Here is a 72,089-nt window from a genome sequence, read left to right as displayed (position 1 = left end):
TGTGTCTTGTATGGGTGTGCTATTGCTGCTCCTGCTGGTGGTGTCTTCACTCTCCCCCACACCTAGAGCACCAGCGTTGGCTGCCTGGTTGGTCAGCAGCAGTTCCATTGCAGATGTCACCCTCCCCATCCCCCTGGAGACATCTGTGCAGCAGTGTACAAGCCCCTCCTGCATTGCCACAGAGTGCCTGCAGAGCAGGGAAGTGGCAGTTGCCGCACGGTTCACCGCCTTGGTGTGCTGCTGCATGTACTGCCTCTCCCTGCGCCTTCTTGCCCAGTCCTCATCAAGTTTGTCGCAGAGTGCCATCATGGATTGGGACATGGCCCACATTCTCTCTGCCATTTCCTTCATGCTCTCTGCCATGGAGCTGATGCCCCGGTCTATATTGCCCATGTTCTGATTCAAGTGCCGCATCAGTCTCTGCACTGATAGTATGGCCTTTCCCTGCAGGCGCTGCACTTTCACCATGTCCTCCAGCCCGCAGAAGACCTGGTCACCATGCCCAGTTGTGCTGCTCTCCCGGACCGAACGGCGTCTTGCACCTGTGTGCCCACCCTGGGAGGTGGACTGCAGCCGAACAGTGGTTGCCTCCAGTGGAGCAGTGTGCGTTTCACCCTCCCTTTCTTCATCAGAGGACGTCTCCATTACATGGAGAGGGGGAACATCATGCCTCCTGGGCCTTACCACTTCCGATGAATCTGAAGCTGGTGAGGCTGACTGTGCCTGTGGGTCCTGCTGTGGTGATACATCCAGCAGTGGCGATGCTGGCTTTGATGTTGTGGCTAGCTGTGGAGGTGAAGCTGCCTGTGGTGTAGGTGCGGGTGGTGGTTCTGTGCTGTGGCCTGCACTGCTGCTTGCATCCTCAGCTGTTTCCTCATGTGGTGCCCTTCTCTCCTTCTTCTGCGCTGTCCTGCATGATGACTCCCCTGTGGACAGATATGGACATTGGCTCAGTGGTTCTGCAACCCTGTATTTCAATATTAGATTACAATCCTATCACACTATGTCAATGTCCTCAACTGCTTCTGAATGTTGTGTGTGACATGCCTTGTTGTTTTGTGTGATGACTGTCATGATGGGTGTTTCAATGACTACCTCTCCCATGATGCATTGCTGGTGTATCCCAAAACCTGTACTGGAGTGTGAGTCACAGAGCCAGCCACATTGGGGTAGGGGGCCAGGGAAGGGGGGAGGATTGCTGGGCATGCTCCTTACCTTGTTTTGTTGCAGCTCTGGCTGACCTGTCTGCATCCCTGATCCCAAACACACTCTCGGGCTCCAGGTTCGACTCCGCCAGCTGCTCCAGGTCAGTGAGGGCAGGTGTCCTGCTCCTTCTTCCCCCTGTGACACTGGCCTCTTTCTTATGTGCAGCCAACTTCTTCTTTGTAATGATCCTGAGATCATACGAGCATTTCTTCAAGTCATCGATCTCTTATGGGCTCACCCCTATGGCGTTCACCTTCGCCTGGATTTCACAGCCTCTGCTACCTGCAAAGACTGTTTACCAAAGAGCTGGGTGTAGTGTTTGACCACCTCCTCCATGAGCACCTGCAGTTCACCAGTGCTGAACTTTAACTTTCTTTTTTGGTCTGCTCCTTTCCTCTGTGTTTCCTGGGATTCCATCCTGCAATTCTTCTCAGCTCAGAACAGCCAGTAGCTCAGTTGCTCACAGCTCTCCAGAATGTTCTGATAGTATGCACCTTCATGGGTGTGGCCACTTCCTGGTTGTGGGTGGGGTGGATGCACAGGATTGGTTGGTTCCTCAGTTGCTTGATGTGGGGTGGGGTGGCACATGATTGGTTGAATCCTCAAATGCTTGTATTTTGAATCTCCGATTCGGTATTTACCGATTCGGTAATTCCCCTTCATTCCTATGGGCCTGGAGGTCCATAGGAGTAAATACCGAATCAGAGATACCGAATATTATCGATTGGGAAAAATTTTCTGAATTAATATCTACATCCCATTTACCGATTCAGAAATACCGAATCGGTAACATTCGGTATTTTAGACTCGGTAAAAATGGATTACCTACATCTAGCCCTTGATGTTTCGAAAGGCAGTAAAAACTTGGCTATTCCAGTAATTCTTTTTTGTTATCTCGCTCTTTTCCTTTCCTGCTCTCCAGCGCTGGGACGTCTCTTGGCTGGGACAGCCATGCGCTTTACAAGCGGCATGACATAACATATGTTATCTGGTGATACACACCAGGTCTTATCTGCCATAAGGAAACCAGTTTTTCTATGACCATGGTCACACTGGCTCCTTTATCTCTCAGAGCTTCAGCCTCAGTCCCATTGATCTTAGGCATCTGCCTTTACCTCTCCATTCTGGGAGGCAAGGCGTCCAGTGTTGCAATTTCCATCCCACCCAAGGACACTAAAGTTGCTTCTGTGAAACCTTTCTCCATCTCTGGGACAAATCCCACCCCCACACCTACACTGGCAATCCCCAGGGACTGCCTGCTTCTTTGAGCTGACAGCATCTCCTCTTTTGTGTCCTAACTGATTACAGTCATAACACCTACCCACCTTTGAAGAGTTAAAGAACGTTCCTGCTTTTCAGTGTAAAAAGACTTTCCCTGATACTTCCTCCCCTTGAAGTTGGAGTGGCTTTGGGCCCCTCTCCTTGTGCAGGTTTTTTTGGGTCTTGTGAGGACTCTTTGGAGTTTTTAGCATCTTCCCCCTGGGCTTTAACATGGGGTGGGGAGCTGTCCTCCGAACTTCTGATCAACTCCCTGATGTTGATTTGAAACCCTGATTCTCACCCACTCATCAGGTCTCTCCCCCAGTTCCCTTGGAACAGACTGCTTAGAGTCCACAAGATACTGGTTTAACTTCTCTTCTGCACAATGAGACAGGATGTGCTCTTTAAGGAAAACATGGTACAGTCCTTCATAAGTACTCACCTGGTTACCTTGAATCCAGTCCTCTAGTGCCTTCACTGAGATGTCAATGAGGTCCACCAAGGACTGTGTGGTTACTTTCTGGGTGTCCCTGCACTTTACCCTGTACTACTCTAGAGCAAGACCAAATCTCCTGACTAGACATTTTCTCACGTCCCCCTCTAGGTCAGGAGCCTATCCCTCCCACCTACTGGGATCAACTCCCACAGGAGTTAACCCCAGTATTTGGAGTGGACTGGAGATAATAATTTCTATAGATTCAATATCTTGTAGTGCCTAAAAACAAAAATCGCCAACTTGAAACATCTGGTTGCACCTGACTGGGACAAAGTCAAAGTTTGAAGCCGACTGCGAAGGAGCATTTGTTGGATACTTCCAGGATTTTACCTCGCGCTGAACAAAGTCACCATCATTGACTCAAAACCCTGCTTGATGAGGTGCCTCACTCGACAACGAGAGAAAAAGCTCCACTGTCATCCTGCCTTTTGCTCTGCAGCCACTTCACACCTCATCAGAGCAGTCTCGCTCAGGCTGTCAAAGGCTGGCCAATCAGTAGGCCCTAGAAAGCTGGATTTTGGCACACCCGTAAAGCAAGTTTTATAACTTATTATCTGTAATAGTTATAATAAATCTAACCTTGGCAAGTTGTTGGATTTATCATACCTATTCTTTTAAGTCTTTGAATTATTATTTTAGCTCACTCATATCAGTAGTTATACTTTATTAATGTATTCCCATGTTAGCCTACGGAGCTAATGTACTTCAATTGGGAAAATGGCAGTTTTTCCCACAGCAGGGCATATAAAACATCTTTTATAATATTCCTGCTTATTTTAACACTGCACCCTACCCTTGGGGCACCTGGGGCACACCTTAGGGGTGACTTATATGTTAAAATAAGGTAGTCTAAGACTTGGGAAGTACCTTTAATTTCAAAGTTGTATTTAGGCACAGTTTTATTTTAAAAGCAGGTTGGAAAAAGGGTTGGCTTTTAAAATGACTGCAGGCAATAGAGCAGTGCACACTTATGTGCATTAAATCTACTGGCTATCTAAAACTACATGTCCTACCATATACTAGGGACTTACAGGTAGGTTGTACTACAAATTGTAATTACACCAAATTACCATATACCTTTTACACAGAGCACTGGCCTTAGGCCTGGTTAGCAGAGCCCAGGGCACAATCAGAGTCAGTTATCACCAGTATCAGTCAAAAAATGGGGGTGATCAAGGCAAAAAGGATGACTTTCTCACAAATATGCATAGACTGGGCATTGGCTTGGCTCCACTCAGGGGAGCATTACTTTCACCTCACTCTTTCATTCCACCTTCGAGGAAGTGCTTCAATTAGAATGCATGAGGGATTATTCTAAATCTGAAAAATATATTCAGCTAAGCAAAGCAGGGTGGACAGGTTTAAAGTGGTAAACAACATCTTTGCATACAGTGCCTGCAAAAAGTGATTGAGAATCCTAGTGATTATATTTGTTGGCAATTAAAGCCCAACCTATTGGCTTTGTCATTGCCTCTTGCATGTATTTATTAATTAAGCACTACATAGGAGCAATGCTCATTGGGAAAGAGTGGGGTGAGGGCAGCTGGATGGCACACAACGTCTTATTCCATTACAATAGAGGAACTATTTACAGACGTCATATCAAATCAGTGTTTACAAGGTACATCTGGATGGAGTTTGCACTGTTCTGAAGCACATGCACAATTTTTAAGACTCCTGTCAATGTTTGGATGAAAGTGGGTGAATGCCCAAATGCCCGGGTGCTATTAGTATGAAGGCTCTAAGTCTAGAGGTGGGAGTGGCACCATGAAGAACTGAGGTGTAAAGACTGGGCTGGACAATTTAATAGTGAGTAAGTTACAACATGCAGATTAAAATGAAGTGGGTTTAATGAGATATCTATGGAGTTACTGCATCTTATTTTTTGGTGCTCCCTATTTTTCCTGGCTATAGAACTCTGTGCACTTTATCCCTGCTACCCAGGGGTAACATGGTTGTGCTCCTGCTTTCAACGTGATGAAACTGGTATATACCTAATTGCACACGGCTCCTCCACTCGTGTGGAGGAGCGTCACCCCACTGCTTCTCACAGTGCGAGAAGCAGAAACAAAAAATGGTAGTAACTTTCTGTTATTACCATTTTATGTTTATTTGCCAGCGGGCGGGTTGCTCTGAGAGCAGGGAAGGGGAGGAGTCGTGTGCCCACTCCAGAGTGCGCAAAAACTGTTTGGTCGGCCGCTGGAGCTGCCCAAACCAGTCATGCATACTCTGCCTTTTCCCCATGTAGGCTGCACGCAGCCTACATGGAGAAAATGGCCTCACCATTAGCCCCTGGCTGGTCGGCGTCCCGACAGATCACAATGCTGCCTGATCAGCATTGGGATTGGCTTAGGGGAGGGCGGGTGCCTGGCTGCCTGCTTCGCATCCTGGTCCTGGAGAGCAGGAGAGCAAAGAAAACGTGGGACCCGGCCATTAAAAAGGTAAGTTAAATTATCTATATATTTTCCTTCACTAAATTAACCCTACTGCACGTGCGACACCGCGACCCCCCACCCACAAGTATTGCCGACGGTGACTGCCTAATTGGTGTACTTAACTTACTTATAAGTACCTAAGTGCATGGTACCAAGGTATACCCAGAGCATGTAAGTTAAATGTCACAAGTGGACTCCAGCACCCATTGTGCCATCCACTAAAGCGACAATGTAAACATGACTGCAGGCCTGCCACCAGTTGCCTGGTTTTGCAGGTTTTAACAGCAAATGAGACCTGTCAAAATAACCTCTTTTACCAGCCGCAAACCCTCCTTTTAAATATTTATAGATAGCCCTTATGTACTGCTTACTGCCCATTGAGACAGAGCATATTGTATTTAAAAGTAGGACATGTAAAGTTAATATTAAAAGCTTCCTTACAGAGACTAACACCGCAAAGCTATTCTCACTATAGCAGGTATAGCTGTTTCATATGAAAGTGTTTAGATACAATATTATGTTTAATAAATGTTTCCTCTGCCTAGGAAACAACTACAAATTACATTTTTGAACTTTTGAAATATTTTCTGCAAGCCCAATTCACTGGTGAAGTCAGATTTTTAATCAATACATTACAAGAATGGCCAACGAAAGAGGTTTAACACTCAACTCAAAAGTTAATTATATGTACACCACAAGATATCAGTTCATAATGCACAATGTAGAATGATAAGGCATGGTCATCTCAATGAACAAATGTGAAAGTCTTGCCTTCTTCCAAAAAATCTTTATTCATCATCTTTTTCTTAAACTCACAGCATGTGAGCAGTAGCCAATGCGTTTCGTCCGCCTGGGACTTTTTCAGGGCTACAAAATATATACAAAACAAAAACGTATTTACAACGTATTTACAAACATTAAAAACTAAGTCTATTTACACTATACATTAGACTAGACTCTACATAATATATCCATCAAATATCTAGACTTTATTTCTTCCCTTGGTTACACATTTGTACACTTGAGAATCCATATAGAAATATCCGACAATAGCCTACATAGATTGTACACGTAATAATAACTTGCATGATGTATCCCATCGGTCACTGGGGAGACTCTGGGTTACATTAAAAGTGAAGTAATCTTGTATATACTAAATCAGGTAGATTGATGGAGAGACTATATATACTAAACAGTGTTTTCAATTGCACGGTACCTGATTCACTTACTCTTAAAGTGGGAGTGCACTGACACATCTCAATATGCAAGTGGTCATCTCACATATTCTTCATGTTGTGATTTATAACAAAAGGATTAGTGTTTAGGTTGTGTCTGTAAAAACAGAGATAGTAATTTCATTATGATGTTGTACCACATTACAGCAATCAAGTATTAATTCAACAGATCGCAAACTCAGGCATAAAAAAGGAGTAAATAAATACACTACAACCTGCGCATAAATATTGGCGCACCAATGTGATCAAAACCTCATACGAAAATACTTATTGATTGGCAATAAGCATTGAAGTGCTAAGGGGTCCATAATTCACATTAAACAAGTATGAGTATTTTTCATTGTTCGGTCAGGTAAACCAAACAATGGTACTAGATACAAAAGTTTATAAATGTCATGTTTGGGCAAATACTCCAATACAGCAGCTGTGGTACATTCAATATAACGTCCGTTCCTGACTAGGAATATCAAAAGATAAAGTATTTATAGGGCCCATGAGGGCCGTTATAGTAGAATCTTTTATGGTGCTGGGCGCATAAGATCAGGGTGTTTTGGCACAGTACAAATCATCAAAACAGTCCATGTGCCAAATTTCATAAATAAAAATGAACGTACATGTTGCAAAAACACAGAAACCACTCTATCCCTAGTTATGGACATTTTCATGGCTTCGTCTACATTATAAAATACATTTTTAGGTCTCACTGCATGCACTGCTCTTGGAGGGCCTTTAGCCATCGGTCTTCACTTTTCAAGCACTGCACTCATGCTTGTGGCGGCATCCACCTTGCGGGAGCGAGCAGCGGCATGGCACAAGCACAAGTGCAGTGCTTGAAAAGTGAAGACTGCTCTCCCAAGCGCACGCTCACACCACTCGCGGGCTCATCTCCTGCTCCCACTCTCTCTCACAGCCTCTCCGCTTCACGGCACCGCGCTTCATGTGTCATGAAGTGCAGACCAGACGGAAGCTGGCAGCAGGGCCGGCTCTAGGCTCATGGTGGCCCTGGGCAGGGAGCATAGGTAGGGGGCTCGGATGAGGGGGTCCAGGCGGGGCGGCGCGCAGGCCAGTAAAGAGAGGAGGGGGTCAGGGAGTTTAGAAGTGGAACAGAGCCAGAGGCCGCCAAATCCCTGCCAGGGGCCACCACGCAAATATGTATCCATATCCATCCTCAGAGGATTAATATATTAAGGATATATATTGGCGTGGTGGCCCCTGGGGTTTGGTGGCCCTGTGCAGGTGCACAGCTTGCACATGCCTAGAGCCGGCCCTGCTGGCAGTTTTTTCTTTTTACCAAGCTGACCTAGGCTGTCCCTGCCTCTAAACTTAAGTGGTGTTGGCAGGATGTTTTTTCCCTGCATCACAATTACAGAAGTGCTGACTGCGCCCCACCCCGAAACATAATTTCGTTCTTAGGCAGCCGGTCTGACTCAGAGAGCAGATCTTTGTCCTCTGAGGCCAGTCTCCTCTGCAGCAAAACCAGCAGAGCATTAATGGGTAGAATTTCTGATATTTATATGCGCCTCTCAGCTTTATTGTTGATTTTTGCCCGCAAGATAGTGTCACTCATATACCTTGAAATGTCACTCATAATTACACTGGAATTATGAAAATGTCACACATTGCAATCTGAAACCTTGGCAGCTATGATACAGAGTCAAATGGGAAGGACTGTTTAATTACTTGCTCATTGGGGTCATCCTCCTGTGTAGCTGCACCGCCATCCGCTGGGACATTAGCACCTCATCGTCATGCCGTGACGCACTGGACTTCAGAAAACCAGGTCGTTTGCGGGTACTTGACTACCTCAGAGGCCCTGTGACATCTGCACCACCGACACCAGGAAATACGGACACCTCTGATGCTTCGACTCCGGAAATTGTAAATGGACAAGGAGGTGCTTTGTGCATCTTATTGGCATAACACTCCGTGAAATAACACTCCGTGAAATAACACTCCGTGAAATTACCCCCCTCTGCCTCCTTTTCATGTGTAAAATAACCCTGAATTGATACAACGGCCACAGGCATACATTTCTGGAATCACGGTGCAAAGTGGCTTGCTATCAGGGGTGATAACATCAGAGAGCTGCAGGGAAACATGAAGGCATAGGTTTAGGAAAACCCTGTTATTTTGCTCAACCTTATTCGGAGATCGATATACATTTTTTTTAAAAAGGGTTCCGTTGGGTAATAATACATTCCTATTAGTATAATCAACCCCAACCGCTGTGTTTCGTTTTAGATCCTGAGTTTCTCCAGACCAAGCACTATGGATTACTGCCCCTATTTCACCGCAGTTTGTGTTGCCTTTCTATATGACCCCTTCCATTGTCTGTGTTCACTTTCTTCCCGCCCCCTCCCACCTTAGTTTGCATTGCCTTTCTCCCCCCCTTGAGCAATGATAACCTTTAAAAATATGCTGCAACTAGGCAAAACACCTTAAATCTAGGACAATAACCTACTGATCTGTCACATCCTATATTCGATTCATAGGTCTTTATTTCGAATATTTAATCATAAAAGACACTTCCATAATAAAATACATCATGTATAAAAAGAAGCACACAAAAAAAAAACGTAAAAAGCTTAAATGTGAAATTGTATATGCAGATATGGCATATCATACTAACATTATAAAATGAAGTTAATACTCCTTAAAATACAATCATATCTGGGCTACATAAAACCAAACCATTGCTTGCTATTTAGCCTTAATGATCCACACCCATCCTAAGAATTTCGCTACAGCTTTTACAAGGGGTTCACTTGTGTCCGTCCTAAGGATCCTTAGAGCTTCAAACCCTACCCTTGTACCCATGTTTTGACAAATGGGTTTGAGCCATTTAGCCCGAGGGGCAGCATACGCCGGGCATTCAAAGAATATGTGGCCAATAGACTCCTAACGGTCGTTACACCAGCGACAGGATTCGCTCTCCTGGCCCTTCCATTTTTTTGTGAACATTCTAGTTGGAAGAGAGCCAACCCTCAACTGATGGGAAAGTTTTCTATCGCTGGACCTGGTAATAATATTTTCGAGAGATGGATCAATTTTATGCTCCAGAAACAAAGTGGACAGGGAGGTTGCTGAAAATTGTTAATATGTTTCAGCTGGACTGTTGACCAATATAGGCTTTTAAATGCTTTTTTTGGAGGAAAACGGTTGTTGACGGGGTCAGTCCACAGATTACCCAAAACCCATAGTCTCTAACTGCAGTCTGACTTGTTTGAACCATGAAATGTTACCCTAACCCATTATAGATCTGACATCCAAAATTGCCTTTGCAAATAGAGCCAGTTCGGGGGTGGTCCAAATCCTCCTCCATAAGGCCACTGGCTTGAAGCGAGCAATGTCATCTATTGAATGGCAGCCCAAATCCATAAAGAGCGGCTTCATGGGACTAGATCGGGGGAGGCCTGTTATGTTTTGTAGGAAGTTTTTCTGGACTTTGACCAACGGGGAAAGGTCCGCAAAACCCCAGAGGTCCGCACCGTACAGGATCGCTGAACCTATCCTGGAGTTATAGATCTTAAGAGCTGGGCCTATCCTTTTGGTCTGGGACAGTCTCTGTTCTTTAACCAAGCTCCCTGAAAGCTGGGCAAACTTGAGGGATAGAGTGTCAATCTGGGGCTTCCAACTTATTTTACTTTCTAGGACAATCTCCAGATAGGTCATGACATTAGTCTGCTCTAACTTTGTGTTATTCATCATGACATGGCCAACCACAGGTCTACTTTTCATAAGGATCATGAATTTGGTTTTGTTTACATTAACCTGCAGATCATGATCAAGGCAAAATTTCTCAAATTTGTTCGAGGCCGCCTGCAGGTCCACCGGTGTCTGTGATAATAGAAGGGTGTCGTCCGCAAACAAAAGTAGCGGAAACTTTGAGCCACCCAGAGAGGGGGCATCTGTCGGAAAGGCTGAGTAATATTGCACAACCCTGTTGATGAATAACAAAAACATGGTTGGCGATAGAACGCACCCTTGCCTGACACCACGCAACACTGCAAATCTATTGGTAAACTGCCCTTGCTTACCCCAATGGACTTGTGCAAAATGTGCCTATTATAACATGATTACAACATTTAAGAGCTCCTGTGGTATCCCCATATTTTTTAAGACCCCCCACAATTTATCCCTGGGTACTAGTTCAAATGCTGACTTGAGGTCAACAAAGGCGGAATAGATAGTGTCACCTCCCAAACTGACTACTTTCCAGTAAATCAGTAGGAACCTGAAGACCTGCTTGATGGTGCTTATGCAAGATCGAAACCCAGCCTGTAAGGGCGCCAAAATATCCTCAAGCTCTATCCAGCTCTGAATTCTAGCCAGGACCATCCTGGCAACAATTTTCTGTATCGAGTCGATCAAACTGATCAGTCGATAATTCCCCGGGATAGAGCGGTCCCCCTTCTTGTGTATAGGCAAGATCTCAGCTCATCGCCAGGAGTCCGGGATACCAGCCCCCTTGGCAATTGCATTTCCCGGGAATACGATGTAGGGGTCCCAATTAGTTGGATCATGCTTAAAGAGATCTGCTGGGATACAATCCATTCCCGGGGCCTTTCCACAGGGGATCTTTTTCAAAGCATCCTCAGCTTCTCTACAGTGAAATGTTATAACTTTAGTAGTGGGCATATGACAGAGGTCATTGGGGAGATGGTTGTTAATCAAGTTCAGCCCTGAAAACTGGGACTCAAAATGCTCAACCCACACCTCAATGGGAACATGGTTTGTGGGGACCTGAGACTGGTGGGTATTTCCCCATTTAACTATGTGCCAGAACTTAGTTAGGTTTTTCTGATTGCTGGCAACAAGTAGTTCAAGCCAATGTTGATTATCCCAGTCTTGGTTTGCCTGGTTCCGGACTTTGCGATAATTGAGCCTGGCCCTCTAATATCGGGGATATTTTTAGACCTGATTGCTAGCGCCAATGTACCATAAGAATCCCAGCACGATTTATTATACCAGGATTTACTCGTGGGTTGGCCGGTAGGTTTGTGGGATTTGCTGGATTTAGAAAAGTGGGTTTTAAGATCATTAAATAGATCTTCATGTAGGTTGATTATTTTCCCATTAATATCATCCTGGGTTGGAAGTGAGCGCAAAACTCCCAAAGACTGTGTTACCTTTAGCCTGATCTCTTCCAGAACCCCAGGATCAACAGCGATCCTCGTCCAATGCACCCTGCGTAAATCATTTGTAAGCAGGGCATCATCGGTAGCAATCTCAGTTTGGGTGTTACACTTTATACCTACATTCAGTTGTAAGCTCACTACAAGAGGGTTATGGTCGCTCTCAGGGCGATCCAAAATCATCATGTCCTCTAATGTGCCCCAATACTCTATCTTAATGAGGATGTAATCTATTCGACTTTTATGTGAGCCATTGTCGAAAGTTGCCCTTCCCATTTTGTCAGAGATAGACCGACCATTGGCTGCCCTAAAGCCATGCTCTAGGCAGAGACCCATCCACTGCAGGGCAGATTCTGACCATTTCTTAATGGGCTTGAGGTCAAGGAGAGGAATATTCCACTGGACATCCTCCTCTATCAGGAGTGTTTCTCCTTCACAATGTATGGGCTCAAACGGGCAGTTAAAATCCCCTGCAATTATTATGTTGCTGTCAGACCTAACAGAATCCAAAAAGGTATCCAAATCTACGAAGGTTGCCTCACCTAGATGATTAAACCCCCAGAGGTTCTGCCTTTTTTCCCTCTAACTGCCGCTTTACAGAAACAGATGTACCCTGGGCGATAGATGGGGCCCACAGCCCACTTCTCCTGGAAGACCACTACGTTGTGTTTTTCGACCAGATCTGACTTTTCTACTATAGATGTTTTACTCTTGAGGCCTGCAATGTTCCAGGAGACCAACGTAAGCATGTTTGTATCGCTAGTTGAGCAAGGCTCGGGAAAAATCATGGTCTGTTGGAGCCCATAATGCATGTATTACCCAAACCGGGGCACCCTTCTGCAAAGGGACCAGGACCTATGTTCTTATACTCTCCATTTTTCTCCTCGGCTACCCCTGTTGACACCTCTGCCAGATCTGTTCTAGAGTTTATGCAGAGCGGATTTGACAGGTGGGAACCCACCATTTTGTAATGTCCAGGGGAAACACTGATGCGTTTTGGCAGTAGGGACGGGATCGCGGTTGTAACCTCACCGCCTACACCAAGTGTTGCCCTGTAATAGCTAATAATGATTGTTGGCTCAGCCCAGTCATTAGTTCCATTATCCTTATACCAATCCACCCTGTTTCCCATGAGGCATGAGCCTAGTCAGTCCAACCCCTCCAAGCCACAAAGTGGCTCATATCGGTTAATCAGGGGGAGGCGGAACTCCTGTCTACATGCAGTGAATGGGCGTCTTGGTATCGTTTTCCACCTATTTTGCTGAATGGTTCTAGGGCCACAGAAAGAGCTGCGGTAGAAATAACGCAAATCATGGGTTTGTATTCCACTAGCACCCTAGTTCCCTGTTTTATGACATATGTACCTTACTACTCCAGGTTCTCTAAAATTCACGATAATACAATCGCCCTCTAGGTCCTTAATTCTATGCCCTAACCACCCCACCCTTCTGACGTGCAAACTCTCAGCATCCATATAAGCAGGAAGCGTTCTATTTCTGTTGAGCCAGAAGGTGACCTTATTCTTCAGCTCACTATGGGTCTCCAGATTATCCTGTTGGATCCCTGGTACACCGGACAGAATAACCGTGTATCATACTGACTCTGGAGGTAAGTTAATGCAGGGGAGCGTCAATGCCGTGCCCTCCCTCGGCAGTGCATTCTTCCCTTTAGTTTTTAATTCTGCACTACATTCAGGGGTTACCGGCTTCTTTCTAACCTCACTGCCAATTGCTTCGGATCCCTCTCTATTATGATCCATAACAATTATTTTTACTATACCCTTCTTAATTGCATTAGAATTGTGTTGGTCCTTATAGCTAGTTGGTAAGTCCTGCGTGGGAGCTGTTGGGAAACACGTAGGATCGATACCCACTCTCGGGGGGGGCGGGAGCCCAGAGCCCTGAATGATCGCCGCAACTTTTTCCAGTGTGGCTGAATTAGCCAACACTGCTCTTTCCAGTTTCCCCACGTTCTCATTAATTAGCTTTACCCTTTCAAGTAATGGTAACATCAGCGATTTTAATACCTGCTCTAGTGATTCCAGGATGCCCTTGGGGAGTTGGATTACAGCAGATGGGCAGGATGTTTGCTTGTTTGTCCTATTTCTAGGGTCAGTGGTGGGTGTTTGGGGATTCGCTACGGTGGATATTGGTTGGATCGATGTGGTAATTTTAGTTACTTTAGCACATTTACCCTTTTGAATCCCTCCACCCACTTTCTTTTGCTAGTTATTGGTTGAGGTTTGTTAGCATTACCAATTATTGTCACAGTTAGCACGTTCGCGGGGGACAAATTTGGGGTGGTAGAGATATTAGATTCTCTTTGTCTATTTCCTAATATAGAAATACTGTCTGTAGTTGTGTTTAGTGAACTATAAACAATAGACCCATCTGACCCCACCCACACTGTGCTGGTTCCCGGGCATATATTACCAATGACCTGATGCTACTCTGGGGTTACGGCAGCCATAATTTGACCCAGTGAGGATCTCTTCGATGATAGAGGATCTAGAGACAACCTTTTTTTAGTCAAAGCAATTTCATGTTCCAATACGACTGCTGCTCTGGTAATAAACTGCTCTAGAGTCCCGGACACTGATCCCCCGATGCTACCATGTGTGATCTTCTTCTCTTTCCTTGGGCGGAGCGCCATGGCTAATTACAAGATTTAAAGAATAGAATTTTCCATGCCCAAGTCAACGATGATACTAATAGACCGTGATGAATATATGAAAAGAACACAGATGTCTCACTTCTTAAGAGTCCGGTCGAAAGGGAGGTGGCCCAGCCCAGCCTCGTCCGGCTTCGGACGGCCACAGACGGTCCCGCCCTTGTCCCGGGTTTCTCCCGGGCACGACCCGCGCGCGTCCCGCGGGACGAGGGTTCACCCGGAGCTTTAAGCGCCTCCTGGCACAAGTTTGATGATGCTGCTTTGCGGCATCCTCGCCGCACACAGGCCCCTGGGAGCCCGGCCAACTTCAAGAAAGTGCACAGACAGGTATGGCCCTCACCTTGCTAGCAACACATCCTATATTTTTATGTGCACTCCAGTGCACCTACGTGCTGTACCACAGACAGGCCACACTGCTGTCTCGAGTGTAACATTTCCAGACCATGTTTGGCTACATGCAACTTACCAGAACTAGACTTATCATGAAATTCAAAACCCTACGTGAATCCTTTCTTGCGCAGACCACATTAAACCGCTCCAAACAGGCTTCACTTTCTGGCAGTGTTTGACCCTTCTTGACTAAGCACTTTTTTTTGCACTTTTATACAGCATGAAGCTGACTTAAAGGTATTGGAGCACTTGATATGAGCACCAGTTACTCTACACAAGAATGCATTATTTTTATTAATTTTAGGCAAGGAGAGATTAAGTGATTTGCCCAGAGTCACAGGATGTTGAGCGTCGACGCAGAGATTTAAGCCTGGTTCACTAGTTCTGAAGTTCGTATCTCTGACTGATAGGCATATCCTCACTTACCAACTGGGAAATGCTGCAGGTCCAGTGTAGTGGTCTCTAGCAGTGCCTTGTTAAATTTCTTGTTTAAGTGCTGAAGCGCTGAAATTGTTGTCACACTGATAGGCAGGCGCTGATCCTCTTTTTTTACAGATTCAAGGGGCTCAGTGCAGTTTGTAGTCTGAACTGAGTGTCGCCGCCGCAGCCGCCAATCTAGGACAGTCACAAGCTGGTCCGAACCTTTAAAGACAGTGATGCAGTGCTCACCTACACATCTCTTCATCTATAACCCCCAACACAGGTAAAATGTTGCCTACTTCCCAAGCCATATGGCACCTGCGATGTATTGCCGTGGGGGGGGGGGGGAGGGGGGGGGGGGAGGGGGGGGGCAGGCTGCTGCAGTATTGGGGCAGGAGATAGGCAGAACTTTCAAAACACTGTGGGGTTGCATGTGGACCGGATGAGGTACCTGTATCATTTCAGCAGGCACAGCAAGGAACAAGCATTGGCCTAGCCAATAGGTCTCGCCTTTGGGACCTTATAAGTATTTAATCATGCAGCACAATATCCTTGGTGCAACATCAACTGTTGCATAGCTAAACACTTCTAATGTCCCAAATGCGAGACCTATTGGCTATGCCAATGCTTGTTTTGATAGGTAGCGTGAGAGTCAATAATTAGGGTGTACACTATAGTGTTGTCCAGTGGCAGTCGGTGCATATGATATTATCGTAAGCATTTTGACACACTATCTTGGATGGATTAACTCATAGCGAGATTGGAAAGTATCACAACACATCAGTTTTACCCTCACCATGAAGACAGATTAAAAACAGCCTCATGAGCACACTAATTGAAGCCAATTGTATATATGGCGAAAAAAGGGCAGAATCACTGAGTATTAATCATAACATCCCAGTGAAGAATATTTTTTATGCAGTACTTCTAGAGTACAGTTTTTCCAGTAAAATACCAGCATAGCGTCCGGTTCAGTGGAAAAAAACGAACGCCATAAATACAATGGCTTTTTAAAAGTCACATTTGCGCTGCTTGATTTCCCTGGAAACGAAATCTGCATTTTGCTCTCTCACATTTCAGTTGGCATGAAGGAGGGGTGAACTGGCCCCTAGGACAGGGACACAAGGCCTTGGGTGTGAGGAGGTTTTGTGGTGCCCTTGACAAGAGGGCCTGTGGAATGAAATTAAATTAAACTAAATGAAAATAAGTGTTGTAAAGTAGTCGAAAGCCCGAGGGCATCTTGGCGCTTTTCCAAAGCAGAAGTGCCCAGAATGTCATCTATCAAAATAATGGAGAAGCTTAGGCCATATTATCAAGAAAGGGCGATACATTATCGCCGCTTTTATCGGCAGGAAACTGTTGATAAAGCGGCGATAATGGGCTTGATAATATGCCCTTGTGAATTCCCATAGAAGCCCAGGTTAACACCAGAACCTGGGCTTCTATGAGAATTCACAAGGACATATTATCAAGCCCATTATCGCCGCTTCAGCGGCAGTTTCCTGCCGATAAAAGCGGCAATAATGTATTGCCCTTTCTTGATAATATGGCCCCTGTTTTTTATTCTCTTTCGAGATAGTGGCGATGTTGCACGCTTCTCAACATGGCGGATCGCATTTCCTAGACGTGGAGAAGTGTTGGAGCATGTCTTAAAACCAGGTATGTTAGCTTGATTTCAATGTTTTGTTTTATAAACAAGAGTCTTTTACTTCAGTTCTGCACTCCTGCACATACACTCTCAGGTACCTTTAGACTTGGTGGCTGGCTCAGTCTCCTGTTTATACTCTATTTCCATATAGGCTCGCTTTTTCCGAGCAGTTCCTTTTAGGGGTGTCTTGCCTTTTGCCTTGGCTTTGCAGGGTGCCTTTCCAGTCTCCCTCCCCTCTTCTTCCTCTTCACTCAAGGACTAGATTTCATCCTGCTGGCTTCCAACTTGTCCATGCCCTCCAAGTCACTCAAATCATTTTCTTCCACTTCATTGTCCTCCATAAGCTCCCACTTATCGACATCCTTCTCCTCTTCCTCCTCTGCTTCCAAAACCTCTGACTCGCTCTCTGCCTCCTGATGCTCCAAGGCTTTGTCAAAAGCATGAATGGGGAAATTTTAGTTATCACCATACATGCCTTGTTTCAGACACTCTAGCAGTTCCTTTTCAATTGCATTTCCACTTGAGCTGCCACCAACCCCCTTTCCTCTTTTCTCTACTCTCCACCTTTCTGCTTAAAAGAACAAGTTTTCTTTGTCATTTGAGGGTAAGTTTACAGATGCGGATCAGATAGTGGGTGTAGTATTGTGGGATGTAGTCTAGTGGTTGGGGGGTGGAGTTAGAGGGAGGAGCAGGAACAGGAGGAGCCGGGGAACAGGAACCAGGTTAGTTAGTGTAGGGGCAGGGAAGAGACTGGAAGTATGCAATAAAGCTCCAGTTGAAGATCCAAGAGTGTCTGTGTTTATTTATAGCACGATGCTACAACTGGCGACCAGGGTGGGATGTGCATGACTGCAACTCACAGAGAATCAGGAGAGTGCCCTGTCCCCTGCAGCGTTGAGAGAAGAGCTCCGCTGCCGAGTGAAGCTGATCCTGGACGAAGGAGGTCATCAGTGAGTGACCCCGATCCTCAGAGACGCTGGGGAACCCCGAGAGAGCCACGACAGCGAGCGCTGAAACGCTCAGCAACAGAGACCATTTTGCGCCGAAAGCGCGAGTCCCACCGGATGCGTGTTGCCCAGCATCCGTGAAGAAACAGGAGTCGGGAGCCCACTCCGACCCTGTCCAGCACCCCAAAGTGAATAAAGGGTGCCCTGGTGAAGAGGACGCTGTCTCCGAGAGCCTGCTGCCAAGCGCGGCTGAACGCGCCGGAACCGGAGCCTGGGTGCCGTCGGAAAACCTCACGCCCGATGCGTGAGGTTTGGCATGCTGTCGGCGTAAGAGAGCGGGAACTGCGAAAGTGAGCTGGGAGCCCACCCCAATCTCACCTGATGACTGATGTGGCCAAAAAAGAGTGAATCCTGTTGTGGACTGCCCCCGCGAAGGTCCACTGCCAAGCGCTGCTGAGCGCGGTAAAATTGGAGCCCGACGGCAGAAAACCTCACGCCGGATGCGTGAGTTTTGGCACACCACCGCCGAGGGACCCTGCAAAGTAAGGCGGGAGCCCACCCCAACCTCACCTGACTGTAGCAGCAACCAGAGGGAGCCGAATCTGGAGGGTGCTGCTCCTGAAAACAGCTGCTGGTGAGTTCTGTGGGAAGAAACGGGGTCGAATGAAGAGAGAGAAAGTAGTGCCTGCAGATAACCACGGCGGCAATCTTTGAGTCAGGCAACTTCTGGGACATCTTCCCTGTGCAAACTGTAGGCGGCCATTTTGAGGTCAGGCGAGCTGAGTTTAGCAACAAGCATTGACGAAGACCAAACAAGCATTGGCGAAGGCCAAACAAGCATTGGCGAAGACCAAACAAGCATTGGCGAAGGCCAAACAAGCATCGGCGAAGGCCAAACAAGCATTGGCAAAGACCAAACAAGCATTGGCTAATAGAAAGAAACAAGCACTGTCAAGAGCCAACAAACAAACATTGGCCAACGCAAGTGAGGGAAAGAAATGAGCACAGATGCATGCAAGAGCCAGGTAACAACAATAAGTGGACATCAATAATCACGAGCAAACGCAAGGAGCATAATAAGAAAACAAGCACAAGCAGACGCAAACAACGGGTAAAGGTGATGGTGAACACACACTGAAGAGCGTAAAAGAGAGGAGCTGCTGGACAGAACCGCACGGAGTTCAGAAGAGGGCAAGACTGCGAAAGACAGTCCCAGAAAGAAGCACAACACTCACTGAAGTGACTGGAGGACTTGCGCCAGTACACAGGGAACGCCCGAACGAACAAAGATGTCAAACGTGCCCAGCATCACCGCGGAAAAGTTGGTAACCACCTGCCACTAGCATACGACTCGAAAGAAAAGGAACCTTGTGTCTAGCACAGTGCAACTGGGTGGTGGACACTTCGGAACGCACGAAATCTAAGTGATTCACTGGCACATACCGTGATGATTGCAAAGATTACCAACGTCCCAGCACATGACCAGACCGCAGGTTTCGACTAAAGAGGATCAGCTACGAAGACGAGAAGACGAGTGAACTGCTCGTGCCCTGCAAATATAATCCATCAAAATCCTCCTCTCATGGCGGGGGAAGAAGTAGCAAAACGGTTCAATCCCTGCATTGAAGTACCACCCCCCGGGGTTCAGACAGATACCTGGAGTCTGTGTCTCAAACGGAACCAATGGCTGGCAACATTGGGTGACTTCCTGGACGCCAATGGTGAACAAAGAGAGAGGAAATGTCTAATGCTGCTCCTCCATTTGGTGGGTCCTGAGGGCCGGTGCCCAATCAAAACATTTTCCAAAGAAGACACAGAAATCTATGAAAGACTCCAAGAGAAGCTATGTGCCCGTCTCTCCGCACAAGCGGAAGTGGATCATGAGCGCATCGCTTTCAACACAGCTCGGCAGGAACCAGGTGAACCATTGCCAAGTTTCATCATTCGGTTGCAAAACCTGGTACAAGGCTGCCACTTTAACACCTTTACGAATGAGGACGCAGTTCGACTCCGGATAATTGAAGGCTGCACAAACCCAGACACAAAGCTCAAGATCCTGCGAGGAAACTGGTCATTAGAAGAAATCATTAGGAAGGCTGAAATTGGAATACACATCAAGGCAAAAGACAGATCAAAGGACCTGCCTCTGAAAACAACATATCAAGATGCCTGGACGGATGAAACTCGGAAAATGCACAAAACAAAAAGGAGAGAGAGGGAAGGCAGACCAGTGGAAAGACAACGAGAGAGACAAAGTGATAAGGAGCACTCTGAGTCAATCAGTCAAAGGACAACCTCAAGGAATTCTTCACCCTCAAGCTGTCATTCAAAGTCTGACGAGGAGGGAGCGTCAAGTGGGACAGATCGCACCCCTGGACAAGATGGTAACCTACACAACAAGAGAGTAAGGAAGACAAACTATAGAAGAAGAAATCAAAATGGTCAAAACTGGAAGTCGGCGCAGGAACAATCTTCGTCAAGTCGTGAAGATGAGTCTGAGGGAACATCCAGCAGGAGAACACATCACACCCGTATCATGGGTGTCCGAGCACCAAACAAGCGGGAAGAAGACATAGGTCGCATAAGACGAACTGATCCTCTCCAACAACAAACAGGAAAAGACCAACGCATCAATGACACCCGGGACAACGAAGAAACTGAGAAGAAGTCGTTGATATGTGAGAAAGGCAAAGATGGAAAACCTCAAGACCAAACACAAAGAACAAGCACGTGGTTGTTGAACAACTTCTGAAATGAAACAACGTCAAAGACAAGTTGGCGAACGCGCCCGGAGAAACGTCTTAAAGACAACCCTGAGACAAAGAACAACGTGTCACGGCCTACTCATTTCAGAAATCCATTACTCAAGACCCTCTCTAAGGAACGCTTTAAAAAGGGCACGGCCAGTAACTCCTCTGGTTCAGAGAGCGAGTCTGTCCGATCCTTTAAAAGGGGTATGGCCAGGAACTCCTCTGATTCAGAGAGCGTGTCTGTCCGATCCTGGAAGTCGTCAACAGACTTCTCTGAACCAGAAAGCACGGCTGTTCAGTCCCGTGAGTCGACATGAGCCATGGTCCCGACAACAGCCATGGCATCAACCACCCGAACGCACCAGGGAACCAAAGGACATCCGTCCCGTCAAGAGCAACATGCCACACACTAAAGTTTCTGAATACTCAGTCACTCCACAAGACAACCTATCATGTCACTCACAAGTACATCCAGACCTAGATCAGACACCGTCACCCCTGAAGGGGTCCGCGAGGCTGACTCAAAGGACCTACAAAGGGAAAACAGAGACAGTGGACCTTAGTCACCGGACGGGAAGGGACCAGCCAGTCACTCTGCAAGAAAAGCCGGACGTGTCAGTAGAGAGAGATCATCAGATGAGAGAGAAATATGCCTATGCACAGATAGGTCACAAGTTCGCCAGAAAACCCGAGGCCGTGAATGAGTTATCGAACCAAACCAAGACAGTCTCGTCAGACAGCACCGTACTGTCTGGTATACATGACTATGAATTGGAGGGCAGTGTTGCCCTCGACCGGACTCGACAAAAGGAAGTAAAAGTAACTGCGGTGAATGAGTTACTGAACCAAACCAAGACAGTCTCATCAGATAGCACCGTACTGTCTGGTATACATGACCCTGAATTGGAGGGCAGTGTTGCCCTCGATGGGACAAGACAAAAAGAAGTAAAAGTAGATGCGGGTGCTCGGAAGAGGACCAGAACATTATTCACTCATGAAAGAGATCAAGCATCTGAACCAACAGTAGTTACACCACAGGAAGGAGACATGATGACTGCGGAATGTGAGAGAAAACAGTTCACACGCAACGTGGTCAAGAATGCCCTGATTAAGACAACGGAAAGATTGACCAAAGTCAAGCCCACCGCTGATTTGACACTACTGAGGCTTGAAGAACAGGCTGTCCGCCAACCCGTGTGGTGGATTGAAGAACTGCGAACACTGAGGACATAAAGCTCATTTTGTTAAGAAAGGGGGAGATGTAGTATTGTGGGATGTAGTCTAGTGGTTGGGGGGTGGAGTTAGAGGGAGGAGCAGGAACAGGAGGAGCCGGGGAACAGGAACCAGGTTAGTTAGTGTAGGGGCAGGGAAGAGACTGGAAGTATGCAATAAAGCTCCAGTTGAAGATCCAAGAGTGTCTGTGTTTATTTGTAGCACGATGCTACAGTGGGTGATCTTCGTGAAGCATTGTTTGCACTTGTGCCAAATGAAGCACAGCCAGTCTATGAGGTTTTCGTTTATCTGTTTCAGGGCTTTTCCATAGTTCTTGCTGAGTCGAGCTCACTCCCACATGCGCCCCGTTAAAGCTGTTCTTTCAATTACTTTCATGTACAAGTAGCACAGACCGCTTCCTTTTTTTATTGTAGCATACTGACTGTTGGTCAATGGACAAGAGGAACGGTTACACTGACCAGTCAAGTTATATTCATAGCGGCTAATGATGTGTGTCTTTGCCTTTATTTTGAATATGCAGAACTGTTTGTTACGAACAATGTACCAAATTACATCGTTGTGCTGCGCGTCGGCCGTAGTGGCTTGCTGTCCCTAAAACCTTCAATGTGAGATTCTATGGGGCTAAGGACATGATTAACTTCAAAGAAGCCTACCCTGTCACAAGCAAATGTACCTACCACCTAGGCCTGCACCCTTCTTTTGTCCTCCAGCTAGAATGGTCTCATCACAGTGGGCCTCTTGTTGACATCACAGTGTCAGACCCTACTGGGGTGTCAAGACCTGCTTGACAGGTATGCTGGGGTTTTTCATATGACATTGGGGCATACTTCAAAGGAAGGAAACAGATTGCCAAAACTATTTGTGTGTATCGACTGGTTGCTAGAAGGTCAGCTTTTCCTACCGGCCTCTGTCTCTGAGTGTGTTGGGGGTTTAGGGACTGGCTAAAACTAGATGTCAGTGTTAGATGTGAGAGGACACATGGATTACCAAAGTGCACTCTCCATACCTCCCACCCCCCCTAAGAGCTCATGTTCAGTGCGGCTGAAGACTTCAGCTATCTTAAAAATGCACAGAGTGGGTAGGCTTAGCCCCAGGAACCTTTAGGACATCCCCAGAGGTCATTTCCAGTTTCCCACCCATAAGCTCATGCCAGGCTTAAAGGTGGCATCTCAAGGCATACACTTCAGAAATCTCATAGGCCTTGGGAAGATCAGAAGAGTATTAAACCTGCTTTCTGGGACCTCAGAAGAGGACTAAAGGACTGGACCTGCTCTCCCTCTTGTACATAGGACACAGAAAATTACTCCAAGGGTCATAAGGCATACCTTCGCTTTAGGCTTTATCCACACAATAAGCTAAAAGAGGTGTTGTCCTGAAACTGCCCACCTGGCAGCTGGACCTGGAATGTACCCTCCTGTTGGCCTCTGCCTACCACCCTGTGAGTCTCTAAGTTTCTCCCCTGAGGTCCAGGAGGGTTCTAGAAGTGTACTCCTGTGTTAATTTGAGACTTAAAGGATTAACAGCAGAAAGTAAAATCTTTGATCAGGATGAACCTGGTTAGTGTATCTAACCTAAGCTCTATCGTGATCAGCATCAAATTGTTACTAGTTCCTGTTCTACCACGACAGTTGACTAGCAATGGCACTTTGTGCTTCTCGACACGATTTCTTCATAAAACCTTAATGAATTATATCTCATGTTCCTCTTATTGGATGTTTGTCCTTTTGGTGTCACTGGGATCATTATATTTTTCTAACCTGTTTTGGGATTTTTATTGTTTTGCATTTTGACTTTATTTGCTGTTTTCGTACTGTATATGCACTTAACACATTGCCTCTATATTAAGCCTGTCTGCCTTGTGCCACAGCTACCAGGGTGGTGAGCTCAGGTTCATTTGGTGAATTTAAGTGTTCACCCTGACAAGGATTTTGAGTATTACTTGAAAATGGTACTTACTCCCCTCAACTAATAACCCAATTTCTTAATTCTTACATAGGGCCTCGTTGAAGCAGCCCCATTGCCAGGTTCTTGTCCTGCATTCTTGCGTCCACACAAGACAGCATATCTTCTGCTACATTTATACATGAGGGCTTCAATATCATCTCATATTTCCTTGCAGAAGACAGACTTATTGGTCCTTCTGGGCGATGCAGTGATTGAGGATAGGATAATATTTATAAAGCACACTTATACCCAAGGATGTTAAGGTGCTAAGTGAACGGGGAGGAGAGAGAGCACCAACATCCAGCTAGGAGGCAAATAACCAGGCCTACAAAAGTTTCCTGAAGACCGGAAGAAAGTCTGCCTTGGAAATGGAATGGGGCAAGGAGTTCTAAGGTTCGGCTGCCACGGAGAAGAAGCGGCCGCCCCATTTGGACCTGCGAAATCTGGGAGAAAACAGATTTTTAGGGAGGAGGATCTCAAGTTCCTTCCTGGAGTGTTCCACTGAAACATGGTTTTTAAGTATGAAGAACCATTGCTATGCATAGCGTTGTACACCAAATTCAGAATCTTGAAGTAAATGCGCTTCTTGATGGGAAGCCAATGCAAGGCTCGAATTCCTTCCCTGGCTGACAGATACTTCAGGATGTTAAGAATCAGCCTTGCCACAGCATTCTGTACCGCCTGCAGCTTGTTCAGGGATCCTGTGTTGATGTAAAGGTACATAGCATTGCAGTAGTCCAGCAGGGAGGTAACTAGTGCGATGATAGTGGGCCGATGTAGTTCCGATGGAATATAAGGCAGTACTTTCCTCAAGATTTTTTTGGTCAAAACCTGTTTATTGAATTGTATTCACGGATTACAAACAATTTTTAAAATCCATATTACGTCCATTCATTTGTCACAGGAGCAAAATCCATGCAGTGGTTAGCTATGCAATTGGTACAGTTTGGTAACAAGTGACGGATTTCCCCCATGAACATCTCTGAGAAGCCAAATTCAACAAAATTAGAACAATTGCATATATAGTGAAGCAAACCACTAGTGAATAAGTAAGGAAGAAAAAAAAGTATAAAACCCGAACCAAACCCAGGAGGACACCTAAGCCTATAGTCTAATGTGTGGACAAGGGAGGTCGCGGAGACTGTCTCCAGCGTCCCGCACAAGGGAGTTCATATGTGAGGGGGGAAACCCAAAACCATCACCCCTGTGGAGGGGAACCCCTTATTAAATCAGGAAGAGGTGGAGTGCCCACAACCTAGAGCTGCATGCACACAGAGGGAGTCCCTCCGAGAGATAGCTGACTAGCGGGGTCCAAATATAGTCAAAGCGCCCCTGCATGAGTCATCAACGATGTCGTACAATCATTTCAGGGCTAAAGTGTGCCATAAGCGGCAATGCCATTGTGTAACGGAGGGAGCTTCCGGCTTCTACAAGGCTGCCGCTAAAGCCATCTTTGCCACGCCCAGACATAACCATGGGATGGATCGGTCTCCGTGGGTCTGATATTAGAGCATTGGGTTGCGAACCCCCAAGAGAATGTGTTCCATTGAGTCACCAATCGTGTACCCTAATATTAGCTTGATCTGGGAAAGTATTTATTTTAAAGGTTTTATATAGCGCTGGCTAGACCCGGAGGTATCAGAGCGCATGGGTATCAGACAATAAATTGCAGGTTACAGCTTTACAAAGGTTACACAGTTATTAGAGCATGGCAATTTTAGTTACAAGTAAGGTTGAGACAAACAAAAAGGAACATATAGGTAGGGGAAAAAGCTGGTAAGGGGAGTGATTCAGGGGAGGGGGGTAGGAGCTGGGGAAGTAGACATAGAGTGGAGGCGGGAAAGAGGAGGGGAGGGTTAGAGACACAGGATGGCAAGAGGAGGGGGAGGGTCACAGGGACACAAACCGATAGGCGAGTCAAAGCTGCGCCCAAAGTCCAGAAGCTGTGATCCCAGGGGGAGTGGTATCATTTCCCCATCTCTGTTGCGAGAGGCTCCCTAAGGGCAGTGGACTCTCTCAGAGGGGTCTCTGAGATTCCAAGGCCTATTTACTGGATCCTTCCCCAACAAGGGGAGAGGGAGTGCTTTTGCAAAGGGTGCCATACCATACCTCAATTGTGAGTGGCTCCCTTGGCACTGTGGACTCTCTTAGCGGGTATGCTGAGACTCCAGCGTATATAACTTGGATCTTTCCCCAAAAAGGGGAGAAGGAGTGCTTAGTCAAAGGGCCCAAATGGACAGGGGGCTAGGCGGTGAAAGCAGGCAAGTGGAGATATTCCAGGGAGTGGGGGGGTAGGAGCAGGGGATGTAGACATAGAGTGGAGGCGGGTAAGAGGAGGGTAGGATTAGAGATACGGCAAGGCAAGAGGAGGGGGAGGGTGACGGGGACACAAACCGGTAAGCGAGTCAAAGCTGCGTCCAAAGTCCAGTAAGCTGTAATCCCAGGGGGAGTGTATGGCTGTACAGCCGGGCAATTCCACCATATGTGCTTAAAATCCCCCAGAAGACCACAACCTCTCCAGCAGCGATCTGTCTTATTGGGGAAGATGGAGTGTAGTTTCTGTGGGTAGAAATACCAGTCGTATAATGTTTTATAGTGGGCTTCCGTCAGTAGCATAGAAGGTTTGTTTTTTGCTATGTCTTTATATAAACATTCCCATCGCTTCTCTGATGGTTCAGGTAGCAGAATACCCTCTCAGAAAGCTCTATGACGTAGTGATTTCTGAGAACCCAATGAGAGCAGAAGTGTATAGAGAAAGGAGATACACTCCCTCACCGTGTTGCCAGATTGGACACATTTTTCCAGTGGGAGTAGTTCTCTAGTGACTGCGTTGTGATCCAGGGACTCGATTTTCAGCAGTCAGACATCCCCCCCCGAAAGGCACACTTTCTGCTCCCTTTCCTGGAGCTGGTGCGGTCTGCGCCGCTGTGGAGGCATTAATCAGACCGGAGATCGCCGTGACCGTCATCACCGCTCAGCACGGGTGTGAGCAGGTCTCTTGCGTCGGTCGATTCTTCCAGGAGAGGGTACCCCAACCAGAGGGCAAGTGTTCAGCGTGCTGGGGGGCCACCCAGCCACTGATGCCCCTCGTAATGCGCAGGAGTTCGGGCGTTTCAGAGGAGACGAGGCCCGCCTGCCATCTTGTCTAGGTGGCCGTGGTCCCGATCCTCCTTCAGCCGGCAGCCGCCTCAGCCGCCAAATCTCTGCCAAGGCTGTCCAGGTGTGATCGCGATCATTTGGCGGTGCAGTCCTCGTTCTCGGGAGGTCTCCTGCCCGCTACTGGACCCCGCTTAGGACTCTGTCACGGGGCTCTGCCACAGAGCCGATCGAAGTTACGACTTTGGGGCCAGGATGGTTGGCCATGCCCCCTTCCTCAAGATTTTAAAGATTTTTATTAATTCCTCTCTCACCTAGCCATGTATTTACTGCAGCTAGATGTTCGACCAGGAACAGCTGCAGGAAACAACTTTGTGAACAGCTTAAACCATGCACTAAGAGCACTTTCAACTGCTTAGACTGATGATCGTATATCTATTTGCCCTTAAAATGAAAAATAAAATAATATTTTTTCATAAAATATTTGTATGATTCACTTGTCTGACTTTCTAAATCAGATAGTTATTCAATATTGATTTTGATAATTGATGGGGACACCTAGCAAGATAAATATTTTCGAGTCAGAGATTTCTTTTTATAGCCCCAACTCATCCCCCAAAATGACATTCATCTTCCCCAACATCCTTTAAGTGCCAAAACTGCACAAAGATTGTTTTCTCAACGTTAGGCTCTTTTTAACACAGGGAGCTCAGTCTACCTAGTGTAACTGTTCATTGCTAAATTGAAAACTATAAGACATATTGAGAAATATCGGCCCCAACATGCTTTGAAATAGATCTCGAAACGGCTGCAACAGAGATGCGGTTGAGCACATACCTACCAAGCATGTCTTCAGACAGGTACAATGTCAAACGAATATCAACTCACTGGTTTGGTGCCCAAACATGGTAGGAGATGGATACAGAATTAGGGCAATATGTATCAACATCTCCATTTGCGATTCTCAAATAGCGATTTTTTGCGAATAATTATTTGAGAATTGCGAAATGCTATGTATGTAGGATTTGCAATAAATTTTGCGAATCCTACATATTCCTCAATTGCGAATCTCAAATTGTGATTCGCAATTAAGGAATGCCTGCCCATTTATTCCTTTGTGCCAAGAGGCCCATGGGAATGAATGGGAAGGCATTCTCAATTTGAGATTAGCAATTAGCGAATCGCAAATTGAGAATGCAATTTCAAGGGTACAGGGGTGTCAAAAGGACACCCTGTTGCACCCCTGAAATAAGCATGGGTGCACATGTGGCGCACATACATGCCCTGAGGGCATGTATGTGACATGCCCTGAGGGCATGTATGTGCTTCACATAGCACTTAGAAAAAATGCAAAAAAGTGCATTTTTCAAAGAAATCGCATATTACCACCAACTTGAAGTTGGTGGTAATTGGGATTCCTTAAGGCCAAATTGCACTTTTTGGGTGCTTCTTACATTGCATTTAAGGAATCGCAAAATGTGCGATTCCTTAAATGCAATTGCAAAATAAGGAATCGTAAATTTTGCGATTCCTTATTTTGCACGCAGATTTGCCTCATACATACCATTTGGCAAAAGTGCGATCACAAACGCTGAAATTCTGCGAATTTCGGCGTTTGCGAATGCAATTCTGCTTGATACATATGGCCCTCAGTTCCTTCCTTAGTAGACAAACAATTCAGCATGTTGGCAAATAATGCAGCAAGTGGCCTGCGTGCAGAAATCAGTCACCAACTCCCACGTGTTACAGCTGGACTGTGCGCCTTAAGCAGAGAGGCTGTCTGTCTGCTTAAAGTAGTGATTATACTATCAATTGCATGTCTAGCTCTTATTTAATGTTTCCGCAGAATTACCGTAAACACATTATCCACATATGTAGGGTTCAATTATTTTAATCCCAATGAGAATACCAATTAGCTTGGTTTTGTTTCACTCAACCATGTTGGTTAATGGGCCTCAGCTGCCTCCCATTAATCCTTGAACACTGACCCTCAGTAATTGTATAATAGTGCATTTGAGATAAATTAGGTTAATTTGTGTACAACGGTTTAATTGGATGACGGCTGATATATACAGATGGGCTTTTAACTCTGGGGTTTCACAATGGCTCCATGGGTTTTCTTTCCATTTGTGTATATAGTCCAAACGTGTATTAATAGATGTATCCCCATTTTGCTGCATACTCAGTCCTCCAGTATGTCTTATCTCCGGGATTTTGCTTGTGGAGATTTGGCACTGGAATATCACTTCATTGTAGCTCTCTCTTCAAGGGTGTAGTCACCACTGGTGCAGCAGGTGCAGTGGCACTGGGGTCCTGAGCAGCCAAAGGGCCCTTTTTGTTATCTCACACTAGGGCCCATGGCATCCTTGCTATGATACTGTGGGTCTCATTTAAGGAAACTGTCATATCACTGCGTGAAAACAGCGATGCAACAGTTTTCACTGCGCCCTTCTTGCCACAGGATGGATGCGCCGTATTTAAAGTATGATGCTCATGTCGAAAGGAATTACAGAGGCGTCAGTATTTCTGACATGTATGAGGGCACAAAAGTTGTGCATTGCTAGTATGTGTCTGAAAACAGACGCAACTCCAGTAATGTGTCTTTTCATATGGGGCAGGCCCCATGGAAAAGGGCCAGTGTCAGTCTTACGCCGGCTGTGATAAAGGCGTAGATATTGACGCAGTAACATCCTAGAAGTGGCGCACTGAAATCTTATTGATTTTAATGTGCCACTTCTACGAGGCTTTTTGCGGGGTAATGACCACCCTTCATGCATTATATCTGGTGCAGGTATAATGTGGCGCAGGGGTTTACAAAGTGACTCATCTGCCTAAATGCATCACTTTGTAAATATTGATTTATTGATTTAAGCTTCATGTCGACAGAAATGTCATAAAAGCTATAATTAAAAAAATACATTGCTATTCTTTAAAAAGAGAGCCTACAGATCATCATTATGGTGAAGCATTAGTATACTAAAAAATCATTTACTTTTCCTTGACTTAGCAGCGGAGTTTAACAAATAGAGTGCTTGTGCATAATAATTCTAGCAGCTTAAATGTTATAACCTTAAAGTTCCTGCTGGCCTAGTTCCAATTAAGGCTATGACTTTCTTGAGAGCGCTTTCCACCTTGTGAGCCACGTTTGCCCCCCAAATTTTGTATGTAAATATGGCGCAACATACTGCATTTTTTACGCCGCTGGTGCAGCACAAAAAGTGATGCACCGGCAGCACAAAAGTGTCACAAAGCCTCATAAATAAGGCCCAGTATGTCTTAAATAATACTTTTGCAAGCATGAAACTCAAAGAGATTATTTAAGAATGCCACTAAAATACCCTTCCTTCATAGCTGTCTTATATAGTCCTCTGGGATAATAATAATATTGGTGATAATAATAATAATAATAATAATAATAATAATAACAACAACAATAATAATAATATTGATGATGATGATTATAGTAATGATGATGATTATAATAATAATTATAGATAGATTCATAGACATTACAAAGCATCAATATCACTTGTAAGGGATCATTTTACTTTGAGCCTGCTAGACAGCGCATGTTCTGTCTGTTGCGAGGCATGTTGTGCCTCACCACCAACACAGAGCAGCTTTGAGCCTGCCCATTGCTTACCAAAGGTTTCCACTTTCATTAGCATGCTTCTTATTTGCGGCCCCAACTTGTCAGTCTTGTATTTGCCCTCCCCCACCATAGAGCATTGTCTCTGTTCAATCTCTTTGATTGGCTCGCATCAATGGTACTTCAGCTCGTTTTTCAGGGTCTACTTTTTAGGTCCTGTCTGGGCCAGCGCGCATGCGCTGCAAGACATTTAGTAGGGTCTTTAATCTTGGGAGCACATGCACGTGTGTTTGCTTTTTTTTATCTTCACCCGCTATTGGCCTTTGCATGCGTCTTTCTAAGAAAGACAGCACGCAATTAGCCAAAGGCCCTAGGGTCAATGGGAGCCAATGCGGCATTCCTCCCTCATCATGTCTCATTAAGCACAGCGTGCACTTTCAGCTCCAAACCCGGTCCCTTTCACTTTCACGTACCACGCTTGTTTTATTTATTTATTTACTAAAGCGCCGTAATGTCTGTCTGCACAGAACACCCCTCCCACATCCAAAACATCAACCAGAGTGATGCCGTCCACTACGTTCACCACCACCACCATGTCCACCACCACCACATTCACCACCACCACAGCCACCACATCCACATCCACCAAAACCACCGTCACCAAGTCCACCACCACATGCACCACCAAATCCACCATGTCTACCACTACCATGTCCACCACCACCATGTCAACCACCACGTCCACTACCACCACGTCCACCACCACCATGTCTACCACGTCCACCATCACGTCCACCACCAACACGTCCATCACCACCACCATGTCCACCACCACCATCACGTCCAGCACCACCACCACGTCCACCACTACCACCACCACCAAGTCCACCACCATCACGTCCACCAGCACCACCATATCCACCACCACCACGTCCATCACCACCATTTCCACCACCACATCCACCACCACTACCACGTCCACCACCACCACGTCCACAACCACCACCACCACCATGTCCCTCACTAGCACCATGTCCACCACCACCACAACGTCCACCACCATGTCCACCACCACCACCATATCCACCAACACCACGTCGTCCACCACCACTACCAAGTCGACCACCACCACCACGTCGACCACCACCACGTCCACCACTACCACCATGTCCAGCACCACCACCACATCCACAACCACCATGTTCACCCACACCACCACCACCATGTCCATCACCACCACCATGTCCACCACCACCATGTCCACCACTACCATGTCCACCACCAGGTCCACCACCATCATGTCCACCACCACCACGTCCACATCCACCACCTCCACCACCACCAGGTCCACCACCACGTCCACCACCACATCCACCAACACCACGTCCATCACCACATCCACCACCACCACCATGTCCACCACCACCACGTCCACCATCACCACTTATGATGGGTAAAGTGTCACTGGAGAGCAGGGGTAGTAGGAGTGTCAACTCCGTTTGTACATGGGACATTTAAGGATGTATTGGGTGCAAGAAGATGGGAATAGGGGCTAGAAGTATTACACCAGACCCAGGATACATTCTGAAGGGGCGCAATGTCAAAGGGGCTCCTGTAAAAGCACGCACAGCATCTCTACCTCATAGTGGCAAACCTGCACTCAAAACAAGTCAAGTCAAGTCAAGTCAAAGAATTTATATAGCGCACTACATACCCAGAGGGTCTCAAGGCGCTTAGGAAGGGGAGGAGGATTATTTGTCAAATATCCACGTTTTAAGTTGCTTTCTGAATGCTAGGTGGTTCTGGGTAAGGCGAAGGTAGGTAGGGAGTGAGTTCCATGTTTTAGCAGCCAGGTATGAGAAGGATCTGCCTCCCATGGTGGTCTTGTTGATGCGAGGTACAGTGGCGAGGGCATGGCTGGAAGAACGTAGTTGGCGGGAGGGGGTGTAGAAGGACAGTCGTGAGTTGAGGCAATCTGGTCCGATGTCGTAGAGTGATTTGTGTGCGTGGGTTAGCAGTCGGAAAGTGATTCTCTTATTGACGGGTAGCCAGTGGAGGTCTTTCAGGTGACCAGAGATGTGTTCGTTGCGCGGGATGTCTAATATGATTCTGGCTGAGGCGTTTTGGATTCGTTGGAGTTTCTTCTGGAGTTTAGCGGTAGTACCTGCGTAGAGGGTGTTTCCGTAGTCCAGTCGGCTCGTTACCAGAGCATGGGTGACTGTTTTCCTGGTTTCGGTGGGGATCCAGCGAAATGTTTTTTTGAGCATGCGAAGAATGTTGAAGCAGGATGAGGATACGGCGCTGACTTGTCTGTTCATTGAGAGTGAAGAATCCAGGATGACGCCTAGGTTCCGTGCGTGGTCTGTCGGGATGGGTGCTTTTCCAAGGGCTTCCGGCCACCAAGAGTCGTCCCATGCCGAGGGGGATGTACCTAATATGAGGACTTCTGTTTTGTCTGAGTTCAGTTTCAGACGGCTGTGTTTCATCCATTCGGCAACTTCTTTCATTCCTTCGTGTAGGTTAGTTTTGGCGGTGCTGGGGTCATTGGTGAGAGAAAGGATTAGTTGAGTGTCATCCGCGTAAGAGATGATGTTGAGGTTGTGTTGGCGGGCGATGGTCGCGAGGGGGCTCATGTATACGTTGAAGAGGGTGGGGCTGAGTGAGGATCCTTGTGGTACGCCACAGATGACTTCAGTGGCCTCGGACTTGAATGGTGGAAGGCGGACTCTCTGGGTTCTTCCGGAGAGGAACGAGGTGATCCATTCAAGTGCTTTTCCTTGTATTCCGATGTTACTGAGGCGTTGTAAAAGGGTGCTGTGGCAGACTGTGTCGAAGGCTGCAGAGAGGTCGAGGAGGATGAGGGCGACTGTGTCTCCATTGTCCAGTAGAGTTCGAATGTCGTCTGTTGCTGCGATGAGGGCGGTCTCAGTGCTGTGTTTGGCTCGGAAGCCAGATTGTGAGGAGTCGAGGGATTTGTTGGCTTCGAGGAAGGCGGCGAGCTGGTTGTTGACAGCTTTCTCGATGACTTTGGCCGGGAATGGAAGGAGCGAGATGGGGCGGTAATTTTTGAGTTCGGTGGGGTCCGCTGTGGGTTTTTTCAGAAGGGCGGTGAGTTCAGCGTGTTTCCAGCTCTCAGGGAAGGTTGCGGAGTTGAAGGAGCAGTTGATGACGTCTCGGAGGTGCGGTGCTATGACGGAGTCTGCTTTGTTGAAGATGTGGTGAGGGCATGGGTCTGTGGGGGATCCTGAGTGGATGGAGTTCATCAGGCGGATGGTGTCCTCAGTGGAGATTGGGTTCCAGTCGTTAAGGGTGTTCACGGGGGGAGAATGTTCAGCATATGGTTGGGTGGGTTGGTCTCCGGGTTGGTTGTCGAAGCTGTTGTGGATGTCTGCAATCTTGTTGTGGAAGAATGAAGCTAGGGAGTCGCAGAGGGCTTGAGAGGGGGTGATGTCGTTGGAGTTGGCCGAGGGATTGGAAAATTCCTTGACGATGTTGAAAAGTTCTTTGCTGTTGTGGGCGTTGTTGTTAAGTCGATCCTTGAATGCTGTTTTCTTGGCCTTTCGGATTAGTTGGTGGTGTGTGCGGGTGGCGTTTTTGAAGGCGTCCTTGGTGCTAGTGGTTGGGTCTTTTTTCCAGGCCTTTTCAAGGGAGCGGCAGAGTTTCTTGGACTTCTTAAGATCATCGTTGAACCATGGGCCTTCTTGTTGCCAGGTTTGTTTTGACGTTTTTTCAGTGGTGCTAAGGTGTCGGCGGTGTTGGATAACCATAGGGTGAAGTTAGCGGCGGCTTGGTCTGGGTTAGAAGAGTGGGCTGGGGTGTTTAGAAGGAGCGATGAGGAGATCTGGTCGATGGTGATTTTGTTCCAGTTTCTTTGTAGAGTTGGTTGGGGGTGGTTGATGGGTTTTGGCTTGTTGAAGGTGAAGTGAACGCAGCTGTGGTCAGTCCAGAGGAGATCCGTAGTGTGGCTGAAGGAGACATGATTGCTGGAGGTGAAGATGGGGTCGAGTGTGTGACCTGCGATGTGGGTGGGGGAAGTGACCAGTTGTTTAAGTCCGAGGTTGGCGAGGTTGTCCAAGAGGGTGGTGGTGTCGCGGTCGTTGGTCTTTTCAAGGTGAACGTTGAGGTCTCCCAGAAGGATGTAGTCTTTGGAGGGGAGCGCGTGTGGAGTGATGAAGTAAGTGATGTCTTCACTGAATTTTGCGCGGGGTCCTGGTGGTCTGTAGAGGAGGGTGCCTCTGAGTGTGGTCTTGGGGTCGATGTGGATCTGGAAGTGAAGGTGTTCGGAGTTGGAGAGGTTGGCGTCAGAGCTGGTTGAGATGCGGATTGATTTCTTATGGACGATAGCGATTCCTCCTCCTGTGTGGCCGGTACGGTCCTTGCGAGTGATCTTATAGTCTTCAGGGATGGCAATGGTGATGTCAGGGGCGGAGGAGGCGTTCATCCAAGTTTCCGTTAGGAAGGCGACGTCTGGAGAGATGGTGTCTAGTAGATTCCATAGGTCAATGGCGTGTCTGTGGACCGAGCGGGTGTTGAGAAGGATGCATTGTAGGTGGTTGGGGTCGGGAGTCTGTGGTGTGGTCGTAGCGGAGATGTTGTCGGTGCCGCTGAATTTGCAGGAGTAGCAGGAGAAAGGTCCATGGGTGTGTCCGGGAGCGGCTTGGATGCAGTTGGGGGCGCGACCGGGGTTAAGGGCTAGGAGCGTGGTGGCATCGTAGGTAATGCGGGCGGGGTGGGAGGTGACAAGCATTGGCATAGCCAATAGGTCTTGCCTTTGGGACCTTATTAGTGTTAAGCCATGCAACACTTGATGTTGTTGCACCAAGGATAGTGTGCTGAATAACTAAACACTTATAAGGTCCCAAAGGTGAGACCTATTGGCTATGCCAATTCTTGTTTCTTTTGTGTGAAGCACTCTGCTAGAGTGCATGTGATTTTAAGCTATCTCCCTTGTGCATGTCTCAACAACCTGCACGCTGTGTTGCTCTCTGTTGCCCAATTACTTCCCCTTTTCCCACCATCCTGAGCTCGCTATATGTGCCTTCCCAACATCCGCAAACTCAGTATTGCTTTTCCCAACAGCTGTGTTGCTTTCGTTTCCACCCCCACTGTTATTTTTTCATTCCCCCAATCCTCCATATTGCTTTGCTTTCCCTCCAGCCTACCCTGTGTTGCTTTGCCATATGTTCCAATGACCCTGTGTTTCTCTGCTGTTCCCCAACTTCACATGTTGCTTCAGTTCCCCATGTACATGCTTTTAAGAAGACTAATTTGCTTTGCATTTTTTTAGTTACCGATCCTACTTGAACTGATAACTAAACAAAAAGCATCTGCATCATTTTGTATGCGCATACCTGCAAGGTGCATACAGTTACAAAATAATATGACTGGTCCCATGTCAAAAGGTTTTGTTTTTGAATTTTTGCCACATTACACAGCATGACAGATGTTGTGCAGCATTATCAAGAACCACAAAAAGATGAGACCTAATGGCTTTGCCAGTGCTTGTATAGGTTATTTACCAACTTACAATCAGAGCCCTGTGCCGTTTATTTTTTATACACAAAAAAGTGTCATCCTATCTGAAAGGGAAAGAGGAAATTCTAAAAACGAAAAAACAATTCAGCAGAAAAAGATAGCATCTTGCAAAAATACCACCTTGCTATTCCAAAGATTTGGCGACTGATTGTATGATTTGGGCAAATTCTTAACCCTTCCCTGCATTTGCATTTGTTCCGATCTACAGATACAATGCTGTCTCTTTGTTTATCCAAATCAATCTTATAATTAGCTATCGCTGATCATTACCATTCCAATGTTAATACCAAGGGGCATATTAGCAACGATCTGCGATATTTATCGCAAACAGAGAGCAGCACTGTTTTCTTCATCGCCGCATATCGCTGGAATACATCGCCCTGTTAGTGGCGTATTATCAAGGTGCTGCTCACAGGCGATGTGATTTCCAGCGATAGACGGCGATAAACCGCAATAGCGGGCGAAAACCTGCGATAAATCAAGAGCCTAAAGGAAATGCTTGATGATACGCAATGGTGTACTCAGCCCATCAATCCACCTGCCATTGAAGAGATGGCTAATTCAGATTTCTCTTATGAAACAAACAAAAGAAAGTGCCGGACAGTCTGAATAAATACAAACAAATGCACACCTAGTGTAATTAATCGCTAGGCTGACAAACCATTTGTGATTGATCACTTATATTTTATGAAAAAGTTTTTTGGAACGTTTTTTTGGCATCAAGGGATACACACCACACTTACAGAAGTTCACAAGTGCATTGAAACCAAAAACAATACATTAAATTACGATATACACATATGACAATTGTGATTACAAAAAACAACTGTACAATGCCTCAAATAATTACGTTTTGCTGAGGCACCAATCCTGAATGAAAAAATGAACAAGTGGACAAGCAAAAATAAAACACTAGCCTACTTGTTTCCACCACCACTAGATACGTATTACTTTTTAACATATGGTGCAAAAGAATGGGAACACACAAAACTAAGCAGAAGTGTAGAATTTGTGCAAGTTATATTCCTATTATGCCCTGGTGTTTCAGTATCTGGGTGGAGCAGGACGCCGACGCGTTTCGAACCCGTTAAGTGAGTTGAGGGTTCTCCTCAGGACAAGGATTGGGGGGTCGTTGTTGCTGTGAATTTAAAAAAATTGGTGTCAATGTAATGCTGACTAACACCTCACTGAAACTGAAACACTGTACATAAACATGCGAGTACCTTGAGCTTGAAATGTCAGGATACTCCCTGTGGGTAAGATAATATGAACCCTAGTTAGTCTCTATAATATATATGACATGTGGGCCTCCATATGATCAGAGAAAGGTTAAGGGGCACGTACCTTGATGTATACAACACTGAAAAGTGTATTGGGTGCCGATGCGCATAACATCAATAGTTGTAAAGATGTGCCTGGGGAAAGTAAACAACACTGCGCATCAACATCCCAACTCCTAGCGCCCTAATTTGCTTTTGCACATATAGCTTATCTCAACCAAAAAGGTTAAATTGAGTCCTACCTCGTTCGGCAGAAGTACGTGGCTATGCACGAACTCGAGCGGCAGCCGCCACGGCAGTTCGGCAACTGTGGGATCAAAGGGAAGCGGTGATCAGAACAAGACCGGGAAAACGTTCACTAGCTCTTTGGAAACATTGATGAAAGGGGACTTACATTTTGGATGATTCAATCGGGCTGTACATCGGACCCACAAGCGGCGAGAAACTGGCAACGCGAGTGAGTCGGGGGCGTGTCCAAGTCTTTTTAACGCGTGATGCGTTAGCTGTGGTGTGATGGGACATGTAGTCCGCTAGAATCCGGGCGCCCACAGAAACAATTTGGAAGCTATGAGACAAGTATTTCGGAAAGGGGCAGCTAAAGGGGTATATGTGGAATTGGGTATCACCTCGTGATGTCACGTACTTATGGCAATCTGGTACATGTATGATCATCTAGGCGGAGGCAATTAGAGACTAACCCGGGGGAGACGGGTACATCGATACGTTTGGTAGTGAGGGTGTTTTTAGACACATGAGCGGCAGACAGCAAGAGCAGGCAATCGCTACAGGCAGGCTATCTAGAGATTACCCAATTCATTCAGATCATTCAGTCCCACCATGGCGGTATTAAACCTCAAGATGAGGTAGGCCTCTTTCTGGGCAAGGCGAACATCTGGGTCCCCTCCAGCTCCTGATTCCACAAATTACATTTATATTTCACCCCCCTTAAGTGTGAATGTTGGAACTTCACACTATGCCAAGAGGTTCTTCCACCTGCACTTTCCTTTCAATCTCCTGCAACTACTACTAACTATTCCATAACCTCAAAGCCCTATCTGGAAAGTATTTTTTTTTTTAAATTATCCTCGTGGAAGCCTGGGACTGTAAAGGAGGTTTTGATAGCTAAATGCTGCTCTTTCACAAACAGTGGAGTGTTCTGAAAACAGGTTGGAAATAGTCTGACATTTTTGTTCCAGCCAGTATTTTACAAGGCTATTTTAAGTAAAGTATGAAAAAATTCACACTTTTGACCTAAAAGTGTAACTTCACAAAATATTTATGGAGTTTCATTAGATTTCATAATTCTATGGGTTTTTGCACACCCCTACAGAACAGTCCAAAGTGACCATTGCAAAGGAAGGATAAGTGCTACTTTGCGAAGACAGTTGTTAAACGTTTTTCAGAATATATGACATTATATACATTGACAGAACCAGTAATTTTCACTTTTTTATAGCACATGTCCAGAGTAGTACAGAGCATGAAGCTACAAGTGCAAACACAGACCATGCATTCTTCCACCAAGACTAATACCACCAGAGACACCCACTTTCACAACGTCCAATTGACGTACAGGTACATATTCCCACACAAGAATCAAACCACAGCAATGAAACAATAACACCAACAAGATCAAGAGGCACAAGGTGATGTGTATCAGTTTAGCACATGACGATGCGTATCCAGGGTCACAGACAGATGTTTATCAAACAGCACAGGGTAATGTACAGCACTGGAACACAGGTCAAGTGCTCCAGAGGAACACAGCGATTGGTACCAGGAGGGCACTAATGATGCACTTAAGGTGAACACTGAGGGATGTGCCTTAGTGAGGGAATGGCTGATGTTTCTCAGGGAAGCACTGAGTTAGTGATGAACCTCATGAAAGCACTGGCAATCAGGGTCGGACTGGGACTGCCCCTTGGTGCAGATGTGGTAATGCGTTTTAGATCCAGAGAAACTCTTTCAAGTTACCGCTGGGATAGCATAACGTGCACCACCACTCGTGGAGGCTGAAACCTGCCTCCTGGGGCTCCAGCCTCCCCGGGGATTGACCGCTTGCCCAGCGGGCCATACTGGTGCTGCACCTGAGTAATGTGCCTCACAGACAGGGCTTGGCTAGGGAATTCAAGCAGCATTGGCAAAAATGCTGAAAGCGGCCTGGCTCGCTTCATCTCTTCACACAATCTCTCTCTTTCTATCCATCCATTTTTTCTCTATCCCTCCCTTCTATCTCTCTTCTGCCTCTGATCACTTTCACTCTACCTTCCCCCTCTCTCTCGATCTTTCTCTCTTGAAGCCTCCTTGTGCCTGCTGCAGTTAACCTCGAGGAGATGGAGAAAGGGACAGAGGAAAGAGGAGCAGCCCCTGCCTAAAAACTGCCCTCTGGGGCTACCAGCCAACAAGAGATGTGCTTGGTGGAATAAAAAGCCCGTACAGCCCACCTCACAAAAGCACCTGGGAGTGTACTTCATGAGAGCAATTAGTGGTGTCTATCAGGCTGTGTGACTGGCTTGTGCAGGAGCTCTGGGTGTTGTGCATCACTGGAATACTTGGTAAGTGCAGTTCAGGGACACAGTTCATTGGTCTACAGGGTGATTTGTAGCTTTGAGCACAGACTGGTGCGGTGGAGCACACAGGGATGTGTACTGATTAGCACATGTCAATGTGCAGTAGATGGTCGCAGGGGTAAGTAACTGAGATCACAACTTGCCCCATGTCAGTTGTGAGCAGCTCATACAGGCTTGATTATTTTTGTACTTGTTGTATATTTCCCATTAAAAAGCGTACGGTTATGTACTAGCATAAACAGAAAAAAAGTATGTCAGCACCAGTAATTTTGCAAGATAAAGAGGGCACTTTCAGCCCTTAATGCATATAAGTGGTTTTAGGAGAGACAGAAAACTAGTTGTGAGTAAATGCTATATTTAATGTAACCTGCTGTGTACAAGCGTCCAAATGCAGAGATAACTCACAGTGTTATTTATGCAGAAGTGCACAGCATCAAGATGACCAACACCCCTACAATTCAGAAAAGAGGGTGGTGATGGACAGAGCATCTGAATTATGCAGAATACTCGTACCCAGTCAACAGATCAGGGCTTGATCCATCACCGTTTTTTAGCTCACTGCACCATCCCAGCTCAGAACCTGGCTACATGCAAATTAGTCTGTCCCTGGCCCAGTCAATCATGGGAACAGGCCAGACCAAACTACCAAGCCAATTCTTTTACTGGAAAGGAAACAAGCTTCCGGGGACCGGTTTCTGGCATTACAGCCGTCTTCGGCCCGGCTTGCTTGAATCCTGATGGTGCAGTGAGCAAGGGACTCACATCTGAGCATACCCTTCCACGCTTGTGGTGGACAAAACGATTCAGAAAAGGGGCTGGTGATGGACAGAGTATCTGAATTAAGCAGACCACTCCTACCGAGTCCACAGATCAGGGCTTGATCCATCACCGTTTTTTAGCTCACTGCACCATCCCAGCTCAGAACCTGGCTACATGCAAATTAGTCTGTCCCTGGCCCAGTGCATCATGGGAACATGGCAGACCAAACTACCAAGCCAATTCTTTTACTGGAAAGGAAACAAGCTTCCGGGGACCGGTTTCTGGCATATAGCCGTCTTCGGCCCGGCTTGCTTGAATCCTGATGGTGCAGTGAGCAAGGGACTCACATCTGAGCATACCCTTCCACGCTTGTGGTGGACAAAACGATTCAGAAAAGGGGGTGGTGATGGACAGAGTATCTGAATTAGGCAGACCACTCCTACCCAGTCCAAAGATCAGGGCTTGATCCATCACCGTTTATTAGCTCACTGCATTGGCTTGGTAGTTTGGTCTGCCCTGTTCCCATGATGCACTGGGCCAGGGACAGACTAATTTGCATGTAGCCTGGTTCTGAGCTGGGATGGTGCAGTGAGCTAAAAAACGGTGATGGATCAAGCCCTGATCTGTTGACTGGGTACGAGTATTCTGCTTAATTCAGATGCTCTGTCCATCACCACCCCCTTTTCTGAATCATTTTGTCCACCCTAAGCGTGGAAGGGTATGCTCAGACATGAGTCCCTCGCTCACTGCACCATCAGGATTCAAGCAAGCCGGGCCGAAGACGGCTGTAATGCCAGAAACTGGTCCCCGGAAGCTTGTTTCCTTTCCAGTATAAGAATTGACTTGGTAGTTTAGTCTGCCCTGTTCCCATGATGCACTGGGCCAGGGACAGACTAATTTGCATGTAGCCAGGTTCTGAGCTGGGATGGTGCAGTGAGCTAAAAAACGGTGATGGATCAAGCCCTGATCTTTGGACTGGGTAGGAGTGTTCTGCTTAATTCAGATACTCTGTCCATCACCACCCCCTTTTCTGAATCAACACCCCTACAAACACACATGCATGATAGCAAGGCTGCACTAGGCCCCAGGTCTTATGGGACTCCTTCGGCCAACACTAACCTCATGGCGAGCAGTGTTTGCCATGCTGGGCTTTGTAATACATGTTATCTAATTCCAAAAGCAAAACTACAAGCCCCAGAATGGAATATGTTGTGGGTGAAAGCTCAGAACCAGTTAAAGAGTCATACAAGGCATCGTGAGTTTAACAACTATGCCGAAGAGGTGATGCTAAATAAAATAAAACACATGTATGTTGTTTTTATGAAGTTAACAATTTGGCCTGTTTTTCGTTGACTGATTCTGAACAAAAAAATACCGTTTGTTAAGTAACTGCCTCAGTTAATTTACCCTGCTCCTCTTTAATATTTTAGTTGTCTTTGTTTACATAGCGATGCCATGCAGAAGCATCCTGTGCGTTACAACATTGTCTGGGTAATGAACTGCTTGACTCCAGTGATTTTTGTTAATCATTTATTTTTTTCTAAAATAAGCTTGGCAAATCACAAATGGGTTTGCCATATTATTGCTGCAGGCAGCCTTGATAAAGTTTCACCTATAATGCAGACGCCTGCCATTGTGTATCTGAGGGATCAAGTTCACAAAGCCATCAAAAATAGTGCACATATTTGAATCTGCAAAACTAAAGACAAAGCCATAGCCATAACAGCAGTGTACAGGATGGCTCGAACGCCAGTATTGCAACCAACCACAACAACCACTATATGAGCAACTGACCTGATTCATTATCCTATACAATGAAGAGATTCAAATATTCTGGAGAACCCTCATAAAACATTGGCATTCTTTGATGGAAGAGTTAGAACTCTTAAACATGTTTTACAATACACCAGACATTGCCTTCAAGACAATCAGTCATCTCAGAAACCACATGTATCCTTGTGTAGTCGTACAAATAAAGAAAACAATCATTTTGCACAGGCCAAACACACACCAAAGTTTGTCACAACTGCAGCATGTGTAAACTACATGCCAACATAATCAGGAAAGGGAGTGTGCTACTAAGATGAATTTTCACATGGACAAAAGTTCATCATCTTTTTCAATGTTATCAATTTTTCCTATTTTTTAGCTGTAGAACCTATTTTCTTTTAATGGAATCATGACCGAGGCCTATGGACCACAGTTTAGGTATAAAATCTAAATATAACATATCACTACTGATTGTAGGTGGGAGAGTGGCATGTCATTTTGAATGTATATTCCATCAACCGTGTTCAGATTGCAGTCCCTAGAGCAAAAAGAGCCCGGCTAGGTGGACAAACTTTTTCGGCCAATGTAGCGACACTTTGGAACTCCCTGCCCCCTGCCCTCCAACAGGCCCCATCCGAGTTATGCTTCAAGCGCTTGCTGAAAACCTGGCTGTTTGCCCAGCCACGCTAGATGTCACCTTCTCTAGCCTTTATGGTCATAACATCCTGTTCTTGCAGCGCCGGGACACCTCCTCGCGAGGTAGCTGATCGCGCTTTATAAAACTCTGTATTATTATTAATATCTCCTATAGGATTCAATATACTAAATTTAACTCTTAGTGCAAGACATCGGTTGGACTTGGCCCTCTCCGCAAGGTCATCCCCAAACATTTTGCTTTCAGCCTCATGTTTTCTGAACCCATTCTTGTTGGTTATTAAGACTCTGTGCACTTTACCACTGCGACATGTAGGTCCCTAGTAAAGTGGTACTACATCAATACAGGGCCTGTAAATTAGATGCTACTAGTGGGTCTGCAGTACTTATTGTGCCACCAACATGTCTCAGGTTTGCTATTGATGCCAATTTGGTAAAATAAACCCCTTGCCAGGCCTAAATCGGCCTCTTTGTTACATATAGGTCACCCCTAAAGTAAGTCCTAGACAGCCCATAGGGCAGGGTGCATTGTCATTAAAACATTGGACATGTACTTTTATGTTTTACATGTCCTGGTAGTGAAAAACGCACCTGTTTTTTTCACTACTGTGAGCCCTATCGCTCCAATAGGATAACATTGGGTTACCTTATTACATTTAATATGTGATTACATCTGACTGGGAGCAGGTGGGTAGGTCATGTTTGGTGTCTGAGGAGGTATAATGTAAGACCCTCTTTAATGGTAAAGTTAGATTTTAAGTCACAAGTCTGAAAATGCAATACAAAGCTGGCATTTTCTTGTCCTACCGATTTGGTGCCTGCAGCCTGTTCCTGGGTCACATGACTAAATGCAGTTGACAGTTGGCCTTTATGTATTTCTTCCAAACAGCATCAGAATAGAGGGGCTGGTTGTTGGCAGGATGGGCCTTCTCAGGCAGGATGGGGGCAAAGCTACCATTCTTGCATTTTAAAGCACTGACTCAGCTCACAGACAAAGGGCTTCACACTAGCCTTTTGTACCTCCATTCAGACTGTGACCAGGACAGGGAGACAGGAAGTTCCAGGCACTATGTAGGGGGAGAGTCTAGAAGCTTCTCCCACTTCAAAGTGGGCACCAGGAACACCCAGGCCCACTGTTCAGTTCACTCCGGGACCTGTGGATACTGCAGAAGAAGGTTAGCCTGCCCTGCTTGCTGAGAAGCAAGACTGGACTGGACTGGATTCATCCCAGGCTAAACTGACTCCGAGGGTCAGCTCACTGATCTCCTGCCTGTGCTACAGGGACAAAACAAGCTTCAGAGGCCTGTCTGCAATTGCCTAGCTGACCTGCTGCAACTGGGCCTGCCTAGCCCTGCTGACTGCTGCTGGAGTGTGTTTCTGATCCCCAAGAGGTGCCTCCCAGGCCCTGGATCCTGGGTATGGCATAGACTGAGCTCCCCCTCAAAGAAAAGGATAAGTTCTGGAGTTTTGGCCTCTTCATGACCATGAATGGGCCCGTTCACATCAAAATCTTACCACCAACACTGACTGGCAACACAAAGCTCCATTGAATCTGGCGCTTCATGCTACAGCGATGAACAGCAATGCAAGATCTATACTCTCGGGAAGATCCTTCTCCTACCTCGCTGTGAAGACCTGGAACTCTCTACCTCTACATCTCAGGCAATCACCTTCACTGCCTCAACTCAGGAAGGACCTCAAGACTTGGCTCTTCGACTGAACCTCAGACCCCCCTCCAAAGTGCCTTGAGACCCTAATGGGAGATTAGCGGCACTCTAAAAGAACCCTGGTTGATTGATTGATTGATACTTTGTGCTACAGCATCAACAGTCTGCGGCGAACTCCAAGGTGCCACCCAACAGGATCTTTGAAATACAGTGATGATTGTCTGTGATGCCCTGCCTGCTGTTCACTCTACAGTGACAACAATCCATGAAGCTATCCCTGATCCTCGTGGCCTTCTTCACCACAAACAGAACTCTTTGTGCTAGACTTTAGAAGGTCAGTAAGTCAGTGAAAAAGCTTTTATTATCGGTTAAAAACCACAAAAATACATATTTACACATATACAAGTAAAATAGAAAAATTTACAATGCTAAAAGTCCTCAAGGGACACCAAGTCATACAGATGTTAAGAAGGGTAAAAATAGAACAGACGTCGTTGGCTCAATATAGAATGCAATGAGACTCACGGTGGGACACCCCGAACAGACTATTAATGAAAAGGCTCCCCACAACAGTCAACATACAATCCCAGGGGCAGTAGTCAATGACTTTGCATTTTTTAATATTGCACACCTGGAGTACCACATAGACAGAGGAATCTTGCTGTCTGTGAACACTGTCAAATGTGTGGTATCAACTTTGAGAATTCTAAAAACCTCCCTATAGCCCCTTAAGCCCCTGGTCTTACAAAATTGGATAATCCACTTGGCTCTCGCCCTTGAGTACAAGGGCAGAAGAGCAGAACGTGCTGATCCATCTCTCTGCAACCTGTTAACCTTGGCAAGAGCTCACTTGCGATGGGGCTTTTGACCACTTGTAAGTAAGGCCCCTAAAGGGCATTGAGCCATGCCTAAACTCGATGTATAGTTTCTTTGCCAGGGGAGGCTGGATGGCATCCAGAAATTTCTCGAATTTGGGAAGGGCCTTGAAATCCAGAAAGTTATTAGTCAACCTGCCCATAGAAGAGTTTGATAGAATGAGAGCAGAGCGGGGTTGTTTTAGTGCCAAACTCAAGGATTTTTTGGAAAGCATGGGGCAAGCCACCTCAGGGGACAACCACAAGTCCCCCATGCCGAGAGCTTGAGAGAGGTGCTTAATGTACTTTAACCAAGAGATCTTCCCCACGCCCCCTATGGACAGGAGATCCCCCAGGTCCTCTCTGTAGCTCACAAGTTCCAGAGTGGACCAGAGTCATCTCCAATATAGTAACGGGTGGTTCGAGATGATTTCCTGGATAGGCACTAGACCTAGATCCAACCTTAAGGGAGTTAAAGGGGTACTCCGGGGGAGTCCCAAAAGGCGCCTAATGAAACTCAGTGAGAGATAGCGGGGCAGCGTTAACATGTCCCCATAGATCCGCACTTTAGAAGGTAACTTTTTCAGTGGGGTTAACCTGGTCTCTGCATTCGAAATGTACTCCATCGTGGTCTGCCGGAACTTATGTCTATCACCCAACAATGCACAAACAGATAACTCTGAATGCTGCTTTGTGCTTTTCTGATAACCCTTGGGTGTTGCCTTGTGCTTTTAGGTCCTATACTTACCTTAAATATTTGAAGTTGTATATGCCTGGCTCTACTGATTGGATTGAAGTAGTTTTGGTGTCAAATAGTTTATAAAATGATATTCTGTTTATCTATTTCTACTTTGGTGTGGGATTTTTCTTGTGTTGTGCATTCACTTTATTATTGTTTAAGTGCTGCATAAATACTTTACACTTTGCCTCTAAGTTAAGCCTGACTGCTTTCGTGCCAAGGTTCCAGAGGGTTAAGCACAGGTTAATGTAGTGACCTTTTATGTTTCACCCTGACATGGATTGTGGCTGTTGTTTATGTAGGGTTTCACTCTCCTCAACCAGCACCCACATTTTTCTCCACATCCATCAAGGAAAGATAATGCCATGCTTGCCCTAGAGACGTATTGTGCTGTAATAACATCTTAGAGGTGCCACACTGCTCTGGTGACCACAAACTGCAGCGGCTGCTCAGTTTGGGCTATGTTAGATTTGGGGGTCTCTAGTTTATTTATTTGAAAATTTGTATATAGCGCTGGCTAGACCCAGAGGTATCAGAGCGCTTTACATGAGGACAAGCAATTTGTTCAGAGCATAGTTACCAGTTACATAGTCACAAGTTTCTCAGTTACAGAGCATAGTTGGTGGAGTGTAGTTACATGAGTTAAAAACATATATGTAAGGAAAAAATCAGGCAAGGGGAGAGATTTAGGGGAGAGAGTGAAGGAGCATGGGAGGTAGACAAAGAATGAAAAGAGTGAAAGAGGTGAGGGGGTGAAGGAACCGCAAATGGGAGACGAGGAAAAAACTGAGGAAAAGTGTCCTTCTTGTCAGCATTTATTTTGTGTCCGGACTCCAATATTTTTGCATTGCCATTTCGTGCCAAACACCTCTGCACGACCCTCCTGGTAGTTTCTGCTCATGTCTGATGAAATTCTAACTGTCACGACCACCCTGCCCTTCCAGCTCCTTATGGTTGAGCCAATTTCAAAAAAATGAACAAAGAATTGGCCTTACCCACCTTCGGACTGAACTCCTCCACACATCCATCCTGTTTCACAAGACTTGGTCACGTCAACGTCCCAGACTTGTTTCTTTCACATATCCTGTTGTTCAAGGTCTGTCTGTTCTCTCACGTACATGTCCTGTTTTGCAAGACCTGTCCGTAATCTTTTGTACCATCTGTTGCAGCCTCCCTCCTGCCTTGACAAAGAATGGTGTAACTGCATTTTGACTCGGGGGCACCAGGTCCCCACCGGAACTGGTTTCTTAAGGTGGGAAATGTGTATATAAGGTCTGTATGCTGCGGAGTAAAGCAGCAGCCTCCTCTGTCTTGTCTCCGACGATCTTGGGACTCTGTTCCATAGCCGATGCTATTCGAATAAAACTTGGTTCCTCCTGTAGATGAAGGCTCCTGTGTCTCCTTTTTCTATATAAGGAGGGTATAGAAGACTTGGGTGGTTCCCCGCCGCCGAGACCCAGTAAGTGGGTAAAAACGGTTCTTCAAATGGCGCCCGAATAGGGACTTTACGAGCACGAAGGTCAGGCCCGGTGGATGTGAGGAGGTGCACGGAGAGACTCCGATGGAGATACCCTACCTGAGGAATTCTTGCAGTCCGGTAGCCGAATAACTGCTTTACACGATGCAAGCTGTGACAGGCCCTGTGAAACACTTCCCAGTGATGCGGTGGCATCTGCTGCGACGCCGATCCTCTCCCCCAGCGATGCGAGTTGCTTCCACAATGATGTGAGCCGCGACAGACCCTGCGACACACTTCTCGGAGGTGCGGCGATGTCTGATGTGAAGTCGATCCTCTTCTCCTGCAACACACTTCCCGGGGATGTGGGGGTGTCTGCTGCGATGTCGATCCTCTTCTCAGGCGATGCAAGGCGATTCGTGTTGTGAAGCAGCACCAGCAGTTTGGCGACACGCTTCCTGTTCTTGAGTCGCGCTTCCAGCTCCTTGCGGCACGCAAGTCCTCAGAAAGTCCAGAATAACTGCATGCACGTCAAGAGAGCTCTTGGGAAGCTGGTAGGTGAAGTCTGTTGTCCCTGAGACTTCAGCAGGAGGCAAGCTCTGTTCTCAAGCCCTTGGAGATCCTTACACAAGTTGATGAAAGTACACACAAAGTTCCTCTCTCCTTTCTTTGGCAGTCAGGCAACCACTTCAGGCTAATCCTCCAAGCAGCACTTCAGCTTAGGGTTAGATTAGAAAATGGCGGCTGTGGCGCCCTGGTAGCCAGCTGGAGACTCTGGCGAGCTGATTGAGGGGGCGCTGACTGACTTGTGAGGCAGAGACCTACTGCGCTGCTGGCCCCACATAGCTGCGGATTCCCTTGGGACGGAGTGATTCCCGTGACGCAAGGAAACTGCCCACTGCGCTGCAGGGGGCCCTGGTGCCTTCTGACGGGGTGCTGCGGAGGCAGCTGCGGCATTGGAGGCCCTGGAGGATGCCTTGTCTGACTGCAGCAGTGAGTGTCTCGTGCTGCCTGTAGGCCCCAGCCACGACCGCTGTAGTGCCTGTGTCTCTCAGGCGCTGATCTGGCACAGCTGTAGAAAGTAACACCCCCTGCATTGCGGGCTGTGACAGCAGCTGGGCAGAGCGTGAGGAGAGGGCCCCGCCGGCACGAGACCCACCCGATTATGACCTTTAGACACTCAGACCACGCTGAGGGACGAAAATGCGCTCATAGATCCCGGCTCCCCATCCGGCTGCTATCCTGCCCACACTGAAGCAGCTGTGCCTGCCCCCTGAGACCATTCTGTGCGCAAGACCTGTGGAGCAGCTCCTAAGCAGTAGAGCCGGGTGCGCATAGAAGATTGCCACATTTCCTGATGCCCCGCCGGGATAGCGGGACGTAACAAGACCCGCTGGGCCCCTTGCAGGACTTGACCCCCTCTCTTAGTCATTGCAGGGAGAGGAGTGCCCCCATCTAGGGCTGCATCTGCAGGAGCTCCAGAGACGTTAGCCCGATCATCCCCATATCTCTGGGCCCAGAACCACTGTCTGACATGCACTGGGCCTGGGAGGATGAGACCACATATGCCAGGGGGCCACTGCCCAGAGGAGGCACTTAGCTGGCCACTTGATACCCCACACCGCCCTCCAACCCGTCGATTCACCCCAACACTGTCACACCTACAACCGGCTCTCTGGGAATCTCAAAGAGAGTGCAGACACTACTACCTCCATGCATAGCGGAGAGAACCCATCACCCCTTCCAGGCGATGTCAAATACCGATCTCCACTGTAGAAGAGTTTGTGTTGCATGAGCCCTGCTCCTCCCGCCTTTGTCTCATCGCGCGCTGGGCCTCCGACCTCCACCGCAAGTCACCGAGCGCATACATCAGGAGTGAGTGACGGATCCTTTCGGACTCCAGCCGAGCCGCAGGACCCCCGCCTCGCCGCCCTGGGGAAACCAGATGGGAAACAGTTGAAACTCAACTTTGACACTCGAAAGACTCCCCGATCCCAGACAGAGCCTGATGAAGATCACGCTGCCGCTCGTACTACCTCTACCGCAGACCTCAAGGAACTATTGTTGGTAATGCAATCAATTATAAAAAAAGTGAGAGTGATCCCTAGATTAACCAATGGAAAAGAGGTACCACTACCAGAAAAGAGAATGGTTTCCATGATTGCGATAATGACTACAACGTACAATGACTATGCAACACACTATTTCCAACTCCAGTCAGCAGTTATCTAATACCATCACACAAAATATTACATTTTCTAAAAAAACATTTGTCTTTATTTGTATGCCGTGGGCAATTTCAATAGAATTCCTTTAAAAACAACACATGTTTCATAAATCTTTCAAAGACACAATTACATCAACAATTGTCACCAATATTAAAAACTATATTCCCTAATCAGAAATCAACATGTACACATTCCATATACATCATTTATGACCTGCATAATCGAGACAAACGAAAAAACAAAAAGACTTAAAAATTATCTAATTCTATTGCACATTGATTTCGAAAGCACAAGGCCAATACTCTTAATCTGTATTTGCACCCTTCTGTGACTGTCTTTTTCAATTGTGCTCTCCTTTAGCGTCGACGCGTTTCAATGGTTTATATTATTTCAGTACCACCTTTTTCAAGACATACAAATGATTTAGCTGTCCCGATCAAATTTATAATTGTTCTACCTAAAAACAGATACAAATAAAATCAATCAATTTGATGTTCATTGTAAAAATTCATTTATACACTATCATGAATGTTATATGAATTACATGGCTTTCTCAGTAAGCAACTTAAATTCTCTACAGTATAGACACCTCTATATATTTCATCATGTATTTAGCGCATAGTTTGACTGTTACATCAAGGAAATACCTATACATATCTAATTGTACATAAACACATACTCTCATGTTCAGGTCTAGCTCCTTCGTACCATGCCTTATGCACTGTACTGTATGCTTTTAATGCTGAGAGTGTTTGCTTACAAATGACTACCTCCCTCTCATGTCATCTTGCAAACACATGGCATACAAAAATGATACAGTTACGCACTAAAATATATTTTGTACTCTATTAAGACATATTGACTTCCTGAACATTGCAATTGCTCAGTTATTTTATTATTTTTACTGTCTCAACCGTTAATTAGAATTAACAAAGGTAGACCTGAAATACTTCTACTCTTACATTTCACTTTCTTACCATTAATGGCTCTTTGGTCCACTGCGTAATGGCTTATTTGAGGAAGCAACGGCTCTCACTGCACTGTGCTGTAAGAGTAAACTGTACTTGCCACCCCTACTGCTTTTTGGGGAAGTTTTTTGATGGCTCTACCCTCTGTGAAATAAATGGAAACTTCGTGTATAGGTGTTAATCATTCTCAGTCTCTATGTGCTATTACCTATGTTTTACAGACAGATATCTCTCTTGTGAAAAAGGATAACTTAAATACGAGGGAATGGAGATATCCGTCTACCCCGATTTTACCATGGCTGTCCAAGAGCAGAGACGCAAGTTCCTCCAGGTCAAGAATAAACTGCAACAACTCAATATGCCATAAGCTATGCTGTTCCCGGCTTGCCTCAAAGTAACACACCAAGGTAAACAGCATTTTTTCACCAATCCGCAACATGCCCAGGACTTCATCAAGACCCTGCCTAAACAGCCGGTGGCCAGGAATCCCCAGCGCGCCACATGGGAAATAATGGCGGTTCCTCTGACATCGAGTAGCACCTTCCAAGGCAGACACTGAAACTGATAAGAATGACACCATGCCCCTGCAAGGACACCCAGGAGCCCCCAAGACGTCTGTGGGCTTTGACTAGAACTATATGGTTCCCACCCAAAACACAAGGACTTATCAAGACACAGAGCTCATGCCATGCAATCTGCTGAGAAGATTCAGACATTGTGCTTCTTGGAGCTGGTCGAAGCAGAGAGCAACCTGCTCCTCGATTTTGTACCATGCTACCGCCCTGCATTGCAATTTCATGTCTACCTAGTGGCGCATGGCACTACACATAGCTCACATAAAGGACCACCACTCTATACCCAGCATCAGATGTCCTGTACAAGGCGCTGATTGCCTACTTCGTTGCACATGCTCCACTTACCCCCAAAGGAAAAAGCATACTGCACTAGGGACCACACTAGACACTGCATCAAGATGGAATTACACCACTTTACCCGAGCACCCTAGCCCTCGCGAGGTGAATCTGGTGGCCCTTTAGCCTCCACCCACCAGGTGAACCCTAAAACTTTGTATTTTATAAAATGACTGAACGGTTACCCCACCATCCCCAGTTGGGAAGGGGGTATATGGGACTATTTGGGAGGGGGGAGGGACAAGTCTCGGTGAGTTGGGGATGCTGCTGTGGGAGGGGGAGGGATTGGGAAATGTTTTCACACACCACTTTGCACTGTACCAATTTTTCCACATATGTTGATACCGTTCTCTATAATCAAGCAAATCACATTCTACACCAATACAATTCTCCACATACACCATGGAGTCCCGACCTAATACCCTCCAGTACAATTTTCTGACATGGAATGTACGAGGCCTGGGGAACCCCCGCAAACGCTTCCAAATCCTAGCCTACCTAGATCGTTACAACATCCACTGTGCCATGCTCCAGGAAACACATCTTGCTCCCACTACATGCTTCTCATCCTATTCCTCATGCGCCCAAGGTACTCTCATTCTGGTGAAACACCCACTCCCGCTACAGCATTCTATGGGGTCGGCTATCCACACAATCCATAACACTAGTATCTTGCTATGGGCCCTACACTGATGACCCAGACTTTTTCTCGATATTATGGGTCAAAATACTGGACATAGGGTCTAGGCACTTACTATGGGGAAGTGACTTCAATGTTACAATGCACCCGACTCTGGACATTTCGCACCCGCAGCCTCACCACTACACTAATGCACAATTCACCCTCAAAAACATTGTTGAAGACCATGATCTTATAGACGCCTGAGGAACTCTCCACCTGCTAGCTCGAGAGGGCTCTTGTTACTCCTCTGTCCACTCCTCTTGGTTGCGCATAGACATTTGGTTAGTCGATAAAGGATTAGCAACCTGGATGACACATTCATCTTACCTCCCTTGCACATATTCAGACCACTCCCCTGTGCTCCTCAATCCTACGCCACCACATGAAGACCCCCCTTCCTCTCCTGGTGCCTCAACCCACAGACACTATTAGACCCCGTTTTCAAAGACGAACTTGAGCAGGAAATATCTGACTTCTTCCTCCGCAATGATAGCTCAATTCCGCAATGCTCCACGATATGGGAGGTCTTCAAGGTTACCAAACGGGGAGTCTGCATTTCCAAAAGTTGGGGAGTGTTATAAGATATCCGCAATACACTTCAGAAGCTGGAATAGGACATTAAACAAACTGAGTTGTCTATACATTCCACACCCTCCCGGCACTGCAAAAGCACCGACGTACCCTGCTTATAGAGTACCAGGAAACGGCTGAACGAGAATGTAAATTTAGGGGGAAATACCATCAGGCCCGTCCATATGGAGAGGGGGAGAGGCCGGGACCAGCGCTGGCTTCCTCTGTCCGACCCCTACGCTTTGCCAACACCGTCTTCAAGATTGAAGATGAGGACGGACACACGCACAGAAACACTTTGGCTATACTCGATGTCTTTAAAAGGTTCTATAAAAAACTATATGCAACCCACTCACAAGCTCCAGTGGACTTCACTTCATTCTTTGAAGACACTGCCATTGCTTGGTTGGGAACTGCCAAAGAGACTTCCTTCTTGCGCATCACGAGGACGAGGAGATTATCTCTGCTATATAATGCAGCTACAATCTGGTAAGGCTCCGGGGCCAGACGGCCTCCCGGTTGAATTTTATAAAACATTTCGCCATCTAATCATCCCGGTTCTGCGCCACGTCCTTGAGGAAGCCCATGAATCAGGTATCTTACCTCCCTACCCAAACCAGGAAAACCGACCACACAAGTTGATTCATACAGGACCCTGTCCCTTATCAATAAAGATGCCAAGATCCTAGCTAAATTAATTGCAAATCGTACCAACCCTCTTATGCCGGTGTTGGTCCTCCCTGACCAATCGGTGTTTGTCCCCACTAGAAGTACGTCCCACAACTTACGCACCCTCTTCGCACTACTTCACAATATCGACCCTGATGAGGATGTGGCCACTATCTTCCTTCATGCACATAAGGCATTTCACTCCCTGGAGTGGGACTATCTATCCTTTGTACTAGTATGCATGGGCTTCCCTCTCCCATTCTTAGAATGGATACATTTATTGTACACAGGACTCGGTACTACGGGGATGATCAATGGCATGTGGTCTTTCAATTCAATTTCAATTCAAGGATTCTTTATTCGATGATTAAAAATCACCATAAAAGCACATACATATATACATAAGTAAAAATTCATTAAATCATTTTCAGGATCCCGATTATAATAATTATTGTTTACATGTTACAAAAGTAAAGGGGATTATGACACTTTAAAAAAGATTAATAACAATTTTTAGACATCATTCCTCTCCTCTGGTTACCCTTAAACGAACCGCCACTTTAATAAAATCCATTATACAGCACAATGTTAAAGGGTCGGATGCTTTCTGTAGGTAAATTAAGGCCTCTTTAGCGTGTTCCAAATTGGCTTGTTTTCAAATTTTCACTAGAAATCTGCGCCTAGGCATGGTAAAAAGAGGGCAGAGTAGTACAAAGTGAAGGGAGTCCTGCGGAGACCTATTGTCGCAGCCGCAGGATCCCTTCTGCTCAATTGTTGTTGAAAACCCTGCTGGTGATGCCAGTAGGTATGGAAGTAAATGTAATCTAAAGCGACACATCAGAAATCTGTCCTGAGCATTGTGCATGAGGTACAAATATGGCTCCATTCCCTCGACGCTCTTGACCAAGTTGTGAGCCCTCACTGTCTTTTTGAGCCCTTCAGCCTCAGCTCTCTGTTGTGCTTTTTGCTCTAAAAAAGCTTTTTTTACTAACATCTTGTGCTGGGATACAATTGCTACAGGGTTGGTGAAGAGATTCCTATAGCCAAGGGCCTCTAAGGTACTCTTTACATAATTGAGCCATGGTATTCTCATACATTTATCCCTTTCTAAGCAATCATTTAAAATTTCTCTGCTCAGAGACGCGTCAGGGTTGACCCAAATTTTTAACCAGGCCACTATTGGCCTAAGTTTTACCAGATCTTCTAGGTAAGGCCTCCCTAGTTCCCTGTGTGCTATAAAACCAGCAGTGCTTGGGGGTACCCTCAGGATGGATCTTAGGTATTTATTTTCCTCCCGCTGTATTTTTGCAGTATTAACAAAGCCCCATACCTCTGCCCCATAAATCACTTTGGAGCAGCATATGGAGCTATACAGGTTCATCACCTGTTCCGGGTTCCATCTGCCTACACTCCTACCATAACTTGCTATTGCCCCATTGGTAGCGATCATTTTGCTACAGCGCTCCTCGACCAGGGAATTAAATTGTAAAGCCCCGTCAAAAATTACACCTAGATAGGGAAATGTTTTAACCTCTTCTATTTTGTGGTTTCCTATCGTGTACATAAATTTGGTGCAAGGTTTGTTACCAGCCAGCAGCACATATGATTTGCCCAAATTGACAAAAAGGTCTAGGGAGCCCATAAATTTAACAAATCCATCGATCAGAATCTGTAAGCTCCTAGGCGTACGTGCGAGCAAGACCGCGTCGTCTGCGTAAAGCAGAACGGGGATATGACGCGTCCACACCCTTGGGCAATCTGTCTTTAGAGTTAACAAAAACTGCTCCAAATTGTTTATATAAAGGGAGAATAAAAATGGGGCAAGAATACAGCCTTGCCGTACCCCGCTCTTGCAAGAAAATGAATCGGTCAGGCCCCCCTCCCTGTTAAAACGGACCTTAGCAGAGGTATCGCTGTAAAGTTCCCTTAAGATATTAATTAGGCCAACCTCTATCCCCATAAGAGACATCATGACCCAAAGTTTTTCCCTATTAACATGATCGAATGCCGCTGCCAGATCCATGAACCCCATATAGATGGCTTCATTGCTGGCCATGGTGTATTTGGCTGTCAGCATATAGAGGTTCAGGCATTGATCACTGGTGGACCTCCCCGTCCTGAATCCGTATTGAGTGTCCGAGAAGGTGTTATTTTCTTCGGTCCACTCGCACAGTCTATTAAGGATCGCCCTTCCCAGAAGTTTGGCAGATACATCAATAAGGGAAATCGGGCGATAACACTTAGGGTCATCCCTATTGCCCTTCTTAAAAATAGGGACGATTATGGCCTTAGACCAGGACAGCGGCAGGCCACAGATGATGGCGGTATTTATGACCCTGGTCATTATGGGGGCACAGAGTTCTACACAGCTTAGAAACAAATCGGGGGGGATTCCGTCAGGGCCAGGGGCTTTATTTTTTGACAAACCCTCTATTCCAGCCGTAATCTCCTTAATGGTGAACACTACTGTAGAGCCCTGATGTGAGATCTCAGGATGCTCTTCAGTGGTTCCTGGCTCGTAGTTGTACAGCCCCTTGTAGTGAGAGACCCACTGTTCTGGTAAGATGTTGGATCCTATCTCCGGGGTGTTATTTTCCTGGAAAGTAGGTTGGTTAATAATTCTCCAGAACCCGGACATGTCCCTTTTTTCCCCAGTTTCTCTTAGGTCTGCCCACGCTTCTCCCTGTAGAGCTAATTTCCTCCTCTTGATCTCCCTCTTATATTTATTCCTACACACCATGATTTGTAGGGTGTCCCTTGGTTTGTTTTTAAGGCTGCTTTTGAGCTCCCTCAAAGCCTTTGAGCAGTCTCTATCGAACCAACGTGGGTTACAGTGGTTCCTTGTGGGCGCGCTAGTTTTTAATAGACCGTCTATAAGGTCAGCGATCTGGCCAAATGCTTCAAGCAACCTCGGACCTTGAACATCCATATCTAAACAGTCATCAATGGCGGGTTTACCAGAGTCCATCAGGGATTTATAAAAAGTTTCCCCATCTATTTTGGACCACCTTAGTCTCCTACCCTGGTCTGTTACCTTCTCAGTAATTATACCTTGGTATCTACTTTTTGAGCCCGCCAGATACAACAACCCCAATACAAGGGGGTTGTGATCACTAAAACTGCTCCATTCTATCCCTACACTGAGGACTCTATTTATTAAAAATCTAGAGACTAAGATATAGTCAATGATAGATGAACATCCTCTGCCCTTGAATGTAGGTGGGAGGCTGCCATCCCTCTGCACACCCATCATGTTGATAGTGTGCTCTAGATCATAATTAAGCCGGAGCTTACCAAAAGCTAACCCATCCGGCGTGTGGGAGAAATGCGGCCCATTCTCTACAGGGCAGTGAGACCATTCTGCATCTATTGGGACCAGTGCCGAGCATAGGTGACAGTTAAAGTCTCCCATGACCAGCAGAGCAGGTACCTGCCCCATTTTCTGAGCTTTAATTTCTTGACCCAATCTGTCATCCAACTCTCCTACAAATGAGGGATGGTCCGCCCCTGCCCCATTGTTGTAAATATTGAAAACATTAAGTCTTAGCCCCTTCCCAGGAAACCGTACTGCTTGTATGGCATGGGATTTCCAATCTGTGGTGGACCAGCTGCCCGGAAGGTTTAGATCTACATATATGGATAGACCTCCCATGGCTCTCCCCGATCTCGTTTTTTGCGCCGGAACAAAAAAACATTTATACCCCTGCATATGGAAGTTGCTATTATCAAGGGCCCATGTGGTCTTTTACCTTTCCAATATCCAGGGGCACCAGACAGGGATGCCCTCTGTCCCGCCTTCTATTTGCCCTGGCTATTGAGCCCCTCGCCGCCAAGGTCCGGCAGCATTATCAAGAACACGCCATTATTTACCCTGACAGATAAATACTTAACTCTCTATACGGTGACAACCTCACCCTTTATCTACGACATCCGGACGTAAGCCTGAGCCCCATTCTTCCACTCTTCATTCTCTTTGGGCAACTCTCTGGAGTCAACATTAACTGGGATAAATCCCAGATATATCCCTTACCGACTCCACTACAAAATTCACATGGACTATCCCCACAAATGGTGCGACGATGCACACACTTATCTTGGGATAATCATATCCCACAACCGCGAGGAGCTGATGAGGGCTAAGATTCAATAATTTACAAAATTACGAGATGGATAGTGTTGCCCCTATCTATGGCTGGCAGAGCTACCCTCATAAAGATGGTTATATTGCCTAAGCTTTTATATTTGCTTGTTAATATTCCCTATGCCCCCAGTCGCCATTTCTTCATGTCCATCAGGACTTAGCTCATACGACTCACTTGGGGAGGAAAACAAGCCAATTTGCGATGGGACATGTTGTAAGTAGAAAAGATCCAATGCAACTTGTAGGTTAGAAGTCTTCAAGTATTTATTGCAGTACAGAGAACAGAACAAGCACACCACCAGCTGACCAGAGTCCAACTGACCAAGCTGGAACATTAACCACATGAGATCATAGCATGTAGATCACAGTGGTATTCTGAGAATGAGCAAGGAAAGAGAAATAGTAAAAAGACTACAGGAAGAGTAAAATAATAACAAGCTATTTACAACAGGACACCCTCATGTGCCCATTCTGTGCAGGTGGGATCGGAATACCAGACATGGAGTTATACTTTAGCTGTGCACAAGCAACTTTGCCAAATATTGGATGAAGCCCCCTCCTTACATGCCCCACCTAGCGATCGAAGATGGCTACATGGCTCCTACCCCCTGCACTGCCTACCTCAGCACCCCTGCAGTCCTGCAGCACCTCGCTTCCACCACTGTCCACTGCACCACTAGCGCTTGGCACGATCTAGCTAAGTCCACACAATGCACACTGTTGTAATCCCCTCTTCTGCCTCTCCCCGGGCAAGATATTCCGGTGACACAGGAAAGCGGATGCCGCCGGCTCCTCCGTAAGCTGTCCATACTAACCTGGGGACAACTTTACACTGGAGGAAAATTTTGCACAAGCAAATCATTTTTTGCCGATACAAATCCCACCCCCAGAGCGTTTTTATTATATTGGACTGCGTCAGAATGTGAGAGCTATTACATATGATTTCCCTCAAGAGCCCCTCATTATGTTCCCACTATACACACTCCTGCAACAACCCTGCCCCGGCACATGTGCTATCACTAATATACCACACGGTACAAGCTAATAGAGATGTGACCGCTGCAAAGGAGAGGGTGCAAATTTTAAACACATAGCCTGGGATTGCACGCCCATCCAGCACTTCTGGTCGGAGATACTAGCGGCACTAGATCACATGACAGGTCTACACATTCCTGAAGATCCCCTGACCGCAATATTGGGATACACTGAACCCCTTGCTGCCAAAGTGCGGAGATACACCTTTTTTTGCGCTCCTTGTTGCTAACAGACATCGCCTGTAGGTGGGGAAGAGGGAGGGCACCAAAATTTAAGGACTGGCTCCAAGACCTTATTTATTGCCAAGAGCGACTACATATTTATGCGGACCTCCAACCCCCCTCGTCCCACCCGAAATATATTTGGGCCTCCCTACAGATGTATCAATTGGAGCACTCTACCATCACAGAATGTACGACACCCTAGTAGGCGCATGACAGGATGCAAAGGGAACCACCACCTAAATCTATCCACAACATTTACTGGAGACCACGTGACAGCATGGACCACCACCTCACACCCCAAAGGATCAGAATGCGGCAACATTTCAGATCTGCATACTTTGATCACAGTGCAAATAGTGGAAATGTCAATTTCTTTTTCTTTTACAGTTATTTTTTGTTGTTACATGATTAAAGATATTTAACTGCCCTTAATGCTCAATGCTCCAACTACCACGGCCGGCCTGATGTGGTTATAGGCGGCTTGCTGTGTACTTCCCTGCCTTTTGATTATGTTATCTTCATACTCGATGCATCGCAATGCTAGCCCCACTGGGGATGTAGGCAGTATGCTGTGAACCACACTTCTTTAGCCAAAGGGGTATTATTTTCCTAATCAGAGCATACATTATGGAGAAGGGTCAGCCCATCAGCTATTATTTTCTTCAGTGTGAGTGAGGACATTCTGCCCAAGAACGATGTTGTTAACCACACAGGAAATAGCCATAGACTAGTGCGCTTTACAAATGTGGATTATTATTATTATATAATGTGTCCTTTTTTCTAAATAAATTATATATATATATATATATATTTATATATATATATATATATATATATATAGATATATATATATATATATATATATATATATATATATACATATATATATATATATAGATCTATCTATATATATATATATATATATATATATATATATATATATATATATATATATATATATATATATATATATATATATATATATATATATATATATACATATTCTTCTTTTGACCGTTCATCAAGAAAGTTATTTATTAATTGGCGTGAAGTGATGTGCACCTCAAGAAATAAAGTCACTATCTTGGTTGGTCCTAAAACTGAGCTCATGCTCTGGTAGCTATGCCAAAGGGCAGATATGCTTAACTTAGAGAAAATGTGTAAAGCATTTAGAAGTATCAAAACAGTTAAAACAAAAGAAAATAAAAGTCCCACTTCAATTTATAAAGGTACAATAAAGGTTAATGAACGCAATGATACCGAAATTAAAACGCTTCAATAATGGGAACCAAAGAAATATGATTTTGGAAATATTTAAGTGAAATAGCACCAAAAAGGTGCAAAGCGCCAATGGTAGTCAATTGTTGCAGTAGGCCAGGACCAAGGTCTGATTTGAGGGCCACTGTGAGGTAGCAGTGTGCTGCATACCATGTGGGCTTTAGAGTCTATCTAAGATGTCTGTGTATGCACATACAGGGGCAGCTAACTTTGAATGGTTTTCATAATATTTTAATAAAATAACCATTCAAAGAAAGGAGCCATGCCTTTGCATGTCTACATATTCATCGTAACACACAGGCAGAGATCTTTGAACAGTAACGTATAGCCAAAACCTTTGAAGATGGCTGTCTATATATGTGCCCTGACCACAATATTGGGATACACTGAACCCCTTGCTGCCAAAGTGCGGAGATACACCTCTCTTGCGCTCCTTGTTGCTAACAGACATCGCCTGTAGGTGGGGAAGAGGGAGGGCGCCAAAATTTAAGGACTGGCTCCAAGACCTTATTTATTGCCAAGAGCAACTACATATTTATACGGACCTCCAACCCCCCTCGTCCCACCCGAAATATATTTGGGCCTCCCTACAGGTGTATCAATTGGAGCACTCTACCGCCTCAGAATGTACGACACCCTAGTAGGCGCATGGCAGGATGCAAAGGGAACCACCACCTAAATCTACCCACAACATTTACTGGAGACAACAGGACAGCATGGACCACCACCTTACACCCCAAAGGATCAGAATGCGGCAACATTTCAGATCTGCATACTTTGATCACAGTGCAAATAGTGGAAATGTCAATTTCTTTTTCTTTTACAGTTATTGTTCGTTGTTACATGATTGCAGATATTTAACTGCCCTTAATGTTCAATGCTCCAACTAACGCGGCCGGCCTGATGTGGTTATAGGCGGCTTGCTGTGTACTTCCCTGCCTTTTGATTATGTTATCTTCATACTCGACGCATCGCAATGCCAGCCCCACTGGGAATGTAGGCAGTATGTTGTGGACCACACTTCTTTAGCCAAAGGGGTATTATTTTCCTAATCAGAGCATACTGCATGGAGAAGGGTCAGCCCATCAGCTATTATTTTCTTCTGTGTGAGTGAGGACATTCCGCCCAAGAACGATGCTGTTAACCACACAGGAAATAGCCATAGACTAATGTGATAATGTGTCCTTTTTTCTAAATAAATTATATATATATATATATATATATATATATATTACCTACTGGCGGTCGCCAGTAGGTATATATAGTTAGGATTTTTTCTCTATGGGATTTTTGAAAATTCTATGTCTAATAACTTTGGCGTTTGTGGACGGAATTGGCTGAAATTTTCAGGAGAATGGAACATTTTGTTTCTGAGCAGCCCCTAAAAATTTGGGGGGGTTTCGTCAAGGGGGAGCCGAGAATAATGGGGGGGTCCCAAAACGCGTTTTTCCCATGTTAATTTTTATAGGGCGGTTGGCCTCACTTTTAGCTCGAATGGCTGAATGGATTTGCACGAAACTTGGCAAAATTGTAGGGACTGTTAGCCCGATGTGCCTTTGCTAGGTCTCAATATATGTGCTCCAGTGGATTTTGATAAATTAACGTTCAAAAAAATATATATATCTGTGACAGCGCTCCGGGTAGCGCTCCGGTTCGCGTACTTGACGCGTAACGGAACTTCGCGAAGCAAAGCTGATTGGCTCTCCGGTGTCTGTCAACATTCTAAACAGTCCGGAGCGGCCGCCATCTTGTCTCTCGGTAGGATCGAGAGACAAGAGGAGGCCAAAACAAAGGGGGAAATGATCATAAGCGGGCATAGTAGATCCTCCCTGACCCCCTCGGTTTGATGTGGAGGCTTTAAAAGGGCCCGCGGGGCAAAAAAAACAAACAAATATATATATATATAGTTTTTTTTGCGTGGGGAGCGCCCGGTACGCTTTTGTGCAATGGGCGGTGGTAATCTAAATAATGAGGAGGGGGGGGGCAGCGTTCAAAGCACATCAGCGTGCATAAACACGAAAATGTTTTTATCTACCACGTACTTGACTTATCTCTCTGAGATGCATTCCCTTGTGTTTCAGCAATGGTAGTCTGTTCATTACATAGATCGCCCGAGGGCGGTAGTACAGACCGCGCGTAGGAAAGGGTCAAAAGCCAGGGGTATAGGAGTATGTAACAAGCGAGCCATTTAATTGAAAAAACTAAACGTGACAAACGGTTGCAGGATCAGTGAAGGTTGATTTTATAATTGAAAGTATAACAGGATCAGTTACAATGAAATCGTCCATACGCACACCAGGGGCGAGTATCATGGGTAACATTATTTCGAAGCTTTATTAATACAATAATCAATAATGAAAAATCGACATCAATAGGGTTGTCCGTATTCCCAGTCAGTACCCTTCATCGCCCGCCATGTGCACAAAGACCGCATACATCCCCCATAACGTCAAGGCTAAGTAACTAGAACGTCATAAGGAGTTGCAAGTCGCTCCCATACTGGCGCCATTTTGGTCGAGGCCAGGCAGGTCCAGAGTATAGTTCAATGTCTCCAATAAGTAGCGGCAGGACCAGAATCCCTTTCGGTAGTTCTGGCTTCGTCATTACGAGCACTAGAAAACAAGACATTCTGGGCAATACCACCCTTGACGCAGCCCTTTATTCTACAAGATGGTGTCTTTCAAAAGCCAGGGGTATAGGAGTATGTAACAACCGAGCCATTTAATTGAAAAAACTAAACGTGACAAACGGTTGCAGGATCAGTGAAGGTTGATTTTTTAATTGAAAGTATAACAGGATCAGTTACAATAAAATCGTCCATACGCACACCATGGGCGAGTATCATGGGTAACATTACTTCAAAGCTTTATTAATACAATAATCAATAATGAAAAATCAACATCATTAGGGTTGTCCGTATTCCCAGTCAGTACCCTTCCCCGCCCGCCATGTGCACAAAGACCGCATACATCCCCCATAACGTCAAGGCTAAGTAACTAGAACGTCATAAGGAGTTGCAAGTCGCTCCCATACTGGCGCCATTTTGGTCGAGGCCAGGCAGGTCCAGAGTATAGTTCAATGTCTCCAATAAGTAGCGGCAGGACCAGAATCCCTTTCGGTAGTTCTGGCTTCGTCATTACGAGCACTAGAAAAAAAGACATTCTGGGCAATACCACCCTTGACGCAGCCCTTTATTCTACAAGATGGTGTCTTTCAAAAGCCAGGGGTATAGGAGTATGTAACAAGCGAGCCATTTAATTGAAAAAACTAAACGTGACAAACGGTTGCAGGATCAGTGAAGGTTGATTTTTTAATTGAAAGTATAACAGGATCAGTTACAATAAAATCGTCCATACACACACCATGGGCGAGTATCATGGGTAACATTACTTCGAAGCTTTATTAATACAATAATCAATAATGAAAAATCGACATCAATAAGGTTGTCCGTATTCCCAGTCAGTACCCTTCACCGCCCGCCATGTGCACAAAGACCTCATACATCCCCCATAACGTCAAGGCTAAGTAACTAGAACGTCATAAGGAGTTGCAAGTCGCTCCCATACTGGCGCCATTTTGGTCGAGGCCAGGCAGGTCCAGAGTATAGTTCAATGTCTCCAATAAGTAGCGGCAGGACCAGAATCCCTTTCGGCATTTCTGGCTTCATCATTACGAGCACTAGAAAACAAGACATTCTGGGCAATACCACCCTTGACGCAGCCCTTTATGCTACAAGATGGTGTCTTCCATTCAGAAAATATTGTTGGCAGCATTTTGAAAGGAAAGATAAACGGCCGTTCTCCTAGTGAGTCTCACATTGTTACATTTATGAAGAATGTTGAAGAGTAGTATGTTGAAAATCTGAAGCCATCGTTCTACAAACTCTCAACCAGCCTTGGATGGAAAAATCCTGAAGAATGTACAAACTGAAAACCAGTTTTTGTCTGCATAGCATCAGCAGCAACACTTGAGCCAGCTTTGTGTGAAGCCGCCATCTTGATCCAATCAATACCGTCCCCTTGCACACATTCAGGGACCAGGCCGCAGGACGTGTCTTCAGGTCAAACGGATTGTGGGACAAGGTCCAGAATGGAAGAGTCACCAAAAGGCAAAAAGTTCCGCCGGACCCCGGGAGCCGGCCGCCTATGTCGGGGGCGATCTCAGGCCACACCAGGACAACAAGACTTGGGGAGGGGGCAGGAGCCGAGCGCCCCCTCCCAGTCCGCGCTACCACACTGCCCCTCGGGGGCCTCCGTCAAGCGGTTCAGGGAGGCACCGCAGGCAGCGGTTCTTCAGATCAGTGGCTCTCACCGGCAAGGCTCCCCTCCGTTAGCAGCGATCGTTGGCGCTGTGGTTGCGGCCGGAGGCCCCGCCTAGTCAACGCCCCGGCCTCTCCATGTCGTAGGCCGCAAGAGTGGGCGCAACTCTGCTGGCCGAGCGAGGAATACCGTCCCCCTGCACACATTCAGGGACCAGGCCGCATTGCGAGGGCACCGCAGGACGTGTCTTCAGGTCAAACGGATTGTGGGACAAGGTGCAGAATGGAAGAGTCACCAAAAGGCAAAAAGTTCCGCTGGACCCCGGGAGCCGGCCGCCTATGTCGGGGGCGATCTTAGGCCACACCAGGGCAACAAGACTTGGGGAGGGGGCAGGAGCCAAGCGCCCACTCCCAGTCCGCGCCACCACACTGCCCCTCGGGGGCCTCCGTCAAGCGGTTCAGGGAGGCACCGCAGGCAGCGGTTCTTCAGATCAGTGGCTCTCACCGGCAAGGCTCCCCTCCATCAGCAGCGATCGTTGGCGCTGTGGTTGCGGCTGGAGGCCCCGCCTAGTCAACGCCCCGGCCTCTCCATGTCGTAGGCCGCAAGAGTGGGCACAACTCAGCTGGCCGAGCGAGACTTGGGGAGGGGGCAGGAGCTAAGCGCCCCCTCCCAGTCCGCGCCACCACACCGCCCCTGGGGGGCCACCGTCAAGTGGTTCAGGGAGGCACCGCAGGCAGCCGTTCTTCAGATCAGTGGCTCTCACCGGCAAGGCTCCCCTCCGTCAGCAGCAATCATTGGCGCTGTGGTTGCAGCCGGAGGCCCCGCCTAGTCAACGCCCCGGCCTCTCCATGTCGTAGGCCGCAAGAGTGGGCGCAACTCTGCTGGCCGAGCGAGGAATACCGTCCCCCTGCACACATTCAGGGACCAGGCCGCATTGCGAGGGCACCGCAGGACGTGTCTTCAGGTCAAACGGATTGTGGGACAAGGTGCAGAATGGAAGAGTCACCAAAAGGCAAAAAGTTCCGCTGGACCCCGGGAGCCGGCCGCCTATGTCGGGGGCGATCTTAGGCCACACCAGGGCAACAAGACTTGGGGAGGGGGCAGGAGCCAAGCGCCCCCTCCCAGTCCGCGCCACCACACAGCCCCTCGGGGGCCTCCATCAAGCGGTTCAGGGAGGCACCGCAGGCAGTGGTTCTTCAGATCAGTGGCTCTCACTGGCAAGGCTCCCCTCCGTCAGCAGCGATCGTTGGCGCTGTGGTTGCGGCTGGAGGCCCCGCCTAGTCAACGCCCCGGCCTCTCCATGTCGTAGGCCGCAAAAGTGGGCACAACTCAGCTGGCCGAGCGAGACTTGGGGAGGGGGCAGGAGCTAAGCGCCCCCTCCCAGTCCGCGCCACCACACCGCCCCTGGGGGGCCACCGTCAAGCGGTTCAGGGAGGCACCGCAGGCAGCCGTTCTTCAGATCAGTGTCTCTCACCGGCAAGGCTCCCCTCCGTCAGCAGCAATCGTTGGCGCTGTGGTTGCGGCCGGAGGCCCCGCCTAGTCAACGCCCCGGCCTCTCCATGTCGTAGGCCGCAAGAGTGGGCGCAACTCAGCTGGTCGAGCGAGACTTGGGGAGGGGGCAGGAGCCAAGCGCCCCTTCCCAGTCCGCGCCACCACACCGCCCCTCGGGGGCCTCCGTCAAGCGGCTCAGGGAGGCACCGCAGGCAGCGGTTCTTCAGATCACAACAGAGTCTCATGCTCGATCGATTGAGTTCGCCGAATCAGGCAACAAGAAGGTGTGGGAGGGGGGCACCTCTTGCTCAACCACCACCTGAGGAGGTGGTACTCTCTTCCTAGGAGGTGGTGGTGGTGGTGGGGATGCACCAGCTGAAGCTACAACACTTGCTATTGCTAAGTGATGAAAAAAGGTCTTCCTCTCACAAAGATGAAAGTCAGAGTGAGGAAACAAGGAGGGATTTTCATCATTTGGGACAAAAAATTGTTCTAAACCAATGAAAAGTGTTATTTTTAGGTCACATGACCTAGCCTTACATCATTAGGAACCCAAAAGTGAAATGAACCAATGAAAAGTTTTATTAACAAGTCACATGACCTGTTATGCTTACGTTACGCGCTCCGCGCCGCGCCGCGCCCCGGATCGCTTCCGGGAAGCTGCGCTTCGCGCCTCGCGCACCGGAGCGCTTCCGGGTGCGCTAACGCGGAGCGTCATATGACGCATTACGCGACAACGCGATACGTCGCGGTTACGCGACGCGTCACGATGTTGTTTTCTAACGCGACAGTTGCGCAAACAGAACGTTTATTGGCCGGGCATATGGAATACATACACATTCATACCATACAATCAGGGCATGTACGCACAGTCACACCATACAATTTTTCACGTTCCCAGTGATGGTCTGCACTCCATGCAATATCTCACAGCGCTTGTCTATGTCTTTCCTTACATGGAGCGCGGTGCGGTCCATGTCCACTCCATTCTTCAGTCGGAACTCCGATGTAACCTACAGAGGAGAAAAGAAAGGGGGGGATACAGCATTCAGAGGATGTCAGCACGCGCAAACACGAAAAAGCTTCTACTTACCATGTATCAGACTACCTGCAGGAACGTGTGATACAACAGATCTTGGCTATCCCTTTCGCATTATTTTTCTGTGTAACATATCCTCCCCTTCTTATGATGCCAAAAAATTTTTCATTTTGTTTGTCTCTAAATTCGAGTTCCCTCTTCGTGTATTTGTTTCTCAATTAGTCTTATTTTATGGGACAAAATACCACACCTTACATTCGGCAGATACCTTAAGCTACGGTCGACCATTTTCTAACAATTCTGGAAAAAGGGCAAGTGTGACGGATACAAATTTCAATCAATCCTAAATTCAGGCAAAGGGTCTGCATTATCTGTCTTCTATTGTTTGGGAATAACAGCCATTATTCTAAAACCTTACCAACCTAGACGATTGTTATGACGCTGATTCCATACTTCCTTCGAAAACTCTTTTTTGCAAAAATGTCAGTATACAAATACGGGCCTACAACCACGTGGGCCGGCCACGGAGCAAACTGGAATCGTATATGATGAGGGGACCTTTACACTGTAGAAAAACGTAACGGGCGGGCCATTAGGTTGCAGTAATTAAGGTGTCTAACAGTTACAATGAAATTATCTAGATATACATTTGCGGGCAAGTACCATGAGTAACGTTAATTCGAACTTTCAATAGTACAGTAATGAATAATACATCAGAACTTAATATCAATAGGGATGTCCAAATGTTCAATCAGTACCCGTCCCCGCCCGCCATGTGCTCCAAAACTGCATACATATCTTGTGATATCAAGGCTGAGCAACCAGTACACATCAAGGAGTTGCGAGTCTCATTTATACCGACGCCATTTTGGGCGAGGCCGGGCAGGTCCAGAATATAGTCAAAATGTCTCCACCAACCAGCGGTCGGAACAGAACCCCTTTCAGCAGTCCAAAAAGTTCCGTTAAATGACAACAGAAGGGACAGGCAACAAGAACCATCAGTCAAAGAGGGGAGGGCAAGTTCTTCTCTACCGGGTCACGTTGGGGCTCCACCGGAACTGATCGAATTGGTAGTCTACAGTGTTTCTGGATGTTTCATACTGAAGCTGGCGTCAGCATGAGAGCACCCCCTGGCTACGTCGTGGCCATTCCGCGAGCAATCATGGCAGTCGCTCCCCACCGGAAGTCTGCGGGAGTCGGGGGCCCTGGTGACTCTTGTAGAATCTTCAAGGCTGAGGGGACGCTTTTGGGAATGGGGCCCATGCCCTAGCAGTCAAGCGTCTGAGTTCCAGGGTTGCCCAGAGCCATCCTTGCAGGCCAGGCCCAAGTCTGTGGAGCCGACCGCCATTTCCTGAGCTCCGTGGCAGCCGCCTGTCGCTGTACCGCAAGAGTGGGTGCAATTCAGCCGGATGGCGGGTGAGACGCTGTAATAGCAAGAGCAGGCGCAATTCAGCTGGCCGAGCGAGGCACTGTGCCGCAGGAGCAGGCGCAACTCAGCTGGCCGAGTGAAGCGCTGGGGTGTAGCTGAAAAACTTCCACCTGGGGAGGTGGGGGAGGCTCGTTCGCGTCACCTCTCCCTTCCAGTGCACCCCACGCCGTCTCCTGGCGCAGGTATATGTGATGGTTGGACCAGGGCACCGCAGGACGTGTCTTCAGGTCAAATGGATTGTGGGACAAGGTCCAGAATGGAAGAGTCACCAAAAGGCAACAAGTTCCGCCTGACCCCGGGAGCCGGCCGCCTATGTCGGGGGCGATCTCAGGCCATACCAGGGCAACAAGACTTGGGGAGGGGGCAGGAGCCAAGCACCCCCTCCGAGTCCGCGCCACCACACCGCCCCTCGGGGGCCTCCGTCAAGCGGCTCAGGGAGGCACCGCAGGCAGCTGTTCTTCAGATCAGTGGCTCTCACCGGCAAGGCTCCCCTCCGTCAGCAGCGATCGTTGGCGCTGTGGTTGCGGCCGGAGGTCCCGCCTAGTCAACGCCCCGGCCTCTCCATCTCGTAGGCCACAGAGTAGTCGGGGAGAAATCCCAGGAACGGCGGCATGCATTTGGATCGATGTTGCAGCAGGCTGCCATGTAAATAGTTATTTAATAAAACGTTTTACCCTGTTACTTTGCTGGTGTGATGTATATATTTATAATATTTGCATAGGGATTGTCGTTATTTTGGGCGAGGTGGGCGGCGGAGCCGAGCTGTCTTGCAGCCATCATGGCGTCGAGCTCAGTTCCTCTCACTAGTTTCATATTTCTCATGAGGGGTTGTTCCTAATGTTTCTATTTTAGCGAGGTCAAAAAGAGATCCCATTAGTGGCCTACTGATTTTGCTTGATTCCTTTTGTTTTTTCTAACGATTTTTCACTATCTGCAAAGACTAAACAGAGTATTGCGACTCTGTGCTTGTTTGTAAATAGAGAATGAACCAAAGAGAACCAATTCCAAAACAGTAAATGCTTGGATAACAATCAATCAAATGGAGAGGGAAGCAGGCACAATGGATTACAACGGGGGCAAAGGCCTGCGTTATCTACCCTTCACTATCTGCAAAGAGAGAATACTCCTAAAAGAAAAGAGGGGGGGGGGCAGCGTTCAAAGCACATCAGCGTGCATAAACACGAAAATGTTTTTACCTACCACGTACTTGACATTTTAAAGCTTTTGATATTTGCTATTAAAAAACCATTGAAATTCACTGAAAAAACCATAGGTTATAGACCATATATAGTTAGGAATTAGCATTTACAAAACCTTGAAAATTCACTGAAAAAACCATGGGTTATAGACCATATATAGTTAGGAATTAGCATTTACAAAACCTTATTTTACTCACACAAAACCATTGAAATTCCATATATAGTTAGTTGCACTAACTATATATCGCGCACCCGCAATCCACTGCTGATGATGTCACATATTACATCATTCATGACATGGTCAGTGACATCACTGATGACATCACTGATGACATCTCAAATGACATCACTGACGGCAGCGTCAATGAAAATCTGTCCCAATATATCGACCATTTCTTAAGAGAATTCGTCTGTGGACTTCCTGCATATATTAGGGATACCACAGACTTCTTGAATAAAATAAACAACATACAATGGGTAGAGGGCTCTCTACTCATTACTATGGATGTTAATGCCCTGTACACAATCATTGATCATGTACAGGGCATGGAAGCAAGTCTCCATTTCCTCAAAAACAGGGATATATGTTTCCTTGACCACACTTGCATACTCATCGAAATGATGAAAATATGCCTCAGGAACAATATCTTTATGTTTGATGGCGTCATGTATAAACAAATACGTGGCGCGGCCATGGGTTCAGCATTTGCCCCCAGCTTCGCAAACCTCTTCCTAGGAATATGGGAGGAGGAAATTAGGAGCGATGTTACCCTCAGGAAGGAACTTGCACAGGTAACAACTTGGATCAGATACATTGACGGTCTGTTCCTCATCTGGCAGGGCACGGAGGAGGAAGCCATTCGATTCATCGAGAAACTCAACAACAACAATTACAACATCCACTTGACCTACAATATCAGTTCTGTATGTGTTGAGTTTCTGGATACTGAAATCAGAGTGGCAAAAGGTGGACTTGTGTCCAGACTCCATAGAAAGGACACTGTTGGCAACAGCTTGCTCCATGCCCTCAGTGCACACCCCTACTCGCTCAAATGGAGTATTCCTTACGGGGAGCTTTTGAGGGCACGGAGAAATTGCAGCAGTGACGAGGGCTTTGCCATTGAACAAGAAAAGATGCTAGAAAGGTTCAGGGAAAGAGGTTACCCTGAGGATGTTTTGTCTAAAGCAGTTCTCAAAATAACACAAGTCGAGAGAACTGAAGCCCTTAAACCTAAAGAAAAAGACAAGGATCCTAACAATGAGACTCGGGTTATAACCACTTTCAATTGCAAATCTAGAAAAATTCAAAAAATACTTGCTGACAACTGGAATATCCTGAAGTCTGACAACATAGTAGGTCCCCTTCTTAACGATAGACCCCAAATCAGTTATAGAAGAGGTAGAAACCTACGGGACATCTTAGTAAAGGGAGACATCACAGAAAAGAGACAGCACATACAGGGCCTTAAAGGCTTCTATCCATGCGGCCACTGTAAGGCCTGTAAGTCCAGCGTGGTGGTGAAAAACATTGATATCCCAGGTAGAAAGGAACAAAGGGCAATTAAACAATTTCTGACTTGTAACACCAGTTTTGTTATCTACGTTTTGGAGTGTCCTTGCAAACTCCGATACGTGGACAGCACCACCTGTATGGCCAAAAAACGCGTACAGGAACATCTCAGAGCCATTACTCATGTCGATGAGAGATACCCCATTGCGCGTCATTTTAAAGAGTTCCACCAATCCAATAACTCCCTCCTTAAATACTATGCCATCGAACAGGTCAGTATAGGAAGAAGGGGTGGCAACCAAGAATTGGTCCTTAGAAAGAAAGAGTCAAAATGGATAATGGAGCTCGAAACTAAATTTCCCGGGGGACACAACCTTGATGAGGAGCTTGCCACTCACCTTCATGAGGATTAATGCTATCCAGAACACCCCTCCACTAACTGTTCCCGATTTCCCTCAGATAGTCGGGCCTTCTTGTCTTCAATCTAAACGCAAAATTACAAGGTTTATAATCTAGTGGACAATATTATGCTCATATGTGTTTCTGAAACTATAAAACTGTTATTACTCTTTATAAGTAAGATTTTATTGAAGAGATTTTAACTGTATGTTTATGTGTTTTTTGTAGGTAAATTGGGAACATGAAGTTTCGTCCGTCACAGTCACTGCGCGGTCTTTGGACCTTTCCCTTTCCTTTTATATTGAATGAAAGACACCTT

General features: G+C 46.6%; 1 pseudogene; it reads right to left on the bottom strand.

Annotated features, from left to right (window-relative positions):
- Positions 1 to 16,985: 16,985 nt before the first annotated feature.
- On the bottom strand, positions 16,986 to 56,734 carry LOC147725429 (protein MAK16 homolog pseudogene; annotated as a pseudogene).
- Positions 56,735 to 72,089: the final 15,355 nt, after the last annotated feature.

The sequence above is a fragment of the Lissotriton vulgaris genome, chromosome 3_2 (assembly GCF_964263255.1).
Source record: "Lissotriton vulgaris chromosome 3_2, aLisVul1.2, whole genome shotgun sequence".
NCBI classification, from domain to species: Eukaryota; Metazoa; Chordata; class Amphibia; order Caudata; family Salamandridae; genus Lissotriton; species Lissotriton vulgaris.
The sequence above is the reverse complement of the archived record's forward strand: the minus strand, read 5'-3'. Positions and strand labels throughout refer to the sequence as shown.